This window comes from Patagioenas fasciata, chromosome 17 (assembly GCF_037038585.1).
Source record: "Patagioenas fasciata isolate bPatFas1 chromosome 17, bPatFas1.hap1, whole genome shotgun sequence".
Lineage (NCBI taxonomy): Eukaryota > Metazoa > Chordata > Aves > Columbiformes > Columbidae > Patagioenas > Patagioenas fasciata.
The window spans coordinates 14,172,025-14,243,084 of NC_092536.1; the positions used below are offsets into that span (position 1 = coordinate 14,172,025).

General features: G+C 48.1%; 1 protein-coding gene across 6 annotated transcripts; it reads right to left on the minus strand.

The window, feature by feature from the left end:
• Window positions 1-1,566: 1,566 nt before the first annotated feature.
• Window positions 1,567-49,775, minus strand: MORC2 (MORC family CW-type zinc finger 2). Of its 6 annotated transcripts, XM_065851509.2 has the most exons (26): window positions 49,627-49,775; window positions 44,608-44,661; window positions 43,089-43,123; window positions 42,155-42,223; window positions 33,812-33,902; window positions 32,258-32,366; window positions 30,450-30,609; window positions 30,258-30,369; window positions 26,408-26,533; window positions 23,272-23,351; window positions 19,854-19,936; window positions 18,739-18,824; window positions 15,125-15,265; window positions 14,441-14,595; window positions 14,168-14,296; window positions 12,269-12,374; window positions 8,462-8,594; window positions 8,050-8,124; window positions 7,574-7,957; window positions 7,054-7,197; window positions 6,906-6,960; window positions 5,994-6,135; window positions 5,465-5,656; window positions 5,276-5,369; window positions 3,856-4,044; window positions 1,567-2,943 (listed from the first exon to the last, which is right to left on the minus strand). In XM_065851509.2, exons 1-26 carry the CDS (start codon window positions 49,692-49,694, stop codon window positions 2,875-2,877), a joined length of 3,081 nt encoding a protein of 1,026 aa, XP_065707581.1. In that variant the 5' UTR covers window positions 49,695-49,775; the 3' UTR covers window positions 1,567-2,874. The 6 variants fall into 6 exon arrangements, 5 of the variants coding, with proteins under 5 accessions (XP_065707581.1, XP_071671892.1, XP_071671894.1 ...); XM_071815791.1 differs by lacking the exon at window positions 14,168-14,296; XM_071815792.1 differs by lacking the exons at window positions 1,567-2,943; window positions 3,856-4,044; window positions 5,276-5,369 and adding an exon at window positions 5,804-5,886 and having other exon boundaries at window positions 5,518-5,656.
• Between the last annotated feature and the right edge of the window lie 21,285 nt (window positions 49,776-71,060).

Sequence of the window (71,060 nt, forward strand, 5' to 3'; positions counted from 1 at the left end):
GAGACCACGAACAAATTCAGATGCTGCTAAGAGGGATTTCAAGATAACTGGTGCTCTCCCGAGGAGAACAAGATACACTGGGGTCTGGAGACCAGAAAGACTTTCTTAGCAGAGAAGGTCACTGTGCCTTTGGGTAAGGCAGCAACAGAACAGGCTGAGTGTGCCCCACTGCTGGAGAAAGAACAGCCCTGTAAGGCAGCTGAAAGCAAGCAGCACCCCAAAGCCCAGCCGGTCCTTGCTGTAAGCTGTGGCAAAACAAAGGCAACGTTGATCCTGTTGTCACAAAATCAAAGCCCGGAACAGACACCAGTGATGTGGAGTTTCAAGCCTCCACTTAAGGAACAGCAGCAATACATGACCCTCCAAGGATGTGTCAGGAAGCTCAAGAAATGTGTAAGAGCTGTTTGTGCCACACTGGTGCGCTCCAGCTGTTGTGAACAAAAGCCTGCAAGCAGCACCTCTGACCTGTATTTTTATGAAATCTGGTTCATTAGAATTTCTGCTGGCCACCCGGAAAGGACAAAGATTTCTTCTTTCACCTTGTGCTGGTTTGACTGAAAATGGGTTAATTTTCTTCATGCAGTTAGAAACCTTTCTTTTCCATAGCTAGCACGCTCATTATTTTGATATAGCTTGAGAACAAGAGATTACGCCCCAGGGCAGAGTCAATGTTTTTAATCGCTCTGGTCTGAGAGCCAAGGACACTCTGAGCTCTGCCCACAGGTGTGAGGTATCGAGGGAGATGGACAGACAGAGCTGGACTGACACCCAGACTGAGCAAGGAGAGTGTTCCAGCCCATTGGCGTCATGCTGCAGATTTAAGAGTTGGGCTCTTCCGCTGTCTTCCTCCACTTTCTCTTGCTTGCTTTTGCAATCAGGCTGGGGGAGTTTGGCGCAGGACATTCACCCCGGCTTTTGCCGTCCTGCAGAGGCCGCTGGGCTTTTCTGCCTTTTTCGTCTCTTCTCTCTCTGGATCGGTTGTTGGGACCAGGTGCTGTTTCCTGGGACTGGCTGCTCAGCGTGTTTGTGAGGAATTGCCTTGAGCATCTTTTATTACTATTTTATATACATATTTACTAGCACTATATTAGTATTTTGTTATTTTATTAAACTGTGTTTATCTCAATCCAAGTTTCTCCCTTCCCTTTCGATTCTCCCCCCTGTTAGGGGGGTGTGAGTGAGCAGCTGCCATGGTTATATTGCCAGCTCGGGTTAAAACTTAATATAAAACTCAGCTTCTACAGATGGATCGTTTTCACCTGAAGCACCAGTGAGCCACCGCAATTAACAGAACCTCCAACACATGTGAGGACGTGAGAAGCCCGGTGGAGGCTGCTCCGGCACTCGAGGAACGCTGCCCCTCTGCCCAGGAGGGTGTCTGGGGATGCTCCTTTACCTGCATTTACGACAGGATGTTTGGGCCCAGATGCTGGAGGAAAGGAGTCATTCTCACTGTGTGCTGTTACAAGGACCTGGAATCCAGGTAATAAGCAAAAGTTTTCCCTCTTTCCTGTGCCATGTACAACTTGGGAGCTCTCCAGGACTATCAACCATTAGTGCTCAAGATTTTCTGTGCAACAGACATTTAATTTGCAATTTTTTTTGCAAAACTTCTATTACACATTCAACTGTCAAAAGAATCCAAATGGTCCATTCCATCTGATGCTCCTGAAGGTCACCTCTTGGTCACGCTGTGTTTCTTTACACTGTAGGCAATTTCAGGTTTCTGAGCGCTGAGGTCATGGACACATTGGCCTAGGAGACCTGAGAAGCTGTCCAGCCAGTGAACTCAAACCCAGTCACCTCGGCCACAAGTGTGCCAGGAGCTGCAGTGCAGCCCCCAGCCGGGAGGACGGGGACAGGCCCGGCCTTGCTGCTGGCCCAGGGCCAGGCGCGGCTCGGCGGTGCCGGGCTCCACAGGCTCCAAATTCCGGCACTCTAGTAAAGTGACCTGGAAGAGCAAGTTGATCAAAGCAACACCAGCCTGAGGGAGTAACAACAGAACAGAAGGTCACTTTATTTTCAGCTGGTCAAGGAGTTGTTCTGCTCTTGAAATTATGTCTCGGAACAGCAGCAAAAGTGTGCAATAAAGTGACTGCTAGAAAAGACTTTTAACTCCAGCTTTCTCCCTCTGATGACCACAACCTACTGCGAGCAGCCGAGGATGCCATCCTCTTCTGAAAGGATCCTTAGCTTCTGACTGTCAGCATGGTGACAACTCCATCTGCTTACAGAGACCTCGTATTTGGGAACCTCACTGCACTTGCAATTGCCAATCCCCTGCCCCCAGCCCGCTCAGAACCACAACTATGTCCCCTCTACTCATGCTCACACAAGGACTGTGTTTTAATCTCCTCTGTATAGGTCAGTTTCTTGACTTGGCCTTCTCTAGCCCAAGGATCTTCAGTATCTTCCAGGTCAAAGTCCTGACCTCCTCTACCATAACTCAAGGTTTATTTTTAAGTTGCTGCCAGGTTCTTACTTGAGACAACCTGCTAAGGCAGGATGTTCTGGTCTTCCAGGTTTAGCCTATGAATATATCCCAGATGCAAAAAGGGTACTCACACTTTTACCTCACTAAAAACACACGGCAACCCTCCCATCACATCAGGCACAGTTCCTTTTTCTTTTAAAAATAAATATTTATAAAGAAAAGGAAGTGATTCAGAGAATTACAATGTTAAAAATTTTCCTGCCAACAGCACAAATGTCTTTTTGATGTAAAGTCACAATAGCAAGTTGTACACCAACACAAGTACTGCCTAAAACCGCTCTCTCCTCATCCGCTGCCACAGTCCTCCACTGCAGGAACCCACAACTCCCATCGCGGCAACGAGCTCCTCTGCACTTCTCTAGGACTTGTACTGGGGCTGCTCAATCTCCTTTTGTGATCAAGTCCTCGATATATGCATCCAGTTCATCATCTGTATTAATATCAATGTCCTGAAAACAAAGGCACAAGAAATACCAGTGAAAAGGAAATATTGAAAAACAGCGTAAGAACAACACCCCAGAGCAGCACGGCATCCCCTGCAACGCGGTCCTGCTCAGCCCTCACTCGCCAGCTGCTGACAGCTGCACTGAAAGCACCATCAGCTTTCCATGTCAGCCTGACGGACAATGCCTGGAAACCAGTCAGCACTTGCTGCTCAAACAATGCACTCAAGCTATAGGTTTACTATGCTGTTCAGGGCCCAGTTAGCAGGGTTTTTTTTTTAGCTTTAACACATATTTTCCTAATAGGGAGCAGCTGCTTCCACCTGCTTTCAGTAGCTTTTCCACTGGGTGGTCTTAATTTTATTTTAAAGTAGCTTTTTATTTAGAGTTTATTTATTTAAAGCTTTTATTTAAATATATATTTGCTATTTTAATTTAATATTTAATAGTATAATAAATAGATTTCACCATATATTTTATATTAAGTATTGTTTAAAAATTTGCACTTCTCTATGTAGGGCTCAGAATCCAGCACCACCTTTCTGCCCAACAATGGCACAGAAACGCCCTGCAGAACACGGCCTATGCCCAGGGAAATTGTCCTGCAGTCCCATGTTTCAGAGCAGAAAGCAGAAAACAAACAGAAGCTGTGCACGATGTACGTGCCATGAAAAACCTGTCTGTGAAAACTCACGCTCATCAGGACTCCCCAGGCCTGGATCCCGAAAGGCGGGCACTGACAGCAGCCGTGTGCTCAGCTGCTTCGCATGGTCTGAGCCCAAGTTACACCCAACCGAGGAAGAGCTGAAGCTCAGTTAAGTGCTGGACTAAGATACCTGAAGTGCCTGGAATGGGCTGTGTCTGGGGAAGGTGGCTACTCATGGGGCAGCTCTGGTTTCACACCCCTTCCTCACCCACCTCCTGTACTTTCTGCAGAAGCGCCACGATGTTAGTCCTCAGCTTCTGCAGTTTCTCCTCTGTTTCCTTCAGCTTCCTCTCCGAGTTGCGGAGGTTTTCTTCGCAGGCTTTGGCCCGGGCGTCGGCACGTGTCTGATATGAGTTGCACAGGTTCTGCAGACCTACCTCATACTGCCTGAAATACTCTTTCTGTAGAAGACAAGACACAACAGACGCCACGTTAAGAAGAAGCGCTGAGTGTCAAGAAAACCCCAGCACTTGCAGCCTGTAGAACAGCCCGGCGGCCGGCGGCCTGCGAGCGAGCAGCACCAGGCTCGCACCGCGCCCTGCCCGCGCTCCTCACCACGTGCACGTTCACATTTCTGATTTGCCTACTGCAGGCAGCACAAAAAAAATCACACGGGTTTTCACATTCTTCAAAGGCCCGAACCACAACAAAAGCTGCCTGAATTCAGATTGAAGACGCAGTATGTTTTAAAAAGCCTAAAACCACAGTTATGCTGTAGAAAAATGTGATAGTTTCTGTACGCAGTGAGTTTCCTTAGCACAGACCACCCAGACAGCACAGCTTGTTCCTGTGAGGTAGGAACATCTACACTTGCAGGAACTCCAGACAAGACCAATGAGTCCTGCGGAAGCAGCAGGACACGTAAGTCAAGCAGACACCTGAATTAACAGAGAGAAAAGAGTAAGAGACAAGAGACACTGCAACTATATACATTGCGAGTGAGGGAACTGGGCCTCTTGAAGACTACCGTATAAGCAGTGGCTTTTGTCATTTTGTCATCTGTAGGTGGCTTTTGTCACCTACAGATGCCTCCTGAAAAGGTCTCCCTTTGTGGTGTGTCGAAGAAGAGAGAAGTCAGAGAAGCCAGTACCATTTCTCCACATTTCAGCCTGCACTGGACCCTCCCGTACCAGCACACAGCTCCTGGTGCTGGCCCAGCCCCAGCTGTTTCTTGCTAGAACAACAAGAGGCTCCAGCAATCGCAGAGCCGACCCAGCGGCCATCAGCCTGTGCACCTGGAGAAGTGCAAGGGGCTTCCATGTTCTCTCACATTTTTAAGATTGCTTCCACAAAAGTTGGGTTAATAAGGCTGGGGGCAAAATTAATAGGTATGCCTACATCCTATTTCTACAAACCTCTGACCTGGCCTCTCTTATATAAAAGCATAACAGCAATGGACAGGACATTAAGACAGTAGCAGCCAACAGCATTCCCACACAGATGTATGGTAATGCAAAAGACCTAAGGCATTTTCCAGAGGCTCTCATTCTTTTTCTCAGCTACATTAGTCTGCTAAGGATCCAAATAACCTTTTGAAGAGTGCAATCTTGCCTCAACAAGATGCACACTTGCCGTAAGAATGGAATGTGCGTGGGGAAAAAAACCAAACTTGTCTAGAAATACTGAACTCACCAAGGGAAACGCCAACAACCCTTCCGAGCTCATGGAACTCAGCTCATTCTTGGAGACAGGAAAATTCGGAGGTAAGAAGTACCGCAAACAATTTCTACGCAGCAAAGAAAAACACAAAGCCAGAATTGGGAGCTTAAAAGATTAAAGCAATCAGACTGCAGCAGCTCACTAGAACTGCAGTGAACCCACCGAAGGATCTGGACTAGCAAGTCTACTGTTTCTTGGCTGCTGCTGGGGCCAGTGGTGTCTGGCTCAATTCTGACACAGTCTGAGGTAGAAGGTTCAGCCACAACCACCTCCTCTTCCTGCTGTGTATCTGGAGCCTGGTACTCAGGAGAGGGAGGCTTCATCAACCTCACATCCTCGCTGCCCTTCTCTACCCTGAAAGAAAATATTAAGGGAAAGTCAGATATCTTTTTCTACATTGGCCATACCTGAAACACTGTTAACAGTTTCATCAGAACCTGTACCCAGTTGTCACTCTGAGACCTCCAGGTTATACAACAGCTGCCTCCACAGGAACATCACCTCAAAGCGATGGGCAGACTGTCTGGAGTCTGTCATGCTCATTCCTTATGAAGCAGCTGGACAATCTTGAGCACGCACACCCCCTGACATGACAGTAAGGTATTTGTCTTCAGCATCTATGGAAGTAAAATGAGGTCTTGCTCCTGAAAGCAAAACAAGCCTCCAAAATCCAGTAGCTAGAGATAGTTACCAGCGATCCCTTGGTGTGGTGTCTGTGGGAACATAATCGAACTTCACCTTCCAGCGCACTGCATGCTTGCCCATTTCCACAGCTGTGACGCGGCCTGTGAACCACTCCTTGTTCACACGCACTTCCACATGCAGCCCTTTATCTGCAAGGACGAGGACAGTAAAGATGTTTGCTGGAGAGCATGTTCTATGCAAGCTCTAGAGAAGACCACCACCCTCAGCAGGGAGCAAACCTAAACCTGTGACAATTCCTCCAAGTGGTACGTAAACCATAAAAACACTCCCGTCACACAGTTCAACTCCTACTTACAAACGTTAAGATGCAAGGAAATTATATGGCATTTTCAGACAGGTTCCTCCTTCACTCCTGTCTGACATTGGCTTTCCAGACTCATGTTGGCCCCTAGGACAATTTGTCACATGTTCCTAGTGGGACACTTTCCAGACAGCTCCTTGGCAAGAAGCTCAAGAAATACCCTGCTCTGGCAGAAGTGCAACACCACCCTGGATATCATCTTTCCTGGGGGTCTCTCGGCCCTCTCCTCTCGCAGCAGGTCTAGATACAGTCCTCAGCATTTCCCAGCTAACGCAGCTCCATGATCCATTCGGTCAGGACGGGTGAGCACATCAGTCTACACCATATGGCCAAGCATCTTACCCACAAACGTGATGCAGCCCTCAGATTACAGATCTTCCCACGCCACAATTACCTCTTGTCTGATCAAAGGGTTCCTGGCCAAAATGTTTCATGAGAGTTAGAGTCACCTCAGGGTTTGGAACCCAAATTTCCACTAGTTCTTATTTTAAAAAGCTCATTAATGCAACCATACATTTAACCAGTGAGTCTAGTTTTGCCACAGTTCTTTTCCACTGCGTTCAGATACTGGCATCAGTTCAAGGGTTCATTTCTCACCTTTCTGAGCGTTCTTCAGTTCTGCCAGCTCTTCTTCTCCAGCGCTGTCTGTGAGCTGTGAGCAGAGAGTGCTCAGATTAGCTGCCTTCCAACGAGACTATAAACACTTGACAAACACCTTCTGCTGGGGAAATCAATGCACTCTCACCTCTACCACCACCTCACTGGAATCCTTCTTTTCGTCTTTCACTGACAGGAATTTGCTCCGTTTTGTTTTTTCCTTCTTGTGTTCCCCCTCCTCCTCAGACCCATCCTCTATGCTGTTCGAGGTCCTCTTCCGAGTGGTGGAGGCCTGTAGGAAGCAAACAAGCTCTAGTTGTTAATTCCAGCATGATACCAACCAAAACCTTCTTCCAGTCAAGATAAAACAAAAACACTCAGCATCCAGTATTTAATTTGATAGTTAATTAGCTTTCCCCACGATCATGCAAACGTTCACTCTGCCACTCCACATTCTTTTTTTTTTCTGGGGAAACAGTCTGGTCTAACAGGAAAGAGATGAAACAAGTCTTCACGAGGGCTGTAGAATGGCTCCCTAACTCGAGAGTAAAGTAAAAGTTATGTTGTCCTGCACAAGGACCACAACGCAAACTCCATGAGACAGAGCGGGACAGGTCACACAGAACAGCAGGGAAAGAGCTGACAGTTTTCATCCCATCAAGTCTCACCTGCGGGCATTTGACAGTGGCAGATTTCTTTAGTGCTGGCACTTTGACAGTTTTTGGACTGGGTGCCTCACGTGAGCTTTTGGGGTTCTGCAGGGCAGCAGAGGGTGGTTTTGTACTTGGTTTGGCAGGAGTTTTTGAAGTGCTGTTAGACTTTCCAGCAGTCATAGTGTGCTGGGGTGTCCTGGAAGTGCTGGGCTCCTCCTGGGGGAGTGCGCTGGCCGCTTTGGAAATGCTGTTATTTGGCAAACCTGAAGATGACTTTGCAGGCTGACTGATGGACTTGGGAAGAGGCGTAGGTGCTGGTGGTCTGCTGGGAGCGTTCTTGATGACATCAGGTAAAGGAGGAGATCGTGGGCGCTGAGGTCGGGTCTGGGACTGAGTGTTCTGAAAACATGAGGGTACAGAGAGAAAGGATGGAAGTGTCAGGCATTGCTTTTCAGGGTAGACAAGGATAGCACACCGGGTATCCCGATTACCTCCCCCGCAGGCCGTGCGGTCACTTCCAGAGGAAGTTTCTTTAAGTCAGCTTGAGATCGAATTGGAGTGGTTTTCTATTAAAAGAAAAATTAAAAAAAAAAAATCAGAAAGGCCATCTTTAAAAGCTGTCAGGGCCTGTCTGAACCCAGCCCAGTAAACAGTTCTCCAGTTAAAAGCCAACAATTGTAAGCAGGTGTGTTCTGTGTCCTTCAAGAGACATCCCTTCATCTGAACACCAGCAATCACTCTTATTTTCCTAGCAGAAAATGAAACTCAAGCTGAAATGCTTGTTTTCTGCTACTGAAGCAGCCCCTATCCCATGAGGGAGCATAGACGGCATTACAGGCTGAGACAGACATGACTCGGCATCAGCCATTCACACTAGGAGGGCCCTGAAACCTTCAGATCCACCTGCAGAGCTTCCAGCTTTTCCTGCTGCTGGCGGATTTTCTCTGTGAGTTGTTTCTGCTTTTCCTCCTGTGATTTCAGGTCTTTCTTCAGAGTTCCCAATGGTACCTTCTGCTTCTGCTCTGCAGCTTCACATCTAGTATGAAGGGAATGCGAGACAATCTCAGGAACAAGAGCAGAACCTGCACTGCCTCACACACAGCACTGTCCCCGTGACCCATCCCAAACGCAGTGGTAAACCCCCTTTCTTTTCCACAGTAGCCACAATCTCAAAACAACTGATTTTCTTCTTGGGAAATATATAAACAATTTAAGCATCAAGAGCACAGCTGTTAAAAAGACAAGACATTTATGGCCAGGAGCTAAACAGAGCTTAGGGACAGCTGCAACTGGTTTTCTATGCTGTTTCTGTACTCTGGACTTTTACTGAAATTTTTCTTCCTATCAACTTATGTTTTCATATCAATTCCTCTTGTCACAGCCTTCAATTTAGAAAGGAAAGCTTACTACCAGTAGCCTGTGATTAAGACCAGTGCGATTCACATGAGCCTTCTAGCAGAAGATGCAATTCACCTTGCTGCCCAATGCCACTAAGTTTTCATTTGCAATATCCCTTAACTATTTGCTTTTTCCATCCTGTTCAGCTTGTGGCCTACAAAACAGTGGTGAGTACTCTGCTCCTTCAGGTCCTCTCAGGTGCAGAATCCTGGAAGAGTCTTTGAGAAGAGGAAAACACAGGTAGGAAATACAGCAAAGTGGACTGGCATCACCTGCAAAGTTCTGGCTGAGCAGCTGGCCATCGGCAGCACTGCCAGGGCAAGGAGAGGGGACTGAAGGGCTCCCAGGCTCATCTGTCACAGAACTGAGTCCTGGACAGACACAGCAGGATCAGCCCCTTCAGGGCAAAGTCATGCAGGGGTGATGTGAGACAGGAATCTGCAGTACCAAGACAACTCTTGCACAAGGCAAGAGATCCAGCTGAGTCCTACACTGCCTTGGAGCCAACCCACGAGAGACTTCCCCAGGTGTGTCTTACAGATAAATGGAGAACATTGTTCTCACTGTAGATCATACAGAGCTTCAAGAGGCTGATGAGAGATGGTTTTATCAAGATCTCTGATCCTGAACCTGTCAACGGATGGGATATCCCCTAGTCTGTGAGACTCTGGCTACTGGGGGGACCGGGGAGTCCTGCCCGGTGGCTGGAGAAGGGTACAGGGGTGCAGGCAGAGATGTGGGTGCCTCTAGGCAGGAGGCACCTGGCAAGAGCAAGGATCCAGATCCACTGTGCGATGGACAGTGTGCCCAAGGTGAGACACTGGGAGGTCTGCAGTGTGTGTGTGTTGTCTGTGTCCACGTGGGGAGGTTTGTACCACCCGCCTCGGGCTCACCTATCCCAGTGCAAGTAACCAGAGGGATGGGATCCAAGGGCCACATACAGACGCATTTCCACTAGTGGCCCTTCATCCTGACCAGCCGAGAGGGAACAGGATGAGGCTGCTGGTGCAGCTTGTGAGTGCAACGCATGTCCACTTGTGCTGATCTGCACATCCAGCCGTGCACACACGCGTGCTCTATCTGTGTTTGTGTCCACCAGCAACACACTCCCAGCCTCGCTGCTGCTTGCAGCTGGGAAACTGCAGGCGTGGCAGCCTCCGCTCTGCCCCAGCGGTTCAGCCGGAGGACATCTCGACACAACCACACTCTGCATCGCTCTGTACCAGGGCATAAGTACAGGGAGCGACAGGGAAGTTAGTGTCAGTACTCTTCCAATGATGGGTACCAAAAGGAAGAAGCCAGAAAATCAATACTTTCCAAATATCAACGCTTCTTTGGAGCCTTTTAAGCCACAGATGTTAGAATTTTTATTCCAATTAAAAGTTACCACCCAGATTCATTCCCCTTGTCTTTAGCACTGAGACAAAGGCACCTGAATTACAGCTGAGCAGCTTCTCTCATTATACAACACAGACAAGAACCAGCTTTAGCAGTGTCTGTCTCCACAGAGAAGCAGCAGCCTAGAGCAATCATTTTCTTCATCCAAATAAATCATAGAATCATTTCAGCTGGAAGAGACCCTCAGGATCATCGAGTCCAACCACAACCCAACTCTAGCACTAATCCATGTCCCTGAGAACCTCATCCACCTGTCTTTTAAACCCCTCCAGGGATGGTGACTCCAGCACTGCCCTGGGCAGCCTGTTCCAATGCCCCACAGCCCTTGGGGGAAGAAATTGTTCCCCACATCCAACCTCAGCCTCCCCTGGCGCAACTTGAGGCCGTTTCCTCTGCTCCTGGTGCTTGTTCCTGGGGAGCAGAGCCCGACCCCCCTGGCTCCAAGCTCCTTTCGGGCAGTTCAGAGATCAGAAGGTCTCCCCTCAGCTCCTGTTCTCCAGCTGAACCCCCCAGGTCCCTCAGCCCCTCCCATCGCACTTGTGCTCCAGCCCCTCACCAGCCTCGTCTCCTCCTCTGCACTCTCGTTAGTATTTCAATGTCCTTCTGATGATGAGGAGCCCAAAACTGACCCCAGGATTCAAGGTTTGGCCTCACCAGTGCCCAGCACGGTGGCACAATCACTTCTCTAGTCCTGTTGGCCACACTATTCCCGACACAAGCCAGGATGTTGGTGGCCTTTTGGCCACCTGGGCACACGCTGGCTCACGTTCAGCACACAGTCACTGCCCTGGGCCTGCTGGCCACACCAGTGCTGGTACCAGCCAAGATCCTGTGGCCTCTTGGCCACCTGGGCACACGCTGGCTCACGTTCAGCCGCTGTCACCAACACCCCCAGGGCCTGTTCCAGCCGCTCTTCCCCGAGCCTGGAGTGTTCATGGGGTTGTTGTGACCCATGTGCAGGACCCGGCACTTGGCCTTGTTGAACCTCAGACAATTGGCCTCAGCCCATCGATCCAGCTGGTCCAGATCCATCTGTATGGCCTTCCCACCCCCCAGCAGTTGGCTAGATTCTACCTAAGTTTTATAACTGTGAACCATTCTGGTGGTAAATGAATCGACGTGTTGCTCCCTCAAGTGTACAAAATGTCATTCTCAGGCTCAGTGCAACTCAGGTGTTGCTGCAGTTTGTGTTGTCTAATGGGTTGGAGCTACAGTAGCAATAAAGACAATTGCAAAGACCTCACTGAACACATATCGCTCCCAGACTGCACCTATGACTACTCTTCAATTGCTGTCTACATTAAAATTAACATGCATAAACTAAGGCTACAATCATATTTCCAGTGGCAGTGCAGAGAAACCATAAAGGACTTTTACTTCACCAAATCACTGGTGGAGGGGCCTCTGGAGGGTTCATCTGGTCTCATGCCATGCTCTGGCAGGTCCACTCAGAACTGGTCGCTAGGAACACGTCCTGGAAGATCTCCAAGGACAGAGGTTCCACAGCCTCCCTGGGCAACCTGTGCCAGGGCTTGGCCACCCTCCAGGGGCAGGACTCTGCGCTTCTCCTGGTTGAACCCATGAGGTTCCTGTGCGCCCATTTCTCCAGCCTGCCCAGGTCCCCTGGATGGATACACAACTCTCTGGTGCATCAGCCGCTCCTTGCAGTTTGGTATCATCACTGAGAACGCACTCTACAATTTATGCATTGCACAATGCCCGCTAATGTGTCAGCTCCAAATATATGCCATCACTACTTTTCCACAGACTGTGAGCACAGCTTAAAGGTACGGAATTACTGCCTATTGCTCCGATCATTCTCAACAACGAGATGACCAGAAAAAAATCAAAACAACAAACCCATTTGCAAATAAGGCACAGTGCAGAAAAGTCTTTATATTAACTGATTCTTACCTGTCTTGTTCAGGATCAGGGTTCATAGAGCACACCCAGCTATCAGGGTAATTCTTCTCCACTGAACTCAGCTGGAATGGGAGAGTCCGCCATTTCAGACATACATCTGTTAGAAAACACTTTGCAGTCAGAAATATCCAGCTTGAGTCACAGAATCATTTTTTTTTCTGTAGCACTTCTCAAGCCCATTTAATGCCCAAAGACCACACCGATTTCCAAAGTTCATCCAAGGACAATAAGACTAGCGGCCAACAAAAAAGTGAGACAGCAACAGGATATACTGAGTCAGTTCTTGCTTCATGCTCACAAAATGCTTGGAAGAAGACCTCAAATCTTGTACAAGGCATCCATAACAAGAATCTGGTGAAGCATGGCATCAACTGATACTAGAGGACCTCACACGCACTGCTGCAATGACAGCACATACACACCAAACTGAACAGCTGGTCCTGAAATCACTGCTCATCTCAGAAGTCAGGCTGTCTCTCACTGATGTCAACACAAAAAAAGTCAGAGATTTATTCACTAAAAAAAAAAAAAAAAATTTAATAAAAAAGATAACCTATTAAATTTTAGATAAACCAGGAAGACAGATTTGGCTTCCAATGAGGTCAAAGGAATTTGTTGTCCCTCTACTAAGAGACAAAGTGGTTGTGTTGAGATCTCCCTTACCCCAGTAAGCATTTAGCCAGAGGTTTTTAGAGGTTTACAGAACAGAACTCAGATTAAATGTGAAATTCAGCAGTAACGGTTCACAGAATCACAGAATCGTTGGGGCTGAAGGAACCTCTGGAGATCATCCAGTCCAACCCCTGCTCACACAGGGTCACAGAGCAGATCACACAGGTTGGTTCAAGCAGGTTGTGAATGTCTCAGAGAAGGAGACTCCACACCCGCTCTGGGCAGCCTGGGCCAGGCTCTGGCATTTCCCAGCAAAGAAGTTTCTCCTCATGTTCAGATGGAGCCTCCTGTGTTTCAGTCTGTGCCCACTGACCTTCATCCTATTGTTGGGCACCACTGAACAGAGTCTGGTCCATCCTCTTAGACACCCATCCTGGAAATATTTATCAGCGTTGGTAAGATCCCCTCCCAGCTTCTCTTCTCCAGCTCAACAGCCCCAGCTCTCTCTGTCTCCTCATCACAAAGATGCTCCAGACCCCTCAGCATCTTCGTAGCCTCTCACTGAACTCCCCCCAGTAATCCCTTATCCTTCTTAAACCGGGGAGCCCAGAACTGGACACAGACTCCAGATGGGGCCTCCCCAGGGCAGAGGGGGAGGAACAACCTTCCTGACCTGCTGGTCACACTCTTCCTCATGCCCCCGAAGCACCGTTGGCCTTCTTGGCCACAAGGGCACATTGTTGACTCACGGTCAACCCGTTGTTGAGGAGAACTCCCAGGTCCTTCTCTGCAGAGCTGCTTTCCAGCAGGCCAACCCCCAACCTGTACTGGTGCCTGGGGCTGTTCCTCCTCAGGTGTCAGACCCTACACTTACCCTTGTTGAATTTGTCCCCTTCTGTGCTCACACCTAGTACCAATTATCAGGTCAGTGCATCAGAATACAATTTACTTGGCCACTTTCCATTGCCTACAGGGAAGTTTCAGATCTTATCCTAGTGTTGGGATTTGTGGCTTTGGCCACAAAGAGATTTCTAAGCCGATTTTCAACAGTGTGACCAGCCACACCTGCCCCGTTCTGTAAGGGCACCTGAAGAGGTTAGTAAACTGTGCAGGAAAAGAACCTCACATCAAGACGTCTATGTGTGCCATCAAGTGCATCCCTAGACTGGGATAGTGATAGCGAAGCTCGTCTCAAATGTCCTACCCACCCAGCTGTGCCCCAACTGCAGCCTGGAGTCCCTGCCCTTCCTCAGGGAGGACCAGCCTGGTCGGACGCACCGCACTGAATCGTGGTGGGGATCTCCATGGCCCTCCGGCGTTTGTAGCGCAGTTCACTAGATGGAGGTTGGTTCCAGTTTGCTGACAAATAACCAAATTCATCCCAGAACTTGATGATACCTCTCTGGGCTAGAAAATAAACAAGCCTCCACTCAGTATGGAGCCTTTACCACAAAAATCACCACCTGCAATCTTTGTTGCCCTCCCCCTCAGCTGCCATCTAGCTACCAATGTTTCCCATTCCAGCCCCCGGTAATTGTGAAGCTTCATTACCTATACCAACATCCTTCCAGTACTGAGCCAAATGCTCTCCCATGGCCTTCAGCAAGTGTCGATACTCTTTAGCATCAGCGAAGTCTTGTTTATTATGGGTTGGCTCCAGAACCAAATAAGGCACATCCACCACACCTACCACTCCACCACAAGCCCTGGAAGAGGGACACAAAGTCACAAACATCATTAAACTACCAGGTCATTCAGAAAAACAATATTGAAAATAGCAGGTTACACACACTCACTGATCCACCCATCCCTGCAGTAGTGCTGGTTTTAATTCAACAGCTTTCTAAATAGGACTCCAACCAGCATGCAAAAAGTAAGGTGGGCTTAAATATTTGTAATGGCTTTCAAGAACGATTCTCCCTGGCCCTGGAATGAGGTGGTATTGCTGCCAGTATTCATCAGCCCCAAACAGCAACATCAAGCACAAAAGCCTCATACTGCTGCAGGTATGACCGACATCTGTGTAGAGAACATTCTGTGAAGGAACCACAGAAATATTGGGCAATGTTAAAAATAACTGACCAAAGAATCCAAACTAAAGGTTGACAATACGAGTACACCTCATGCTCGTGAAGAATGATGAAAGCAGAACAAGCTTATCGCACAGCCTAAGTTATATATAGGAACATGCCAGGCTTAATCAAAAAGATCACTGAAAAATCTCCAGGAACTCACATGCCACCCTCCAGCTGCGGGCCCACCTTCTCGTACATCTTGATCAGCCGACTGCAGTTATAAATGAACATGCCATCCAATTCGCGCTGCTCAATATTGACGCCAAAGATAAAATTCAGTTCTTTGGGTTCCTTGAGAGCCCTGTAAGAGAATGAAAGAGAGCTTCCAAGATGCTGAAAATAAAACTACTTATTTGCTGCCATTATTTGCTGGAAATCCAGCACCTTTGAGTATTATGGGTTTACTAACACCTGTCCTGTAGTCTACTATTTCTGAAAACATGAAGCATTTGTGGAATGTCCATTACAACTAAACACGAAAAAAATACAAAAGCTTTATAATACAGACACCGATTTAGGCTGGACAGTATCTGCCCAGATAATTTAATTATTCATTTGGATATGTTTTCTCCTTCAGGAATGGATTCTGGTTTTTTATTTCAGACCCACACTATATGGCGTCATACTCAGTATATAAACTGGGGGAGCAGGCTGGGGGCAGATTGCTGCTCGGGGCGGGCTGGGCAACAGTCGGTGGGTGGCGAGCAACCGCGTTGTGCATCACTTGTTTTCTGTATTCTATTATTATTATTATTATTCTCTCTTCCTGCGCTATCCTATTAAACTGCCTTTATTGTCTCAACACACTGATTTTTTTTCATCCCACTGGCTGTGTGGTGCTTGCTTGTCAGCTGGGATTAAACCATGAGAGTCCTTTCTGATCCAGAGACCCCCTCTCCCCACAGAGGGTCCTGCAGTGCTGCTCAGGGCTCCGTGGGCCAGGCCCAGCACACTGCAGCGCTCTGTGTCTCTCTGGCATTACCAGGTGACACCATGCTTTTTGCAAATATTTTACTGTTTTTTCAGGATTCTTCACTTGTTCGGGTTAAAGTTCCACAACACTGGACATGACCACTGCCCTGTGCACTTGCCTGTGCTACCCCATATACCTTGCCAGTCATCCAGCCTTGGGGCAGGTCTCTAGGTGAGATTCTTAAATAGTTGTTTAACCTTAAACAACTACAGGACCAGAAATATATTCAGGAGAAACAGTAATCGGAACATGCTAGTTTGAACTTCCCAAGGATATCCAGCATTTTCAAGAGGTATTATAATTAGCCTGGAAGAGAAGTGGAAGCTGAAGGAAGGTGCCTCCCCCATGGATTGCCTCTCCAAGGAGAAAAGGTAAAATGTGCAATTATTAATAGTGTCCAATAGGTGGCTCTTGAAGTACAGAGATGATAGCAATGCCGAGTATAAATACCAGATTGACCTCACGGCCAGCAATTTTATCATACCATATCATAAGCCGGTATTATGAAGTACAGAACAATAACCATACCCAGCTTCCAGCAATGATAAACAGAGCAAGGGGGAACATATAACACAGCTCTGGGAACAAGTGCGACAATTTTGAGAGCCAAGAAACCAACATTGTGACCAGTGACTATTAACCTAATGTAATGAATGCTTATAAACAATTTGTTTTAACACAGTCTGGTCAGATCTGTCTTTATCTCAACCCAGTGTGCCCCATTTTGGGCATCAAAAAGGATTGTTGCGGCTTAAGCCCAGCCGGCAACCAAGTGCCACACAGCCGCTCAACTCACTCCTGCCTGGCGGGATGGGGAAAAGGATCAGAAAAAATATGTGTGGGTTGAGATAAAGACAGTTTAAAAGGAGCGCAAAAAACAAGTGATGCACAATGCAACTGCTTTCCTCCTTCCTTTTATAATTGCAGGCCCCACCATTATCCATCTTACGTTCCTCCAACAATCAGGCTCAAACAACCCCCTAGGCATCTCAGCAGACTGTGACAAAATCCCATTCCACCCTTACTTCTCTCTAAAAGATATCTTCGCCTTCATGCTAATATTCCTCCCTTTAATAAATTTAGCCTTATTCTCCCCTAACCTCTCAGGAGACCCAGAAAACTTTACACCCGCAAAGCCACTGACGGTTGCCCAGCCCGTCCCTGAGCAGTGATCTGCCCCCAGCCAGCTCCCCAGGTTTATATACTGAGCATGATGCCATACGCTGTGGAACATCCCTTGACCAGCTGTCCCGGGTGTCCCCTCGCAGTGTCTCGTGCATCTCCAGCCTCCTGGATGAAAAGTCCTCGACTTGGTGTAAACATTGCTCAGCAACCACCAGACAACACCCGTGCATGATCAACATTCTTCATGTACTAAATCCAAAACACAGCACTATACCAGCTATTGGGAATAAAATTAACTCCACCCCAGTCGAGACCACAACAAGCATAGAGAAGATATTTTCAAACAAACCTGTATTACTCAAGTTCTTTGTTCATTGTTCAGCTTTTTACACGAAAAAATTATTTTGCCCATTGGCAGGAAGGCCAGAAGAGCATTCACAAAATTCTACTTTGTGCACTGTCATCAAAACCGAGAATGGGTCTCTTTAGCTTGGAGGAGACTGAGGGTTGACCTCATTAATGTTTACAGATATATAAAGGGTGAGTGTCAGGAGGATGGAGCCAGGCTCTTCTGGGTGACAACCAATGACGGGACAAGGGGCAATGGGTGCAAACTTGAACACAGGAGGTTCCACTTAAACATGAGAAGCAACTTGTTGGGGGTGAGGGTGTCAGAGCCTGGCCCAGGCTGCCCAGGGAGGTTGTGGAGTCTCCTTCTCTGCAGACATTCAAACCCGCCTGGACACCTTCCTGTGGAACCTCAGCTGGGTGTTCCTGCTCCATGGGGGGACTGCACTGGGTGAGCTTTCCAGGGCCCTTCCAACCCCTCTGTGATTCTGTGAATTAAAAGAAGCTGTACATGGAAAAGTACGTGGAAGCTGAAAATGAGAGCTTCTCCCAATAGTTTCTGCATTCCTCAGATCACAGCTCCTGGCACTTTCAAATTAGAGCTGTATTTATTTATTCATTTTTAGCATCTTAAGATATATTAGATCTATCTCTGGCAACAAGTCTGGGATCGTTCTGACCTTGCAGCCATGTAAAGTAGCATGCAAAAGAACCAGGTGGGAACAGAGACTTGGTATATACAAATCCCCAACTTTCTCAGGCTCAGAATTTGTTTCAAGAGCATTTGGTTTTGATTACAACTTCATTTGTGAAATGCACACGAAAAATTTGCAAGAAAACTGCAGAGAGCAATATATTCCTGTGAGTACATCGACAGTGAATTTAATTGCAACCAGAACTGAGTTAGAACAATGCCTTGGGATTTAATAGCACTGACTATAGCAGAACTCAGAAAGTTTTTAGAAAACATCTCTACAACTCTAATGGCCATTTCACTGTAACTTACTAACATTTGTTTGCCTCCCTGAATCTTACCTTCAGGCGAAAAAGCAGAACACTGAAAAAAGCTGACATGAAAACCAGGTAAAGATCTACAGAAAACATGCCAAATCCAAAGATGTCTTTCAGCAAATAAAAGAGGAACATCAGAAGCAACCAGAACAGCAAACTCAGTCTCCTCGGTTTAACAGCCCATGCGGGATGCCCAAAGATATTCAAGCTTCGAGTTGAACTGCTCCCTCCACCACACAAGCAAAGTAGGAGAGACAGCTGAGCACATGGAGTGAACAGCCTGGGAAAACCAGAGCTCTGAACCACCCTGCACTCACCGCTGCTTTGCATCCTTGATCCTTTTCTTGACATCAGCCTCCCGGCGCATGGTTATTGCAGAGTTTTGGACTTGACGCAGCATCACCTGCAAACAGGCATTGCACAGTAAAACTCCTGCTGTGAAATCCATGAAATTAACTCACTTGTATTATTTTCCCCCCCTTCAAGAAGATCTCAGAAATGTTATAAATGCAAAGAATTCATGAACAGTGGAGCATGACAATCTGCAGGCCTTTGCGTTTAGGGCAGTGCTGTCTGCTGGCTTGTTTAACCAGCTACGCAGTTGCTTGCAAGAAAACAGCTAAATGTAACTTAACACCTAAGATAACCGAAACCAGAGAGTAATGGAGACACCAGGAAGGAGCCAGGGTACTTGGATACTGTTGCTTCCAGTAGATGCCAATAGGAAGTGCAGAGATTTTAAGCAGGTGCCCCTGGCTGACCCACCTGGTGTGCCCGCAGTCCCAGGCTAGGTCTCAGCCTTGTCCCTGACAAGAGCCACAGCCACGCTGGGAACAGGCAAACAGCCCATCTCCAACAGCCCCTGCGCAAGTGCGTCATAGCCAACTGCACAAACGGGAAGGGGAAACAGTCAAAAAGCACCTTGCCTGACTTCTGTTCAAATATCACACATGCCCCTGGCCTCTTCTGCAGAGGCCGACATCAAACAAAGCGCCCAGGGGCTGGGGATTGCCCTCCCAGCCCATAGAGACTGGAGGTTGTGGGCAGGAGAACACCTGCACGTGTACCACTCGGGCTGGAAACCACACGTGGGTGGTGAAGCACATCCAGTGGTGATGAGACCACAGAACAGCCTGAGCGCTGCTGGTAACGCACCGCGACCGACAGCAACGCCTGCTCGACCCACAGCCCAGGAACGGACATGGGAATCAGCCGGTGCTGCTCAAACTGGCACTGCTCACAGCCAGCCCTGCCCACAGCCAATACTGCTCACAGCCAGCACTGCCTACAGTCAATACTGCTCACAGCCAGCACTGCCTACAGTCAATACTGCTCACAGCTGGCACTGCTCTAACCGGCGCTGCTCACAGCCGGCACTCTGAACCCCCGTGCCCAAAGCGAGATGCACTGCTGAAGTGCAGGGCTCACTCACCCTGGACTCCCGCGTGAGATCCCCACCCAGGCGCAGCTCAAGGGAACGGGCTTTGCTCTCTGCCTCACGAGCCTTCTCATCCGCTGGAACACAACAGAAAAGAACAATGCCAACCATTCAGTAGAGTATCGTAAGGCGTCTATCTGAGGACATCAATTTCCAAGCAGCCTTTGCTGGACTGACACGTGCAACAGTACAAAGGTAACATAAATTACAAAATAAAACCTTATATATGAGAGGGCGCCACGAACATGCCATCTCAAACTTGCTCAGGGCTCACAGTCAACATCAGCATAACAGCAGGGCTAAACTGCAAAAGCTTGTTTAAAGGAGGGATCCATGAGGAAGTCAGAGAGGAGCTGGAAAGAATACGGACACAAGCTGCCCTGCCTGCTCTGCCCAAAAGTATAAAGGCAGAGAGGGGCTCTCACAAAACAAAGACTGAGTTCAGACATGAAAAGGGGTTACAAAGACATAATTTACTTGCAGAGACGAAGGAAAAGGGCTATTCTCAGAAATGCTTTTATCTTCGATAATTGCTAAATTTTACTGGGAAAAAGAAAAATCTGTGCTACACACAAAATTGGATACAGTGTTCCAAAAAGCTACCACTATACCTGATGACTTAAAAGGAGTTTCCCTTTTCACTTCTCTCCCAGACTATCAACAAGATTGCCTGGCAATAGGTACACATTGTCCTTGTATTGCTTAAGATTCATCCAATAAATTTCATTTTCAGTGAGGAGGCTCCTTCCTAAAATTGAGACACAAGGTGCTTTGATAAATTAGCACCATGCATCTTGCATCTGCACGTTCTCCATCCAAAAGCGCATTGGCTACAATCCTCTCCTGTTCCCTTTCAGGTTAGAAGCCTGTTCTGCTCACAGCTGTACAAGAATTAGTTGATTGAGTAATCTTCCTCTGTCCCCCAGACCGTGAGCTCCACAGGTAAACGTGGACTGGCCAGTAACACTCTGCTTGAGCAGGGCGAGTTGGAGCTGCAGCTGCCACCTGCAAGCACCTGCCTGGGCGCGCGTGCTGCGGCTGTGGCGCTCACCTGGCCGCGGGGATCGGCAATTTCTGAGAGAGGACGCAGCGACACGGCAGCCTGGGTGAGCTGGAGAGATTCCTAACAGAAATAAACTGGTACAAATAAAGTATGAATGGACATGTTTATATGCAAGAGGACTAGAAGAAACGATGAAGCACAGGTTGCAGAGTGGTACGTGCTGCCAGGCGCAGACATAATGTGGGGGTCCAGCTGGGGCGGCTCACAGCAAGGCAGAGCAGCCCTGCAGCTGCGCAGCACAGCCTGTGACCATCGCACCCCCTGCCCTCCCAAAATGGAGAGACTGCAGCTGCGAGACACCCAAAGCAAGGAAACGCAACAGTGGAAGAGTGACCTTGCCTAGAATTTACAGAGGATGAGGTAAGCAAGAAGCTGACAGGATAGCAATTAGCTCCTGGAGATTACCAAGCACCTCTCCAAAAAGGCTCTCAGTTGCCAGAGAAAAGGAACGCAGATGCTGTAGCCAATGTCTGACAACTGGTGTCCACTGTCCTCCAGGCCACGGTCAGCGTTACTTGTGGAAATGCACATTTTTCTGTGCAGGTATGGGAATGCAAAAGGCCAGAGTCTTTTTCCTGGTTTGTTTGTTTTGGTTTAGTTTTTGATGGTTTGCTGTTTGTTTCCCCGCCCCATCCCTCCAGCTATTTTTCAGCTATCAAAAGTTTTGGTTTGGCAAGCCCATTAGCTACTTCCAGAGACTCAGCAGAGTTCTACAGTCCGATGGATTCCAAAAAGCACATCCCTGGGAGGCAGGCACGGCATCCTAGGACTGCTCAGCTGAGACACGCCACCTCTCACCACACAGCCCTGCTTTGGAAAGAGAAAACTGCACATCAACTACAACAACTGGTGAAGATCCCTCCGAAGAGTGCTGTGCGTCCTGAAGAGAAAACGTACACTGGAGATGACAAGAAATTAATCTTCTCTGTCAACAGCAGAACAAGAGAACTTGGTTGTTACAGATTAAATTCATTTTCCTAGAAGCAAAGAAAGGAGATCTGTGCTGTTGAAGCTGAGGTTAATGTTTTAGTCCTGGAGGCTTCCTGTGATCAAATCTTGCAGAAAACAGTCTGAGGGTTGCAGTGAGTTTTTAGCACCACGTTCAAAGTCCTTTGCTCAGCACACACTTCCCCATCAGAGGCAGTGGGCTGGCTCTGGTGATGAAATCAGTTTATGTTTCCACACCAATGGTATCTGTTCTAAGCCTTGGGACACTGAATGGCAGCGTTCTTCAGTGTCAAGACACAAAAGCTCACCTTTCAAACATCATGAAGACCTCACCAACTGCTGCAAGAAAGAAGCCTCTCTAAATCATGCTATTTGCACCTTCTTGAAGGCAATGCAAGTGTGTGCTGAACACCTGCTGCGGCTACAGGACTCAATCTAAAAATAAATTCATCTATGAGAACTGAGGCACAGCATAAAATCTGCTTCAAGTTCATAGTTTCAAGTATCTTGTTAGGTTGTACTTCATGAAGAAGGAATGGGGAACACAGCAATTTACACCATTTCATTTTGCTGGTTTGCTTTGGGCAGGGTCAAAATCATGGTGCCCTTCAGGACTGTGCACAGGCTGAACGCGGCAGCAGCACGTGGTACCTGACCCACACACACACGCTGCCCAGGGCAGCTCTGACCCAAGGATGCCTCTGATTGACTCATGAAGGTGATTTATGAAACCAACCAGAAGATACAGGTCAACATGTTCTACAGCTTCCAAGATTCCTCCTTCATTATGGCATTTCCCCATCAGGGGTTAGGGAGACCACCTAGTATGTTAAATCTGTACAAATTTAATGAAGTTATATGCTATATTTGTATGCTTATGTAATTTCTATTTGCTGAATATCCAACAACGCCAAATTTGGTTTCTCCTGAGGACTACAGGACTTAATAGGAAGGGAAGACTAGATGGACAAAAGGTATGTCCTCAAGGAGCCTTGTACATCCAGGTCAATCACTTCACATCAAGTGACAGAATAAAAATCTAGTTTTTGAACAACTGCCTCAACAGGGAAGGAGCAGAAAGAGAACAGAACCAAAAGCCAATGACACGCAAACATGAGAGCGGAACTGTGGGTAACAGGGCGGCAGCTTAGCCAGGCTGCAGCTGTGACCCCAGGGGTGATTCTGTACGTGTATCCCCAGATAAGTGCTCTTAGGGAATGATCTACGTTCCCTCTATCATATGGAAGTAAGTGTGGGTCATCTGTAGTCGCTGTGATAATTCATTTCCTGAGCAACTATAATAATCACAGAAGCAAGCAATTTCAGGTCATATCCAGCAAGGCAGCCTCTCCTTTCCTTCGCTACAGGAAATCAGGACGCATGCGTACCCCGCAGACTCACCGATCCTCGCCATGTGCTCTGCTTTCTTCACCTCCTGCTCTGCACGGGTCTTGAAACGGTTTGAAGTATATTTGTACATCCTGTGATGACCAAAACTTGATCAGAAACAGCAGTACAGTCAAACCAAGATTTCATCACTGTATGAGAGAACAAGGTCTCCACATGCTACTCTGCTTTCCTCAACAGACTCAATAAATGGACATGAAGGTTTACACATCAGGAATTCAGCATTTTTTGATGCAGTTTTAAGTCAGAGATACTTCAGTAGTAGCTGCAACCACAATACCCTCTTCTGCAGTAGCTGGTGAGGGTGAAATATTCTTGTAGGAAATCCAAAGGCTTAGAGGAAGCAAAAAGGAGGAGAGAATATATATGGAAAGCTTCTCAAAACCCTCCCGTTGCAGATAAATGACCCTTCCTTTCTGCTGCAAACGGCTGAGCACAGGTGCAGTCTGACAGTGCCCATCTCCACACAGGCTCTGTTTATAACAGACTTTCTTATATGGATGGGCAGAGGTGCTTCCATACTGACAGATGAATGGCATTCTATTAAAGTAGTTCACTGGCCTTTAGCAGGAGGATATGAATAAAACTAACACCTGTTTAGGCTTAGGCATCATGACACTTCCCCAAAGATGAGCAAAGAGCCCTTGAGTACGTACCAAACACAGCACGCTGTCTGCTTGCGCTGTCAGACAGGAGGCCCTTCGCTGCCCCTTACCTGTCCCTTTGCTGGACCGGGAAAATTGCAGTTACCTGGCCTGGGCTACTGAGGCCCTGCAAAAACCAGAGCTGAGCATCGCTGCCAGACCAACTGTCCTCTACAGACACCTCACCACAGGGGTACACCTCCCCTGGACACCCCCATACAAATCAGGGTCTCTGTGCAAGCGCAGGGGAGCAGCACTAACCTGCAGAGCACTCAAAGCCCAGTGACTGACTGGGGATGCATGAGCTCTGAACCCAATTCTAAAGGGAAAATCAAGGGCATAAGCAACCTTCTCAGCAGGTTCAGGGAGAAAAAGGAAAAAAAATCACCCATAGCTGTAAAAGCAAAGTAACTTCACTCTCACGATGGACTGATGTACTAGTTTTCTCTCATGAAAGAGCCACCCAGGGCAGACTGAGCTCTGGTAAGGTGTCTGAAGGTGAAACGCTGAGTTTCCACAACCCGTCCAGAGCACAGCATGGACACCCACCCCAAGGGCTGTGCTGGCTCTCAGAACTCACAGGGAAGGTTTCCATGCCTTGTCCCAATGGCCACACAGCTTCTGGAGCCCAAACCAGGCATCAGGAGTTTGAGAGCAGACGGAAGCAGCCTGGACACACTCCAGTAACACTCGGTAAGGCTACAATAATTGCCCCAAGTCCAGGAGCACCTACACTGCTCTGCAGGAAGGCCTTGTTTGCACAGTCTTTACTACTCTGCGGCAGGAGTGGGGATTTTAAATGTAAATATCTTTACAGTGTTAGGGAACTTTTGTTGGCCTGCCATCATAAGCAGATCTACAAGAAGTCTGCAAAGGTGGATCACAAACAGATCCGTTAGATACACCTGCCCCAGCACTAACCTGGTGAGTGTCAGCATGGGGCACCTTAGCCCAGCGCAGGGTTCATCCCCCAGCACCAGCTCCATTTGCTACAACTGGTCCTGAGCACTTGGCATTGCACCATTGTTATGAGACCATGGCACAGCATTTCTCATCTCATCAGCCAGTGTAACCCATTCTGCAGTTGGGTCTTCTCGCCCTCCATGTCAGATCACTCCTTGGCCATGAATTACCATTGCTGAGTAGTTACAGTCCTGCAGGTTAGGGCAAAATTACCATATTCCTTCCCAAGCATCAACTACCAACCACTTGAAAAGGAAGATACTGAAGCAGATGAACATCTGAGGTGACCTGGTCCACGTTATATTATCATCAAAATGCGAGCGCCATGCCCTAGCAGTGGCAGCCTGTCTGAGTCTCACTAGAAGCTGACCTCTGATGAGAGAAAAACCTCTACCCTCCTCCTCCGCTTCCTCTCCATGGTATTTTTGTTGGACTGTGGCACAAGAGGAAGCAGCACATGTAGTTAAAACACAGATAGAAGTTCAGAGATCCTCTACCCAGCAAATCAGGACTTATTTACAGTGTCAGGCTGTACCTACCCACTGCCTCCTACAATGGAACGACTTCAGCTTGATCAACAAGGGCTAAGTAGTAAGTGTAATCTCTCTTGACTTTTTCCAAGTTTCTGATACTACTTCTCACATTTTCATGTAAGAAGCTGAGGAAATATGAGCCTGACGGACAGGCCAGCTGTAAGCTGAGAACTGGCCAGGCTCTGCAGGCAGCGATCAGTGGGCTGACATCGACTGCAGGCAAAGTACCCAATGGCTTGGTAGTGAGACCACACTATTGAAACACTACTGCAATCCAAAATGTTATAGTAAAACAATCTGCAAATACTCTATAAAATTACTACTATTTTACTAAGACAAATCATGTTAAGGTATCTGGAATGCAGCCTGTGTGCTCCCTGGGACAGAAGAACACTATTGCCTCAAACAAATACATGTTTTCCTTTCCCCTCCCATCCTTATAACTTTGTCCAGTCTCTGTTAGGCCAACTGGCTGCACACCTCAGCTCACTTTCAACTTTTTTGTTTAAGGGAATTTAAAAGGAAGATAGGGATAAGTATTTCCCAATCTCTACCGAAAACTAGATCAGCTACACATAAACGCTAACTTCAAAGCAACTGTTCTGATGTGCTCAGTCTGCTTTCTTTTCAGTAGTAAGTCTAACACGCACCACATGTATTTCTTTGTCACACTTAAAAAAAAAAAAAAGGTACTAAACAACTTTGTATGGATATGGTATTTTGAACAACCAATATCTTCACTTCTTTGTTTGCTCTGACAGGGAGCCAAATTGCACGAATCACTCATGTGATTTTCAAAGGCATTAGATTTTCCACTATGTACTTCTTTTTTCATTATGTCAGTACTATATCCCATTCTCTTGCGATCTGTTTCTGTGGCTTTAACATGTATTTTTGCAGGATACAACCAGAGAGAAAAATGCTAACCCTTTTCTGTAAAGAAACTCAAAAAGGTCCCACACGTCTGCAGACTTTAGGTCCAACACTTACCTTGGCTTATACAGGCAGCAGGAAAGTCGCTTGGTTTGTACTTTGTGTCCGTTGATGAAGATCCTCATCCTGGGATCAATATAAAGCACAGCAGCATAGGCACGGAAGGAGCGGCGCTCCGGCTTCCTGCAAGAGAGGGACGGATGCTCGCACAGACCGAGCAGTTTGCTCAGCGTTCCCTTCCGGACCAGCAGGCATCGTCCCACACCGGTCTCTCTAGCCCAGAGATGACTCCAACGATTCATGTCCTGCGTAACCAATGTCTCTTTATTCACAGTGATCATCTTGGAGCCTCTTCCAGTTTTCTCTTTCCTTCACAGTTTTTTCCCCTTCACTGCACTCCAATTAAGAAGAGTCATGACATACTATTGTCACAGAGCCTCCTCCTCTATTCAAACCAAAGAAACAAGTTTCTCCATGGACAAAACTCACAAGATTCTCATTGCTCAAGAAACTGCTCCCTGGGAGCCAAGTGACCGGCAGAGCCGGTGACCTCCTGCACTGCTCTGCACTGCCCGGTGGATCTGAAGCACCTATGGTAAGATTCACACCTCGTGCAGCTATAGCTGTCACCATCTGTATCAAAACTAGCGTGGTCAGCAGGACAAGGGCAGTGATCCTTCCCCTGTACTCTGCACTGGGGAGGCCACATCTGGAGTATTGTGTTCAGTTCTGGGCCCCTCAGCTCAGGAAAGAGATTGAAGTGCTGGAGCGGGTCCAGAGAAGAGCAACAAGACTGGGGAAGGGACTTGAACACAAGCCCTATGGGGAGAGGCTGAGGGAGCTGGGCTTGTTCAGTCTGGAGAAGAGGAGGCTTAGAGGCGAGCTCAGCACTCTCTAGAATGACCTGAAGGGCAGTTCTAGCCAGGGGGGATTGGGCTCTTCTCCCAGGCAGTCAGCAATAGGACAAGGGGGCATGGGCTTCAACTCTGCCAGGGGAAACTGAGGCTGGAGATTAGAAAGCAATTCTGTGCAGAGAGAGTGGTCAGCATTGGAATGGCTGCCCAGGGAGGTGCTGGACTCACCGGCCCTGGAGGTTTGTAAACTGAGATTGGCCATGGCACTTAGTGCCATGATCTGGTGAACGGACTGGAGTTGGACCAAGGGTTGGACTGGGTGATCTCTGAGGGCTTTTCCAACTCAGTCCATTCTCGGATTCTGTGATCCCAGCTCACAGCTGTCTACTTCCAAACACACTGCAGAGACAACTTCCAGCAAGAAAGCTGGAGAAAAGGCTTTCCTATTTTAATTGCCATGCAGCTACATTCAGTAAGGGTTTTCTTTTAATTTTTTTTCTACTCATGTCTTCTGCAGAGATTTTCTATTGAGCTGTACATTTTAAATACTGTTACAAAACACCGATGCACATATTACTGTAAATTGAAAAGGATGTTCTGAATACAGCTGGATAAACAAAGCTCAAACCTATATACCGGACCATTTAACACCAAGCGCATGCCCCACTCGACAGTGTGTGCTCCGACTCCTCCGTTAGTCAGGAGCCTGCTCGACAGAAACTGCACCGGTCACACACAGAAAAGGCACCACCAGGGCAGGAAGAAGAAGCTCTCTCCAGTGATCAATGGTAATCACGAAAGTTCACCAGCAGGTATCAAACAAACCGAGAAGCATATTACATCCCTGGAGGCTCCCAAATCGTTTTCTGCACCCGCACATTCAGTAACATCAAGCTAATACATACAGAAATAAATACGTTTACAGTGTTTGAAGCTGTATTTTTAGAGGAAATTCAAGAATCTCAGGGAAGAAGCATGTAATTTCATAAAAACGGTAAAGCTTGCTAGGTGTGCCCAAGGAGCTCTGCGACTCAAACAAGCATTTGGCTCACTTCAGCTCAGTTTTTCCTTTTCAGACTACAAGTGAACAAAGTTTCCCAAGGGCTCATGTCAGAATCCCCCCCAGACAAGCTGAGCGAACACTCAGCTCTCCCTGAGCACTGTCTGCTCCTCCCTGTGAGCAGTGGCGGGTGCACTTGACCCCACCAGCCAAACCAGAGCAGTTTGGTCCAGGCTCCAGAGGAGGGAAGGGCCTGAGCCATAACCAGGCCAAGAACTCCTGACAGGAGACCCACAGGGAAGCACAACAGCAGCTGAACGCCAGGAACTTGTGAGCGCACAAGTCTCATACACACTTTTTTTACTGTGTGCAATCTGACTACGAGTCAACCAGTTCATTCTATAAATACGACAGCCTGGATGAGCCACTTTGAGCTCTCCCTGCTAAATACCTGAGCTGTATGGCAATGGTTTTACTACTCACAGGTCAGCGGATGAGCACAATTCAAGTTCAATATTAATCATTTAGTTTAAGTAGATGCACATGAAATGTAATGAATTATTTAGAGATATAAGGTTGTATGATTTTTAATATACTCTTTGATTCATGTTACTTGATAGGCTAGATTTGCTAAAAGCTTAAGCTGTGAAGTCCTGCTCATATTTACCAAGGGCAACTGCAGACTACACTGAACCCTTGCAAGATAAAGTCCAGTTTGCGTTTTGCTGGGAAAAACAGAACCAAGTGGGAAAACAACGACCCAAGGCTAACACAGAGACATTACAGATAACTCCAAAACAGGGCCTGTTTTGCACTTTGCTGAGAAGAAAGCATTTATTCAGACTAAAACAGCACCTGCAAGGCTAAAACCAAACCCAATGTCTACAGCTGAACGAAACAAAGGCCCACGAGGAGTCAGGGAAAAAGAGTCCAATGGGGAGCAAAAGGACCTGGTGGTGAAATGTTGCTACTGGACTGAATCACGGTGTGAATGGTCTGTAAATATATAAGTTTGTAGTTCTCTATGCTTGGGGACCTCTGTGCAGGCACCAGCTTGAGCCAGCTCTTCTGCTACACTGCTCCATTAAATTTTTTATTTCCTAAGAATATTGTCTCCTGAAAGTCTGCTCTGCATATGGTCCTAAGGCCTCGCCTGAAACTTTGCCTCTGGAGGTCTAAAATACAGACTCTGGAGCAAACAGTTATCAGGGACAGAGGAATCCTGACCATTTGCACTGCAACGGACACAGGCCTCGCCTGAGTTTGTCTCCGGAGCTCCAGGACAGAGACTCCAGAGTGAACAGTTATCAGGGAGGAAAGATGCCTGGAAGTTTGCTTTGTGAACAGGTACAGGCACCTGCAGAGAAGGTCAGCAGCATTCGGCTTGGTGTATTTCCCCCATGTAGTAAATAAGAGAGTGAACCCACCACCGAACTCTTTAAAGTCGTGCTTCTCTTTACGAAATCTAAACATTGTTCTGCAGCGAGCAGAACCTGAAGTTACTCCCCCGCGACATGAGCACATCCCCTCCCTCCTCCACAGGACATCCAGGAGCTGGCCCTGCTCCCAGAAAGGCCTGGGGACACACCTGGGGACACACGCCGTCTGTACCATCCGCTCCGGAGGCTGCTCTGCTCTGCACCTCGTCAGTTAATCACTAAACTGAACATCAGTTTGAGAGCAGCGAGACTCACAACCAGCTCTCATTCTGATGAACATATCTTTGATGAGCATGGAAAACTAAACCCACAGCTTAGGGCCTCCTTTGTTTGAAGGTGCCTAAAGAAGGGCAGCGAGTTTGCTGCTTTGATCAAGCTGAGACAAGCCGACACAGGCATCCACGCCCACACCCGACACACAACAATAACGCCCGTGGGCCATTTACATGCACAAATTCAAACTTCTAAAGAACAAACTAAAGATCTTCTGAATTCTCCAATTCACCAGAGAAAAGAGAAGCCTTTAAAAAACACACACACACACAGAGTCTACAGCCAAAACCAACACAGAATTTGATCAGAGCCCAAGGGCCTGTAATACCATTTACACTTACGTTCCCTCTGGGGGTGTTTCTGCCATCTGAATGTCTCGGGGGTCGGAAGTCACATCCAGTTCTGGTTCTCCATTATCCATTAGTTTGAGGTTAAAGATGATCACCAGGGTGCCTGAGCAAATAACAACTGAGCGGGTGAATCCCAGCCAAACCCCGAACACCTTGCCCATGACCAGCACCATCCATACGTACCTTTCTCACCACGGATCTTACTGAACTGCTCCATCACTTCCTGTTCCGATTTGAAAGGGGAATACTTGTAAATTAGCTCTGTCTCAATAGCAAACTTCTCCATGTTGTCAGTCACAGGCTCCCGGTTCTGTGCTTTCCAAGTGGGCAGGGGAACGATAACCTGCAAATAACATTGTACCAAGAGCAACTCAGGTTCACCCACTCCAGTCAGCCCCTTCTGCGCATCACAGGGGAGCAACGTACCCTTCCAACAGCCCCATAAGTCATGGCAAGGGTCCTTCCTCGCTTTGCGGTGGTTTGCACATCTGTCACATGCTCGAGGACTTCTCTTTGCAGCCTCTGAGCTGCGCTCCTACGTCATCTAGTCATACACTGAACCATTCCCAAGTAACCTGCATGGTTGCTCACACACTCATTGTTTCTTTTCCTCTCCTCCTATAACTTTCATAATACTAAAAAAGCATCCAAACTTTGCTTCTTTAAGAATGTCAACCTCTGTGCTTAACTTCTCTCTTCAACTCAAATATCCTTCAATCATGTTTATCCTTTCACTCTGTATTATTTTTATGGGATTCTAGCAAGGTTATTGGTGTTTTCTGTTGTTTGGAACAAAAACACAGACTGAATTATGGACTGCAGCTGCCTATTGAGGGCACTGAATCCCATCCTCGCTTTAGAATTGATGTCAAGCCAACATTTCTGGCTCCAGAGCCGCTGTGGGAACTACATCACTGTTCCCAACCTGCTTCAGCCATCAGCTGCCCGCCAGCAAACACCACAGAGCTGCCTCCCCATCGCAATGGAAAACGCTTTCTTAGATACCATCCCAGCGCAAATTTAACACTTTTCTTTATTGGCCTTGCCTGGAAAATACTTGTGCTTGAGCACAAAAATACTTCCATGTTAACAGTCTGAATACAGAACAACAATGCCTGAATTATGTATTAAGATACACGTTTTCAATAGGTAGAACCACACTGATTTTTTACTGAAAAAAAATCTGAAGGAAGAGACATGTCTCGAGTTTATGACCTGCAAGTAGCAACTTCAATCATGCCTTCAGTTCTCTACAGAAAATCAAACCAAAGCAATAAATTTAAATATATCTCAAACTCAAATTTTGTGTGAAAAGGAAAATGCAAGAAGTCTGGGCATAAGAAACTTTAAACAAAAAGCAGCCCTTCAAATTCCAAACTCAAACTGAATTAAAACCATAGGGAAAAAACCTGTGATAACTTTGCAGAATCCCTACAAGTTTATCACCACAAGAAAACCACTCACTGATCACAGAATCACAGAATCAACTGGGTTGGAAAAGACCTCAGAGATCATCCAGTCCAACCCTTGGTCCAGCTCCAGTCCATTTACTGGATCATGGCACTAAGTGCCATGTCCAATCTCAGTTTCAAAACCTCCAGGGCCGGTGAGTCCAGCACCTCCCTGGGCAGCCATTCCAATGCTGACCACTCTCTCTGCACCGAATTGCTTTCTAATCTCCAGCCTCAATTTCCCCTGGCAGAGTTGAAGCCCATGCCCCCTTGTCCTATTGCTGACTGCCTGGGAGAAGAGCCCAATCCCCCTGGCTAGAACTGCCCTTCAGGTCGTTCTAGAGAGTGCTGAGCTCACCTCTAAGCCTCCTCTTCTCCAGACTGAACAAGCCCAGCTCCCTCAGCCTCTCCCCATCGGGCTTGTGTTCAAGCAACCAGTGTGGCAACCAACACGGCCACAAACTCCGCTCTGACAGCTGGGGACATTCAGATGAGACACCACGCACTGCGTTAGTTCATTACAACAAAGGACACGCGAACCTCATCGATGCCCTCTTCCTCGTGGAACGTCCGTGACAAGAGGAGGCAGGTCATGGTGTTGTCTTTCTTTGTGAACAGGATGAAATCCTTCCCGATCCGCATGGAACCCCTGGAGACAGATTTCAGTCTGCATGTTACACCTGATGCACAACAATTTCTCAAAAGCAGAACACATTACAGAGTTTTCTTCCCATTATGTTTAACTGTGAGATGCCAACACTCAGCACGGCACATGGGCTTCAACAGCAACATTTCATTCCTTTCAAAAGGTTTCTCAGTCTGGACAGTTTTTAATGTTTCAAAGCATTTAACACCAGTCACAATTGAAAAGAGCAGAGGTACAGCACAGCTTTCCAGACTCATGCTATGTAGACTAAGGTGAGATGTGACAATAACCTTCAAATCGATGAGCAGAAATGTGAGAAAGCGAATGCACACTTCATTCCACTGTACACAAAAGGAACTGGAGCAGACAAGTTTCTTGGAGACAGACAATTTATTTCCTAATGTCTAACCTTAAGGACTCAGTGACACTTCGGCTAATGCAACTTAGCAGGTAGTTGTCACGAAAAGGGACAGTCCCATCTTCCTCCCCACTCTCCTATACCCAACAGTGCCTTCCCCATCTTCTTTTACCCTATTACCAAACTTGTCCAAAAAACCTTAACAAAAAAATTAACATAGTATTAAAACAAGGATTAGTGTTCTACCAGTTCACTTCTCTTTAGATTGGCTTAATGCAATACCAAAGCTCACCTTTCGCATGTTTAGGCTTCATTTTGCATTTCTCAGCTGTAATACAGTATGTCTCTTGCTCAAGGTTAAGAACAGGACAGCGATGTGTCCTCTGGGATCTGTCCTGCACTGCAGCTGGATCAATAGTATCTCAAGATCCCCTACATCCCCTTTTTTCCTTTCTCCATAGATATTTACAGAGTCCCATAGATTTCAGCAGCAAGCCACATAAAACAGCAGCAAGCAGAGTAGCTCATCAGAGTAAGCCATAAAAGCCCTTTAACTTTCCCAAATACAGCACTTTGCTACAGCAAACACTTTCTCTTTCTTAGCAAATCTCCTCCAACCAGCAAGATTTCCTTCACACTTAATCCCTCTCTTTCCCTCATTCCTTCCATCATTCCCCTTCTTCTCCATGCAGTTGTTTAAGAGAAAAAGAAAAGGTATAAGTCCATCTGACTTGCACAAGACAACCTTCCTAATGAGAGCCTGCAGCACCATTTTGCTCCAATTTTACCATCTGTCTCCTACAGGCATATTAAGGTTTTGTCTCCTGCTCTAACGTTTTTTTTCCCCCCAGCTCTGAACTGCATCCTCTGCATCACACAAACATTACGGTAAAACACTGTCATCAGCTTTGGACATGCTGCCACTGAAGAACTACAGCAGATGTTCCAAGAGTTCCTGCCTACCAAACCGTGGTATCTTTATTTAGATTCCATTTAAAGAAGAAAAAGATAAAAACTTTGGAGCAAAAAATACATTCACTATCTCAGCTCTAACCTCCACAGTCTCGGAGGCTGGTTCTGTTATACCTACGATTTCAAGCCGTTCCCATACTGGCCAATTTGAGTTGACTCAGGTGATCGCTTGGCTGATTTACCGAACTGAGTAACACTGGCAGCTTCATCTGGAACAAGAGACAGGGAACAAAAAGAATGTTTATTGTGATATACAGACACACACATACATCTTTTAGACAAACTTATTCACCACCATAAGCAGCACAGAAGGACTACAACACAGAAGAGGCCAGAAGCCCAAGCCAGTCTCATCCTGAAGCTCTATCACAGAGCTCTCTAAAATATACATTGCCCAATGGCATTTACATTATCAAAAGCTTTGCAGAGATGCTGTTACGCTGACAAGAGTTTGAAGTTTCAGGCTAGCCCAATGCACCATCCAAACTTCACAAAGATGTTTCTCTTTACCAAAAAATGTCCACAGATGATCTGCTGTGTCCACCACAGTTACCAACGCACTCACGGACCAAACGCTGCCCCAGGACACGGCAGTTCTGCTGGACACAGACCAAACCCACGCGGCAGCGGGCAAGTCAGTGCTGTAGAAAACGTCTTGAGTTCATGCTAAACATCAGCTTTCCTTTATGACATTGAACTGAATGCTATGATTAATTAATGCACTAGTAAGACAACAGCTAATTTTCACAGCAGATTCCTGCAGTGCTGGCAGCAGGACAGCTGTGGGTGAAAAGGCAGTACTAGCAAGTACTGCAGCAATTAACAGAGTATCTTATTAGCGCGGGACAAAATGAAAGGATGTGATGGCTTTGCAGTTGACAGGGTCTGTCATTTTTAGTTCAAGGCGTTCTATTGTTCAAAGGATAAAGCCTTTTAACATCATCCATAGGACAGAACAATTCTTCTCCCTTCCCCCAAGAGATAACAATCACTTCACCATAGAGTTTACTGGGAGAAATGAAATGCAGTTCCAGAGACAAGGAACACGAAGTGCCTTAACAGGAAGGCTGACAACAATGACAGCGCTCAGATGCGTACACAAGCTGCGGGGGAGCACGGGGGCTGAGCTGCGGACAAGCTGCATTTAAGCTCATAGGAGACTTGCGCAGGTCCACTAGTGCTAACAGCAAGTTTCTACAGTGAGTTTAGTACTAACACTGCTGGTCTAACACAAAACCAACCGAGCTGGGTGTCAGAATGCCAGTTTCCATTGAAACAACATTCAGATTTAAAGCCCCAAATTACAGGGTGAAAATACAGAGGAACAACTGTGCAAGCACCTTGCTGCCTCAATCCAGTATGTTCATAACAGAGGTTCACAGTTATTTCAAACCCAGTTTTTGACTGGATGACAGTACCTCTTCCTTTCCTTCAGCCTACTACAGTATTTTCTAGCCAAACAGAGAAAATGTTACATTATCTTGTATTCAGAAATCTGGGTAAGGATACTAACAATGATTATATTATTATTATATTACTGTAGTAGTTTCAAAGCCTGGCCAGGAAACAGGAGAGGGGATGTTCTCAGAAGAGAAGGCTACTGGAACCCTTTTACTACATAGAAAGTTGCATCAACAGCTATTTAAAAAAAAAATTTGAGAAGCCTAAAAAGGGAAAAGAGCAATTGTCCAAAGCATTTCCTCTCTCAGAAAAGGTGACCATATGGTTTATTACTCAATGCTGGATGTACAAAACCATCCTATAAAGCTCCTTCTTTTTGGGCAGAAGAATGAAGATGATGCTGACCAGATGGGACGACTCTGGAGCAAGAGAACATCCCTCTGCTCCAGGCTTGCTATCTCTGCGAGAGATTTAACCTTTATTTCCTCTCAAGAGTTAAGGTACAAATGAATTCTTTTCCAGCTTTTTTGAGTTAAGGCTCTGGAGGGAGTTCCACTTACAGCTATTTTAGTCACACTGTTTCCATTTTGTCGTGTCTCAGAATCACTGGATTCAAAACAAAATCAAACCAAACCAAATCACCTCCCTGGCAACAAGAAGGGGGAATGTGATCTGTTCCAAAGAGACGAGCGAAAAAACAATTCAAAGGAATTCACTCAGGATGGCAGAGTGATCTTCAGAGCCCAAGAAAAGGAATCAAGGGCACAGATAAAAAGTTTCCACATACGAATTATGAGACACCTGGGATGAAGAACTGAGGGACTGAGCTGTTCGGTTCCCGAGCACTGGGCCTCCAGGCCAGCACCAGAGCATCCTCCTGAGGGCCAGACGGGAGTCACAGCACAGGCAGCGCCTGCTCCCCGCAGGGGTCACGGGGCAACCACCGAAGTCAGACCAGGCTCCGCCGTTTGAGGACAGTCCTCACTTGCTTCCAAATTCTCCTGTTGAGAATATACTAAAGAAGGTCCCAATCTGAGCACAGAAAGTTCTCCTTCTCCATAAATTCATCTGATACATTTGCATCAGGTAGAGTACTTGCAGTTCACTTGGCAGCATCCTCAAAAAATATCCCAGAGCCAAAGTATCTAATTCACTACCTGGGGAAATCAGCCTAAAGCCAGTTTACTTCCAGTCAAGCTTTCCCTGGGACCGGGGAACAGGGGAGACACACTTCAGTCTTTTATGACCCTAACAAACACAGACACCCAGCCACCTGAGAGAAATGGCTCAACACAGCTAGTGATTAGTGATAATCACTTTGATATAAGTTCCTGTGCTTTATTTCAAAAACATGTTAACTTGAGAGGAAATGTCAACGTGCTGCAAGGTTAGAGATATTTTCCCTGGAGAAATGCACAGACCAGCCCCCTGAGGATTGTCCTCTGAGTGTCACTGCCTACACACAAAACCATGTACACACACTTTAAGTGCTAGAATCCCAGTTACATTTAAACTTCATTCCTCATCATTATGAGCTTTGGACAAACAGTATTTTAAAAATACATGATCTAATAAAGTAACCAAGACATTAGTACTTCATTAACTGCATCCAGTAAAACAAAAGCACTTTTGAGCTTCCAAACATCAAAAATACAGTTTAAGGAGTGTACTGGTTTAGCTGAACTGAGGTAATTTTCCATAAGGTTAGTTTATTTTCTTGTTGATAGCTGGCATGATCCTCTGTTTTGAATGTAGTTTGAGATTAGTAAGATAGCATCTGGGATAGAGTTAATGTCTTCTTCCAGTAACTCTCAGGTGTTTGGTGTTCAGAACTAAGCATGAAAGAACACAAGAACTTACTGATGTTGATGCTTATTGATGGGGAAGCCACAGTCACCCCTCAGTTTCTCATGTTTTCCAAGTAAGCAGAAGTACAACACAGGGAGGAGCAGGTCCAGGACAGCTGACCCAAGTTGACCAACAGAAGTATTCTACACCACGAACATCGCATTCCATATTTAAGTGGCAAGTTGCTGGGAACGGCTCTTTCCTCAATGGCCACCACCCCTGGGGTCCCTGCTCCTGCTGCCAGGGGCTGGCTCCATCACCCTCCCTGTGTCCTGCTGTTGCTCTCTGCACCTTTACTGGACTCACTGAGCTCACAGTGTCCACCTTCAGGAGTATATTGCTGGGAGCACACATTCTAGCGTCTACATATTTGTTTTGTATCATTTTCTGATTAATATTAAATCTGTTTCTATTTCAACCCACAAGTCTTTCATCCTCTTTTCCTTCCCTCCAGAGAAGGAAAGGTGTTTTGCTGTTTAGCTGCTGGCCCAGCACTAAATGGCAACAAGAAGCAAGAACTGATGTATTTACTGCAAAAGGAATGGAACAGATCTCCTTAAAGACTACACAGAGCCAAATGAAACAGGTGATTGGGATAAGCCAGCACGGATTTACCAAAGGTAAGTCATGCCTGACTGACCTGGTCACCTTCTGCATCAAGGCAGCACTTTCTGTCCACATGTGTAGCAGTGGATATTGTTTAGCTGGGCTTCAGCAAAGCACTGAATGCTGTTTCCCACAACCTGCTCCCAGACACACTGGCAAGACACAGACCAACCAGATCACCTGCAAGATGGGGAGGGAACTGGCTCACAGGTCATGCTCAAAGGGTGATCATCAATGGTTTTCACTCTGGCTGGGAGCCTGTCACAAGAAGGGTCCCTCAGGGATCAATGCTGTGCCCCACACTGTTCAGCATCTTCATAAGGGATCTGGATGACAGCATCGAAAGCACCCTCACCAGGTTTGCTGATGGTTGTGAACTGGACATATCAGAAGGGAGAGACATCTTAGAGGGAGACCTGGATGTGCTGGAAGAGTGGACAAGCAAGAACTGTATGAAGTTCCAGGGAAGGGTAAGGTCCTGCACCTGAGATGAAACAACCAAAAAGCCCAGTACAGGCTGGGATCCGGGGAGCAGTTCTGCTGAGAGGGACCTGGTGGACAAGAAGTGGAACTGGAGTGCACCACTGCAGCAACAAAGTCAAATGGGATCCTGGGCTGTGTCCACAGAGACAATACTACAGACAATGAGATGTGAACATCCCACTCTACTCAGTGCTTGTCAGGCTACATGTGGAATACTGTGTCCAGTTCTGGTCTCCTCAATTCAAGAGACACAGGTTCTTTGCTGGATAAAAACTGGCTGGAGGGCCAGACCCAAAGAATCATGGTGAACGGAGCTAAATCCAGTTGGCTGTCGGTCATGAGTGGTGTTCCCAAGGCTCAGTATTGGGGCCAGTTCTGTTTAATCTCTTTATCAATGATCTGGATGAGGGGATCGAGTGCACCCTTAGTAAGTTTGTAGATGACACCAAATTGGGTGGGAGTGTTGATCTGCTGGAGGGTGGGAAGGCCATACAGAGGGATCTGGACTGACTGGATCAATGGGCTGAGGCCAATTGTCTGAGGTTCAACAAGGCCAAGTGCTGGGTCCTGCATTTGGGTCACAACAACCCCATGAACACTGCAGGTTGGTGAAGAGCGGATGGAAAAGGCCCTGGGGGTGTTGGTGACAGCGGCTGAACATGAGTCAGCGTGTGCCCAGGTGGCCAAGAGGCCACAGGATCTTGGTTGGTACCAGCACTGGTGTGGCCAGCAGGCCCAGGGCAGTGATCGTCCCTGTGCTGAGCACTGGGGAGGCTGCACCTCGAATCCTGGGGACAGTTCTGGTCCCCTCAGGCCAAGAAAGGCCTTGAGGTGCTGGAGTGAGTTGAGAGAAGGGAATGGAGCTGGTGAGCGGCTGGAGCACAAGTGTGATGGGAGGGGCTGAGAGACCTGGGAGGTTCAGCTGGAGAACAGGAGCTGAGGGGAGACCTTCTGATCTCTGAACTGCCCAAGAGGAGCTTGAGCAGCTTGAGTACAAACGTATTTGATCTTCACACCTCACAATTCAGTGTGATCATTAACAGAGCCAATGCAGCAAGTTCATAATGCAATTGCAGTAAGAGTATGTCCTGGTTTCGGCTGGGATGGAGTTAATTTTCTTCCCAATAGCTAGTATAGTGCTGTGTTTTGCATTTGGTACCAGAAGAATGTTGATCATGCACTGATGTTTTTTGGTTGTAGCTGAGCAATGTTTACACCAAGTCAAAGACTTTTCATCCAGGAAGCTGGAGATGCACGAGACACTGTGAGGGGACACCTGGGACAGCTGGTCAGACCGGCCCAAGGGATGTTCCACACCATGTGATGTCATGCTCAGTATGTATTTTGGGGGTAGAAGAATGAAGGGCGGGACATTCAGAGTTACGGTGTTTGTCTTTGCAAGTAACCGTTAGACATGATGGAGCCTAGTTTTCCTGGAGTTGGTTGAACACCTTCCTGCAGACGGGAATTAGTGAATTAATCCCTTGTTTTGCTTTCCTTATGTGCACAGCTTTTGCTTTACTTATTAAACCGCTTTTATCTCAACTCACAGGTGTTCTCCCTTCTACTCTTCTGATTCTCTCCCTTAACCCACTGGGGGAGAGCAAACAAGTGGCTGCATGGTGCTTAGTTGCCGGCTGGGGTTAAACCACCACAGCGTCACTTGAGAAACATAACTAGTTTATAGAAATGCTAATCACTTGCACCTTCCACTAATTTCAGTTGAGGAGCTGCCATTTTGCTTGACAATCAGGATCTATCAGACAGAGCACTTAAATTTGGTTTATTGCCTCGCTATACCCTTCTCTGTTTTCAGATCTTGCCAGGCAAATCTAGAAATCTCCAACACAGAACAAGACCAATGAGACTGAACAACAACAGGACAGAGTAACAGAGAATGTGTCCATGGAACAGTTCACTTGAGCAGTTCAGCTCTTGCCTCTGTCGAATGCACCCAGATACATCTGGGTTTATTTTACTCATCCTTCCAGATGATGGTTCATCCAGCCTTCTAAGCTCCTTTCAATGTACTCAGGAAGCCCACACACTAGTGTGGCAAGTCATGTAGCTATTCTTTTTAACTATTATTCTTAACAAATCTGAATTAAAATTATAATGCGGAAAAAAAAACCACTCCCAAACCTTATGATTCCTGTTGAAGGAAGCTCTGTATAGATGTTGATGCTACTTTCAACACAAAAAGGGAGAAAAGTCCAGTAAAAGGTCTTCTGCTGACATCTCCTAAAATCAGCTTTCAGAGGTCTTCAAGATGTCTTTAAAATTGCTATATCCTGCATTATGAGAAATGAAAACTCTGAGCCCTATACCCAGGGACAGAAACAGAGAGAGGCCCACACAGGGAGTAAGAATAACACTCTCCCCAGACACTTTTGTCCATGTTGACAGGCACGCAGAGCAGCAAATTGAATTTCTACCTGGCTGCCCTCGGTCAAGCGACTTTCAAATGCATATCAAGTTTACTATGACCATCCAGCATTGAAGCCATGAAGATGTCATCACTAGAGATAGACTCTGCATCAAAACAATACATCTCAGATCACTGAAAATTAAGAAGGGCTTTTTTGAAAACACTAAACAAAGTTACATATCAATTTTACATTCTGAAATGCAATGCCCTGGAAAGAGGCAAAGATATCTTCACAGCCTACTTACAATCAAATAAAAGCTATTTTTTTCAGAGGCAAAGGGAACCGCACTTGGATGCAAGCATGAAGACAGTCAAAGGACATCAATCATATGGTATTTGCTGCATATGATGTATGAGAAATACCACTACAATTCCCAGTATCTACCAAACTCCTCTACAGAGTATTTCACACTACCAAGGTCAAGATAAAATCCTTTGAGATTTAGCAAAAAGATCAGTCAAAAAAACCAACTTAATACTTAGCTAATAATTAAACCCCACTTTGTCACAAAATCAGAAGTACGGGTGCAGCAACATTGTAAAAGCTGCTATTACACTCTGCAGACATTCCTCACCTTCTACTCTCTACGTAGAGACAAACAAGTAGTTTTCAAGAAAAGCGGAAAAGGTTGTATTTCTCCCTGGTCCAAAAGCTTGTGAGAAGGCTATAGTTAAAGCCTCCGAACTTGTTCTATGGATGGGGCTTGATTGCTTCCTTCAATTCCATTTGCAACAGAAAAGTACTCTCAGAAGACCTTTTTAGCATCCTTAACTGTATTACACATAATACACAGAAGGTACCCAGAGTTCAAACTAATTCCTTCATGCAGGTCATAAATCTGAGTATCAAAGACATCACTGTATTTTATAAGCATTCATAAACAAAACTAAACACTGCATATCACAAGAAGATCTTAAAGTACTGAGGGATCAGAACAAAAATGTTTGTCAATGCTCGTTCATCAAATTCCTCCACCTTCTCCAAAACCTTCCAATTTAGCCCAACTTTCTGCTCAGTGCAAAGCTCCTCACAGGAGGATTTCACCATCTTCAAGACACAAAGAAGGTGGTGTGGGTTGACAGTGGTGTTCTCTGATGTTAAAGCAAAGCAAGAAGGCTTTTCTCCTGCTAGACTCAACACAGATTTACATCAACTCGTATGACAAGGCAGAAGGGCCTTTGTTACATTCTTCTCATACTTATAAGATTTCCTATCACCTTTCCTAATCTCAGTCACAATGCCAATGATGAAACAAAGGCAAAATATTTTCAAAGCTAAGCTTTCCATTTCTGCCATGGCACGCTTTCTTGTTAGAGCTGAGATACACCAACAGTTTGGCAGTCTCTACTGAGGAGAAGAGTTATGCCCATCAAAGCTTGTGCTCATAACCCTTCTGGCTACGCTGTTCTTCCTCCAGCCCCAAGGGCAGCTTTGATGTGCTGGAAAAACACAGGCCATGCTGACTCAACTCTGTAATGCAGCAGACCAGTTTTCTTTTGGTCAGATTAGTTTTCTGCAACTGAAAAGGTGAACAGTTTGGTACATGACACAACGCAAAAGAGCCTGTGCAGAGGCGGGAACACATATCCAGGCAGGGAACACGCCCTTTTCAACAGAACCGAACTGTTAATTCAGCTTAAGCCATAACACAAAACTTCAGCTTGAAAATGCAAGTGTAACTTCCAGTCACTTACTTGAATCCATTCCTGTTCCATCATCCAAAAAACACAGCATGAATCCACCTCGTAGGTCTTCCCGTGGTTCTACAAGAGAAGAGTTATTCAGTACTCCCACAAGCGAAAGTTAAAAGTTTCATAAAATGGAAGGAGTGTTCACAACAGAAATACCCCAATAAACAGGACTTTCACAACCCCAATATGGCAAAGCTGTAAGAAAGAACACCAAATTTTTGTTACAGAATTACTAAGAACTTCTCCTGCACTTTAAACTCTATTTAAATATATGCTACAAGAGTATATTGTAAAAACAGGTTTCTTAAGCATCCAGTATAAACAGTTACTCACTATAGCTGACCTCAGCTGAAGGCTGATCTAAGAGCTTGCCTGAGATTTTTGTAAAGGTACTACTTTTAGAAATATAACAGACACTGAGGTATAGGACGAAGAGTAGAATAGTAGAATTATTTAAGTTGGAAAAGATCCTGATGATCATCGAGTCCAACCGTTAACCTAACACTTCTTAAACACCTCTGGGACGGCTACTCAACCACTTCCCTGGTCAGCCTGTTCCAACACTTGACAGCCCTTTTGGTGAAGAAATTTTTCCTAATATCCAATCTAAACCTCTGCTGGCACCACCTGGGGCCATTTCTTCTCATCCTATCACTTGTTACTTGGGAGAAGAGACTGACACCCATCTCACTACAACCTCAGCTGCTCTCGTAAGACTTGCTCTCTAAACCCTCCACCAGTTTTGTTCTTCTTCTTTGGACACGCTCCAGCACCTCTCTGGCTTTTTCTTGTGGTGAGGGGCCCAAAACTGAACACAGTAATGGGCATAAACACCCTTACTCTTATTCTACCAGGCACAACACACGTTTGCAGCCTAAATCCAAGTTAACTACTGACTTAACTGCTGGCATGCAAGGAAGCAGCAGGAGTGACTTACCAGTATAAATGTCTATTCTTGTGGCATCTGCATCTCTACAAAGCAATAAAACCACAATCAGTATTCAAATGTCAAATACAAATTAAGCTAAAAATCCAGGCACATGTAATAAGTTCCAAAATGAACCAGCTGCTCGGATCAAAGTCCACAAAGGCCCCACAGTCAGCACTAACAAGTTAAAAGACACATTGTTCTATTACACTTTTTGCCTACTTGAACCCAAACTCCAGCACAAGACACTGCTGCCACACAACTAAAACTAGTTACAGTGAATACCACTGGACAGCTAACAAAAGTCATGTTAAGGAGAGGAGGAGCGGGAATCAAATAAGCACACACTTCCGAAGTTCCTCCTATATGAAACAAACAACACCTACTTTTTTTTCTGTCAAGCTACCTATGAAAAGTTTAGTAACTCCATATAAAACTCCATCCAAAAACATTCACGGTTGTCATAAGAAATGATCTTTTAATGACACAGTTTAAGTAAGGCCTTTCATCCAGTGTGCATCCTCCTCTGTATTTGGAAAAGCAGCACATGCAGCACTACTGCCCTCTTCTTAAAACCATTGTTTTTCATGTAGACCCATCACATACTCTTGATTGGGTGATCAGAAGAATGGAGTTGTAATGCTGTAATAAAATTCCACTTCCTAAACACTGAAGTCACTTTGTCTTGTCTTTGCAACTCCAGTCAGGCACAGCTGCCTCCTGCCCAGGCGGCCAACCTCTCTTTCTGTCAGAGGAGGAACCAAGAGATTACCTCAAAGATGCTACATTGAACTACCTTGTAGCAAAAGTGAAAAGGGGGACACTGCGCACACACACAGCTGATTCCCTACAGAGAATTTCTCCTACACAGAAATTTACTGGTTTCAGCTCCTTAAATTACAACCTGCATACTGTGATAATTCACAGTTGATAGAAAACTATCTCAAAATATTTCCACATCAGAATAGTTTGTGAAGCTCAAGGGGGTATTGAATGTAAGGCTTGAGATGCAGCTATAGCCCAGAGTCCCAAATGCAAACATGAGGAATGTGGCCTAAAACCTGCAATTTCCAAATACTAAGTCTCAAGTGTCACAATTCCTCTAACTGTTCTTGCTCTATTTTTCAATATCCAGCTTCTATTTTCATCCTATCACCATGCTTGATACTAAGAGTCAAGGATTATCTAAGTATCTTAAGAGTTCCAGCTGTAATAATTATTATTTTACCAGCTTCTCTCAACCTTAAATCTACCTTGTGTGTTCTAACTATTTCCTCTCCAATCTGAGTTGTTCTATGATTCATTCAAACTTACCTTTTCAGGAATAACTTTTTTTTCTTTTTTTAAGAACTTAGATGTGTTGGTATAAGAGGAGCAAGGGAAATACTAATACTAAACTACAGTGAAGTCTTCTATTTTGTATTTTTTTGAAAGTCTACTAGAAGTGAAAATTGCTCAATATGAATATACAGGCTAAGTAAATCTTAACTGAATTTACCTTGGGAATTCAGCAGTCTCAGGTACATACCTGGCATTATCTACAAGTTCAGCAAGGGCACCAAACAAGAACTCATGGGTAGTTCTGCAACAAAACACAGAACCAACAGGGTTACACTGACACTTAAAAAGATAGATCTTTAAATAAACGAGAATCTCAACCACATTTCAAACAAATCCAGTTGTATATCTACAATACCATCATCTGCCGCTGGCAGCAGATTAGAAATGTGCATTTTCCTGTTTTACAGAGGCAGACAGCCAGGCTGCCCCAGGGAGAGGCTGATCCAACAGACGGTTGGTCACTATGGTCTAAAATACATTGCGTGGACACAACAGAGAAAACTATCGACCTAATGAACCAGGCTATAAACAAGGCAACAATTAATAGGCATCCTTATTTTTTCACCACAATGCCAGGTCTTTTCATGGCAGCTAAACACTGCCTGTATGTAAACCATGGGCAGATGAGGATTATGCATTAAGGTCCGTCTCCTCCAAGCACATATTCACTTTGTTATGTCTGACAGGAAGAAGCTTCCAGATTCTGGGGCAATAGCTGCAACTCTTCCTAATGCAGAGAAAGACAGTCTTCTGCCAGCCCTGTACCACACCAACAGGTAAGCAAACAGAAGGTGATACTAATTTATCTTTTCAGCTTTTGAAGAACACATACACTGGTACTTTCCACGCATGAAATACATAGCTGTCCATGACACTAATATTCACAAAATGAACTTTCATATCCATCTTCAATGTCATGACATCTAACCCACCAAAGCAGCTCAAATCAGAGGAAAAACACATCAGCTTTCAGAGTTATCACTAGAACCACAAGAATGGAGATGCCCATCTCTGCAAGCTCCCACGTGCCCATGCAGAGGCAAGAGACAGAAGGGAATGGTCTTTTGAAGACAATCTTCCCAATCAGAAAGCATCCACAGAAGCTCAAACTCAGTATTCTTCCCTTTGAGCAGGATTTCCTGTGCACAGATCTCAATTCAGCTCCACAAATCAACATCCCAGAAGTTTATTTAGGCAGTAACCCATATCAGGAAAAACCCATAAGCAAATAAATGCTTTAGCACTAGCAGCTATGCTTCATTAGCAGATTTTATTCTACAATTTAAAGAATGCTTCAAACTAAGGAAAAGATGGAAATAAGATATATACAGGGACTTCCAAAGAAAGAAGTTGGCACAAAATAGCTGAAACTGTAGCTGTAGACGATAGGAGAGACAAGAGAAAACACAATTTCCACACAGCCTGACACCGCACTCAACTTGAACCTCTATCAGAACTGGAATCTCTTGTGCTGACACAACCAAAGTGAAACCTTGCTACAAGAAAGTGAAATCCCCTCCAGCTATTTATCACTAACAAAAATTCATATACACTACAAATATCTCACATGCAGCATATTAAGCTCAACACTTAGAATTATCTTGTCCTTATGTCATTAAAGTCACATGAAGTGCTTTGGCCTGATTGAATCAACTCAGCATTAACAAACACCATGGTCTTGCCTTACAGTCAAAAGTGCCTGAAATACTTAATATCCACCATTATCAACCGGTGACAATTTCCCACCACATCCCAGAAAAATCTTGGTATTGTTTTATGTGCAATACCCATTTAAAAAACATGCAGCAAGCTGTTGGTGAAATGGAGTCAGAGCTTGCACATAACGGGCATCATCAGAGGTTCAGCAACCTACATCAGCCAGAGCACCTGAAGCACAACTATTACTGGAAGTGTTACCAGAACCTGAAGGCTCAGTGACAACTTACATTGGCAGAAACAAGCTGGCTTGGACCTCCCTACAACCTCCAACACTCATCTGAGACAGCTCCATGCAGGAGTGCAGGCTTGACGAGGAATGGAACACAGAAGGCCATTACTGCCAATTTACCAAAATGCGGGTTACAAAAGGTCAAGTCAGATGACTCCGTAGAACATGACTGATTTCAAACACCTCTACAAACAACCATTTGGAGTAACATCTCAAGGGAAAAAGAGCTTATTTTGTGAGCAGTTCTTAGAGATCACCCCTGTCTGAACCCAGCTGGACTCCTGATCCTGCATAGTCAGACAAGTACATAATTGCTAACGAAAGACATAAGACTTTATTTTTGTTCTGAAGGAGGCCACATCTGGGAAAGTGTTTAAGTTTGGCATCTGTGTCAGGAATAAGAGCTATCCGCTCAGTACTGAGAGTACTCAGTACTGCATTTCATGCCAGAACAGAAAACATGCACAAGAAGAAAAGGGAGCTTGGGGAGTGAAGAGATGTCATTGGTCTGTTATTACTAGTATTCTTCAAGTAATTTTGAAGTCTTGCTACTTGAGTGAACTTCTTCCACTCCAGTTGTTTTCAACAAGACAATTCTAGTTACAGAAAAAGCTCAAGTTCAATCACAAGCTAAATCCTTCCATTAGAAGACAATTTTAGCTGTTCATGTTTTAACAGACTCCTTCGATTTTGCTCAAAATATGCAAAAACAAGTTGCGTGGGCTCAGGAGTGGTTTTGTGATCACCTCAACGAACAGCTTTGGAAGTATCCTCAAGTAGCAGAATTTAATTTTGAAGGAAAACCAATGCGAAGGGGCAGGTAGCTCTGGCAAGTAACAAAAACAATGCACAGGTAATTTTCACAAGTTTATGCACAGTGATTTTCATTCTAAGATCTAAAAGAACTTTCACACAGAATCACAGATGGTTTGTATTGAAGGGACCTTCCCAGTTCCCCTAGCTTCACCCCTGCCATGAGCAGGGACATCTTCACCAGCTCAGGTTACTCAGAGCCCCGTCCAGCCTGGCCTGGGATGTCTCCAGGGATGGTTCATCCACCACCTCTCTGGCCAACCCGGGCCTGAATCTCCCCTCTTCTAGTTTAAAACCCTTACCCCTTGTCCTATTGCTACAGGCCCTACTACAATGTCTGTCCCCAGTCAACTATTCATCAGGAAAAGCACTTGGAAAGCTTGGAAAAACACAGCAGTATTTTTATTTAAAAAGTATGGCAACTGAAGTGATTCAGGTACATGCTGTGAAACTTGCCATCAGACATGGAAGCATTAAGAAGCTACTGAAAAGATCTGCTGCAAGTCCTCAAGTTCAGGGACCAGAAAATCTGGCTTCTGTAAAGCACTTCAGACTGAATACTCTGCGTTAGACATACTAAAACTTTTCCTAGAAAACATCTTAGAGGAAAAAAAAAGCAATGGTTTCCTTCTGTGCCTCAACAGTTAGATTGCTGATTGTTAACTGCAGTTTAAAGAACTTCTACCTCCATGACTATGAGAACATCTTTTAGCAATGAAATTAAATTTATCTGAGATGGTGTGGTTTTCCTCAGCAAGAGAGAATAGTCCAAAAGATAAGAGTCTCCATTATCAAAAGCCCTGTGCTGGTCTTGCTTTGGTTTGGGGGTTTTTTCCTCATTTTTTTTTCTTGGGGAGCAGGAGGGTTTTTTATTTGTCATGAGTTTTGTTTGGTTTTGTTTTGTTTTTTCCTTTAAAAAATGACTTCCATTGTTTCCATTCCCATTCTTAGGAAAGCATTTGGCTTATGCACTGATCCCCATAATCTCAAAAGGTCCTTCACTCACGATGGATGAAAAGCTTGGGCTTATTCATACGCATTAGCTGCCATCTCCTCCTAATAAATTTGTAATGCAGTTACGCATTGCAGACACATAGCACACCAAAAGTGAACCAGCAGCGCAAGTAGAACAGAAAGTACAGTGGCAATATGAAGCAGCTTTGATACTTCAGGGCAGTAACAACACATCAGCCTTTTCTGCAGCACAGACATTATCTTCTTATGAAGACTGTTGGAGTTCTGGTGTTGTGCAGGCAAACAGAAGCTGCTGACAGAGCTCTGCCGTGGGGTCTTCTAATCCATAATGTTTGTTTTCTGCAGCTGGATATGAGAATTTCACAAAACAGTGACAGCACCAGGAAGACGACTCAGTATTTGTCCATGGTCTTCAGGTGCCAGACTCTTCACTCCACATGCAACTGCTTCCAGCCAATCCCCAGAGCGAAGCCACAGGACATGGACCCAAAGGTGATACCAAGTTGTTTCTTCTCCTGTGCAAAACCCATTACTTTCCTGATCCTGAAAAGAAATGGATCATAATGCTCTTGGCATATGTCAGTGAGATTCTCCCTAGTTGCACTTGCAGATGTATCTTGTGTTACCAACAAAACCAGTTGGATCTACTTTGAAATTAAGTTGCCCATATTTCTATGCCTCAGAAGTCTTTGCTGCAGACCACTCTGGTCTAAGCTCAACTTTGGACAGTGCAAACAGAAAGTGAAAAGGTAAGCCTGCACTTTATTTCTTCTTCTATTGATGGTAACAACAAGAGTGAACTCTTCCACAAAATGTTAGAAGACAATCTAACACCAGTGACCAGCTGATCAACACCATGAAATGCCAAGTGTGGCTCACATTGTTCGTCCAGGGCAGCTCAGCAAGAACAAGTTTTTCTTTAAACTCTTCTGAACTGGCACTCTGAGGCTCACATGCAGCAGGCAGGTCTCCGATGCTAAGCACCATTTCCTGGTGACGCTTCCCATTTTCTAGACACGCACTCAGAAATCAGCCATTTTAAAGAAGAACTTCGTCTCTTCTCAGGACATTTTATTTTTTGGGGATTCATCATCAACAGGCAAAAGCCACAGCAGCTTCAAAAATCTGATCAGAAGAATGTCATATTCCTGCTTGAAATATTCCTGCATAAAACATTCAGGCACAGATGAAACCAGATGCCACAGACAGATGACAACGAACACACGCGCTTCTCCAGACCGACGCGGCCGGAGGGCTCGGCTGCCCGCTCCCGGGAGCACCCCCGGCCGCTCCTCCGCACGCACCGTTATCCTGTGACCGCAGCCCCGCCCGGCTGGCGCGGCCGCCGGGAGCGGCGCACGAGGCGCCCAGGACTCGCCGGCTGTCTCCGCGGGGGCAGCTCTGCCCGCCACGCCGGCGTCGCCGCGGGCACAAGGAGGCCGCCCCGCCGCAGCCCCGCCCGGTACTCACGAGTTGGTGTGCAGGTACTCGAAGGTGAGCTGGGCCCGGTTCAGGCTGCTGTAATTGGCCAAGGCCATGGTGGCGGCGACCGGGCCCGAGCCGCGCTCCGCGTCCGCCGGCGGGCCCGCGCGCCTCGAAGCCGCCGCGCACGGCGCCCCCGCCGGTGCCGGTCCCGGTCCCGGTCCCGCTGCCGCCGCCGCCGCCGGGCGCCCCCCCCCCGCCCCGCTTTGTCTCCCCGCGATCGCAGTTGCGCTCGGCGCCGCCGTCGCCCCCGCCCGGCCGGGCGGGGCCAAACCGCCCACCGCCCATTGGGCGGGCTGCGGCACGTGACGGGGCAGCCATGGCGCGCGCCGCTGCGGCCTCTGCGGCGCGTGACGGGCGCGCTCGGCGGCAGCGGGTGAGTGCGGCGCGCGCGGGCCCCGCGTCAGCGCCATCGCGAGACCCCCGACCCCCCCGCGGCCTCCGCCGGGAGCCGCGCTCGCCAGCGCCACGGGAGCCGCCGCGGGGGCGCGAGCAGCGGCGGGAGCGGGGGGGCGGGGGCACCGGGGCCTGGCGGGCGGGGGGACGGGAAAACCGGGGCCTGGCGGGCGGGGGGGACGGGAAAACCGGGGCCTGGCGGGCGGGGGGGACGGGAAAACCGGGGCCTGGCGGGCGGGGGGGACGGGAAAACCGGGGCCTGGCGGGCGGGGGGGACGGGAAAACCGGGGCCTGGCGGGCGGGGGGGACGGGAAAACCGGGGCCTGGCGGGCGGGGGGGGGCGGCTGCGGCGAGCGGGGCTCGGCGGGACCGCCCACGGTAGATCTCGGGCGTCAGGACGGAGTGGGAGGCGTCGCGGGGCTGCCGCGCCGGCGGAGGACGCAGGTGGATGCAGAGGCCCCGCGGTGACATCTACCCACCCATCCAGCCAGCGACACCCGGCCTGCGGACACACGGCCGCTGGTGTCTGCAGCAGCGGTGAAGTCACTGAGGAGATGAGGCAGAACGTGCCCATACTTATTAAAATATATTAGTATAACAACTCATAAACATTCTTGCTTCAATCCTGTGGCGCCGATTCATCTTGAAATCCGAAGGGACTGAGCAAAGTGGGGCTGTCCTTGTGTGCTGCACACACCTTGGCCCCCTCTGAACAACAGCCCGAACCCGGGAATCCTGAAGACCAGAAATACTTTGCTGAACACTTAAGTTGCCCAGTGGAAAAAAAATGAATTATCCTTCTGAAGTGGACTTTAAAACAGAATGGCTGTGTCTCTTGTGTCTTGGATTATAGGAATCTGAATTAAAGATGCAAAATCTGAAGGAATTCAGCCTGTGCAGCAAGTGATGTATATCCGAGCTATGCAGTGACAAGTCTGTTAGTCACAACTGGAGAATGGCTAAAATCCAAGCTTCATATTTGAGTTGCTCGCCTCCCATTTTGTTTGCAGTACCTTCTGGTCTGTGTGTTTGTGCTAAATGGGTCCCCTGTGCTTCGCAAGCCAGAGCTGACCAGTCTGCAGCTTTGACCTGAGCACAGCACTTAGTTCTGCCCATCCTCAATTCAGCCTGCTCAGGTCTAAACATTCCTGCAAGCCAGCAAGTCACGTCATTCCAGCTGATGGGGATTGCTCTGTGTGTACCTGTGTGGTTACCAAAAAGTCACTGCGTATGTGTGTGCAGTGATTCTTTTAGGCCTTGTCTCTAGAAAGCTGTGCACAGCAGAACGTCAAAGCTGCATGATGCAATTAGGAAAATTACTGTGTTTAGGTGTCATTAAGTTTGTGACATAAGATAATGTATCTGCTGAGTCTTTTAAAGATTGTAGCATCATCTATTGTGCTCAGCTTTTATTTCATCATATTTCAGTCAATATCAGAAGCAGATGTTCAAAAGCAATATAAGTCCCATCAGTGTAAAGGCAAAGTAACTACACTTATACGTGTCCCTAAGGAACATGAGCTTGTGTGTCTCCTCAGCCTTGCCCTCTTTGGTACTCCGGGTATCCCCTCTTTTCCTAACAGGAACTTTGTCTCCATCTTACGTCCAGTGTTCCTTTCCTGACACTGGAGAGGTTGACAACATAAGCAGAGTACTACTGTGCTCCGGAGCAGAGCAGTTAGACACCTTCCTGTTGCTCCTGTGAGACCTGATCTGCCCCTGGGACTGACTGGATGGATGCCGGTCCTTTCCATCTGGCCCTTGGGAGAAGACATTGCAGTTCTATTTTATTTGGCTGGTCACAGGCAAGAAATCACTCTTTGCCATCCCACCATTTGTTGGTGTTGAATTCCACATATTTTTAATTTTCTTTTACAAAAGTGAATTGAAAATGTAATTCTTACACTTTCCGTGGCCATTCTGAAGTAGGTTTCAGACATGTTTCTGACTCTTGCTCTTTGATGTCTCTTGCCCAAGTCTTGAAAGGATTATGTCATTGTTCACTGGCCCTCTGAGCTGCCTGATCTTACTCCAAGGAGTAATGAAATGAATTGACCTTTTGCAGAACAGCATCTGGATCGTACCACAGCTCTACCTTGGCCACAGCAGAGCAATTCTTCGGTGGGAAGCTGCCGGTGGATGGAGGGATTGTACGCTCTCTTTCCCTGTACACTGCTGCTGCAAACTGCTGAATTCCTCGGTGCTTTTGGGATGGAGGTCCTGCACATTCACATTTATGCTCTTTTGGGCAAGTGTTTTATCTTGGAAACTCTCTCTCCAAACTTTGTTTAAACAGTTCTAGATCTCCCTGTTATACTGATCATGACAGACAACTCCCCCTTTTTTCCCATCTACTACCAGCACCATTTCCTGAGGTGCTGTTCAGCACCAGGGGCTCTGCAGCCCTTTTATGTGAACAGGCAGAACATGTCTGGCTTCTGAAGTGTTGTAGGCACCACCCGCTCGCCTTTGAGGGGCTGTTGTTGCAGCAGAAAGCAGCAGTTTGTCCTGGTGCATGTAACTTTCCTGATAAATTGTGTATTGCTGGTTTATCCAGCATGTACATGTGGAGCTTGAGGCAAACTGTACTGCTCTTCTTTAGCCTGTGGCTGAGTTTCTCATTCTGAAATGATCCCCAAATCCCCTTGTGAAACTAGTAATTTGATTCCACACTGGTCAAATTTTGTGTTTCTAGGTTGTGGAGTGAGAGTTCCCATGCACTCCTGTATAGCATTTGCTGGCTCCTTATTCCAGCATCATGTTTAACTAAGTCTCTTTCCACTGGCCATAGCCTGAGGTGGTTGAACAGTGTATATGTGTCTCCTGTTCTGAAAATCGGAGATAACTGCTCCTAACACCTGTGTGGGCCTTGAATCAACAGTTATTCTTTGTTTCCCTTAATTTTTAATAAACTAGATTTCAAAGCCAGTACTTAATGGGTGAGTCACCATGGTGGTAAGTACTATATTCTGCACTAGAGCAAGTGCCACGAGTGTAGGAAGTGTCTTTTCCACACTCCTGTGGTGTTTCCTGAGTTAACTTAGTGGTTTTATTCTGTGTTTATGCACATGAAGAAATGTAAACCTTTGCATTGTATAAAATGTTTTTACTGTCAGAGCGAAATAATCATGACAGGCAGTGGAAAATAAATCTGCGAATGTCACCAGTAATCCTTGGGGACTTAGCAGTCCTTCCTTTTTCCTTCCTTATTCTGGAAAAGAAAACATAACATCCAACACTGCCTCTGGGTACGAGGTCCTCTGTATATGTTGTGACAAAAGTTGCTGAAGTTCTAGGTCTGTGCTCTTTTTCTAATGAGCATTCAGTTTTGAGATACTTCTTTTAAGAAGTTTGGGTGCACTTACAGGTCCCAGTAACCTAAGTGGGATCTCTCTCAAAACAGTGTTTTTCTTTGAATGAAGCGTGCCTTTCTAACGCACAGAAGAGCTGCATTATTCATCAAAACACTATGCCTTTTCTTGGGCATGAGTTGAATCTCAGGGTTGACTCAATACAGTACAAGAATACAAGCCATGAAGGCAAGAATTTAGAAGAATGAAGTGTTTTCTGCCTAGTTTTTCCTAGTAAGGAGTTCTGTCTTGTGTGACCTGAGCTAAGGCCTGTTTCTTGTGTTCATAGTCACATCTGTCCAGCGTCTCCATCATTCATGTCAAGTAGCAGAGCAATTTGCTGACTGAACTCAAGTCATGAAGTGGGATCTCTCTTCATGAAAGTATTTTTTTCTCCTCTGTTGGGAGACCTAAATCGTGCCTTTCTCTGGAACAGTTGTTTAATGAGCAGTCAGTGAGGCAAAAAGACATTCAGACCAACATGTTCAAATGCGAGTACCTAAATGTGTATGGCAGGCACTGGCATGAAAGTTCAGAGACCTTTTCTGTAGTGCCAAGTGTCAGCCTCTTGCTTCTTTATCTGCAGGGAATGTCACATCATGGATTTAAATTCATTATTTTGGCTAATACCATTCACAATGAGACACTGGCTGTCAGAAATTACCTAGTAAATGAGTTTGCAGGAGAGTGGAAAGGGTAAGAAGAGATGAGAGCAGGGAGACATCTTGACGTGAGAACCAGGAAATTGTCAGCAGAGTGGTGGATGGTTTGGATCCTCCACTACCAGTCAGGCTCCCCATGTACTGAGTCCAGCTTTGGCTAATAACTTAAGCAAAGCATGGAATTGACAGACATGAAAATAATGTAAAATGTCAGTGTGGCATTACGTCACCACCTTGGGCCTAAGACAGAGAATACTCTGTGTTGCTATGAGAATGACGTGCAGAAGAACCTACAAGAAGCCAGTAGAAGAGGAGCGATGGTGTCATCTTAAAAGAATTTAGCTGACAAACTTGGAAAAGTTACAAATGGCATGAAATGGCATTTATCAGATAGTTACAGTTTGGTCTAGGTTGGATGGTTTTCCACAGGGATGCTGAAAAGGACCCAAGCCTTGAGGCTTCCTTCTTTTAAAGCTGTGATTGCATGATGGTTTTGGTCACCTTTGCCAACACGAGAAGGTGTGCAGACTTCTTAGCAAGGTGACAAACTAGCAGATTTTTTTTTCCATGAGCAAATATTTTTCTCTGTCTTATTATTTTAAATATGTGAACTATGTTACCTGTGGGGTCTTGTTCAGTTCAGAGGGTCTCTTTAATCCAGCCTGGTGAATGTGCCTAGCATGGGCAGCTCAAGTAATTTCAGTTGGCAAATTTGCAAGCAAACAAAAACATGATCTTGTAGTGAAAAGCTTAGGGAAATGTCATGTGTGGGTGCCTCTTAGAAGTAGCAACCGAGTAGTTTGAGCTATGGTGTGAATGAAGAGATGAACAGCCGTATGACGACATATGGTACAGAACACACTTGAAGAGTGCTAGAGAGGGAGCAAGGCTCTACAGGTTCTTCGCATCAAAACATCTCTCAGTGATGACCAATAATAAATAACTGCTCTTTGTGTGCTGTGAATGCTACCATGTGTTAAACATCTTCTCCAAAGGCATTAATCTCCCCTAAGTTTAGATGTAGACAGGCACAAGGTACACCAGAACCCTGGACTGCCCTTCTGCTTGTGTGAAGTTGACATCAAAGACAGTCTTCGCTGCCTTGGTGGGAGAGAATGAGGGGAGCTTTACAGACATGGAGCATCTTTTCTGGCATGTGACAGTTTGCCAGAAGTTGGTTAGTCTGAGAATTGCAAACATGAAGTCAAGAGGTGGTGTGAGAAACAAATGTACCATGGCAGCAGACCACAGTGGAAAGCTGTCAGTCAGCTCTGTGTCAGTACACAGCTCCAGAGACTGTCCTGAGCCTGCGCAGGGACTGTCAGGAAGCCTGGAGGCTTCAGGAGGCAAACAAAAAAATTAAGCTGTGGGACAATGACGTTTTTTTCAGAAACTTCACCATGAACTTATCCATTGTTGCTCTGTTCTTTCATTCAAACATGGTTATTTTCATTAAGAGAAAGCAACTCAGGAAAGGTTTTATCAGCACAGTTGGATCATCTCATGTGATGGTTTGACCAGTCCTGAGCAATTCTGCAATCCCATCAGTGTCTAGTTTGGAGGATGTGTGAAGATGTCACCATGCTTGTTCAATACATCCTGAGCTCCCCTTCTTTATGGGGTCTGGCTTTAACCTGTGTTAATGATCTGGATAGTACATGTTCTTCTCTCACATAAGCCAAAATATTTTAAAAAGACGAAGACCTTTGCTCTGTAAAGGTGGCTTGGCCTGTGTGCCTCTCCTAAGCTGTTTCTCTCTCCCCTCCGCACCTAACCTGATGTGATAAGGAAGAGCAATGTATCCGTAAGCTCCCAAGGAGTGTGGTAGTGGCATGTTTCCTACAGGCATGTGGGACAGAGGGTGTTTGAAAGCCAGTGAAAAGACACTCTCTCCAGCCTGCCCTGGAAGTCAGCTTGGATGCTGCAGCAGCCATGGTGGCAGTTGAAACATAGGAAAACTGCAGCATTAATGATAGTAGCGCAAAGTTGGAGTCAGATGGCCGGCCCTGGCCTGAAGTTAAATGAAGGGGTGACTACCAGGCACTGCAGGGAGTGGAGAGGCTAAAGGGGAACCAGCCCTCATCCAGGGCTAAGGAAACAGCAAGAAGCATCCAAAGGGCTGAGAAGTAGCGTCACACCTGCCCTGTATGGCAGGTGCCTAAGGGCAGCGCTGCCTGACTGGGATCACTCACCAAGCATTAGTGAACAAGGGTGAAAAATTGGCAAAACTTGAGCCCGCAGCAGAGCTGGAGAGGGAAAGAACTGGAGTGGATTGTTCATATGGCAGATAGAAATCGGGGCAAAACAGAGGGCAAAGCAAAGCTGGACATGACCCAGCAATGTGCACTTGCAACCCAGAAAGCCAACTGCATCCTGGGCTGCATAAAAAGCAGCGTGACCAGCCGGTCAAGGGAGGCGATTCTGCCCCTCTGCTCCGGTGGGACTGCACCTGCAGTGCTGCCTCCAAGCATTGTGATCCTCAATATAAGAGAAACATGGACCTGTTGGAGCAAGTAGAGAGGAGGCCACGAAGATGGTCAGATGGAGGAATACCTATCCTGTGAGGACAGGCTGAGAGAGTTGGGGTGTTCAGCCTGGAGACGACAAGGCTCCAGGGAAACCTTACAGCAGCCTTCCGGTACCTGAAGGGGACCTACAAAAAAGCTGGAGGGGGACTTTTAAAATGTCCGCATAGTGATACGACAAGGGGTAATGGCTTTAAACTGAAAGAGGGGAGATTTAGATTAGATATAAGGAACAAATTCTTCCCCATGAGGGCGGTAAGACACAGGGACAGGTTACCCAGAGTAGCTGTGGATGCCTCATCCCTCGAAGTGTTCAAGGCCAGGCTGGATGGGGCTTTGAGCAACCTGGTCTAGTGGAAGGTGTCCCTGCCCATGGCAGAGGGGTTGGAACTAGATGATCTTTAAGCTCTATTCCAACCCAAACCATTCTGTGATTCTGTGTGGTCATGGCTCTTCAGGTAGGATCAGATGCAGTCAGGAGCAGGGACAGTAAACGTGCTGTGGCTGTATGGGTGGATTTGTCTTGCAGCCAGAGGGATGGGATGCGGCCCCCATCACCGCTGAACAGGTTCCCTGATGATATCTGCAGTAAGCATGGCTCGAATTAGCATCTCAGTTCATCTGAATCTCAGAAGAGACCTAAGGAATCGCTTTTGTGTCTACATCCATCTGCAGAGTCCTCCATAACAAAAGGACTGGAGGAAGGAGGAGTGTCCCAAAGTGTCCTCTCCTTCCACCTGCTGGGGAGAGCTGCCTGCAGGCCCTTCCCCAAGCTGCTGCTGACAGTGCCTTTTTGGATTCAAGGCAGAACGTCTCTTCACAGATCCCACCACAGACTCCATGGCAAACTCAGGCCTTTGATTCAAACTGGGAGGTGATCCTGCCAGGAGGAGCCCCGTTTCCAGGCAGCAAGGATGTGTTCCACTGGAGCTGTCAGTGCACCTCAGTGCTGCCAGAAGCCATCCAGACTCCAAACCCTACATGGGGAAGCTGCCTGAAAAATGAGGGAAAACTTTTGCATCAGAAATGACTCAGGACTTTGGTATATTGTGTTCTCAAATATTTATTTCAGTGTTCTTATAAGTGTTTTATTTTAAGAAAAATATTGTAATTGGCCAATATTCCGCAGATTCTAAATATTTTGCTCTAAGACAGTACTTCCTTCCCCAGCTTGCAGAAGTTTGATCCTTTGCTGATTACACAGTTTGAACTCTGGGCACGATGAGGGCTTCCCTCTATTCTGCCATCTGTTTACATGTGACTAAGGTCTTAATCCAACCACTGTAATAGCAAGGGGGAGAAAAGACAGTTTATCTTTGGTTAATCCTGAAAAATAGCTTTTCATCTGACAGACTTTTGCACTGAGAACAAGGAAGATGGGAAGAGTGCACATGAGAAGAGTATGGAAAACTAGGGGACAAAAGCCAAGCCTCCTTGTCCCACCTGCACCCCACTTCACACCGGCTGTGCAGGGAAAGGGACGCTTGCCAGGAATGAGATGAGGTGCCCTTGCAAGAGAGGCCATGTGAGCGCAGAGCTCATGAAACACGAAGAGCCCCCGGATTGATGGGGAACAGGCAGCATGGACTGTGTGCCACACCTGGGGCTTGTCCCTACAAGCTCCTCCTTGAGGCTCTCCAAAGCAGAACATCCTGTGGAGGGGCTTGCCTGCTCTCTGGTATGGGAAAGAAGTCACAGGTTTATAGTGCTGGAAGAGTTTCAGGCACACCGCACGGTTTCTGCTGTGGAGAAGTGTCCTGCCTTACACCCAGGGCTCTGCTGTGCGCTGGTTTCGTGGTCCGGAGATCCACCAGGTAGAGAGGGCTTCACCTTTGCAGAACTCCCATGAAACATGAGGGGCTGGCCCTGCTTTCCCCTCTCCCGAGCCTGTGGCAGAGCTGAGGTCAGGCTGTCAGGCTGCGGCTGTTGGAACAAGCAGGCACCAGGTCGCAGGTGTGCAGACAAGTGAAGAACAGCTTGCTTACACGAGTGTAAATAACTGATAGGAGCTGGACATCTTTTGAGCAAGCACTTTCCTCAAACGAAGAGAAAGATGCAGGAACTGGCAGCCAGAAGATTCAGGAATAGGGGCAACAGTATGCAGCGTGTTGGTGCAACCTCTGCCTAGCACGGTAAAGTACATTCAGCTGAGATTCCACCACCCTAGCCTGTTGTTAAGCTGTAGCTAACAAGTTTTGGATCAGCTGGAGGTCCCTGTTGCCACTGAGAGGTCATGTGTGTCACAGGGCCACCAGGCTAAGCATGGTGCATGGTTGTTATGGGGACCTGGAGTGATGGTGTTCTGAATTGCATGTGGTAGTTGAGGGGACTAGCTGCCTACTTGTTTTGCTTCCAGCAGGGCCCGAAGTATGGGGCAGTATTTGTTCTGTGGTGCTTCCTAAGTGACTGGGGGGGGAAGTACCCACTGTATTTACATGGGGTAGGTAGGAATATCTATAGCATGAGCATCATAAGAATTGTGAGGTGGTTTGGTAGCATAAGACATCAGCTGGAGACTTTTATCCGTTGTGTCACCTCAGTGAATGTTGCCGATGTTCTTCATCATTCTGCTAGGTTCATTTTGCCATATGTACCTGAAGACAGGAAACATAGTAACGGATACTGGGAGAACAGAAAGAAGCTGATAACAACCCACTGATTTGCAGGATGGCAAAAGCATATATGTGTGTAAAAACAAAAGGTAAATACTGTGAGTGGATCAGGAGAAGCTTCACTTTGTGACAGCTGGTTTTTGTGTTCTACATCGCAGCTGCTGGAGCTGGGACAGAAATGGGGCACATTTTGGGTGGCTGACAGAGCAGCTTCTCTGAGGGACCAGACGCAGCTCAAGGGACCTCCAAAGGTGGGCATAACTTGTGAGAAATGTCAGATTTTTTATGAAAGGTTATTGTAAGGTTTCTGCATGTACAATTGTACTAGTGAGCAGAGGGAAGAAATTGTGTAGTGGCAGGCGATAGCTGTCAGTCACATATTTCTAACAGGGTTATACAGTGTGTTTTGTTGTGAAACATAGCTGATGTTCGAGAGATGTCTGGGGGGATGTCAAGATATCAAAACTCCTCAAGAGAGAGCAAACTGCAGCATTTAAAACTGTGACCATAAAATTCCCAGAGGCTTTTACAAGTAGAACTGGAAATATGCCTAGGACAAGTCCAGTGGTCTTGGAGGGTGCTGTGAGGCATCTGATGCTGGGGAGGCTGGCGTTCCTGCAATGAGATTCATCGCTCCTCTGCCCAGCGCCAGAGAAACCCTTCTCACTCCTTTGCTTTGAATGGAAGATAAATTTTAAAATTACTTCAAAGTCACCTGCAGTAACTTCTGTGAAAGAGTTATATTGTAGTCTTTGTTGCAGGTAACAGTCTCTCCCCTCACTAAGGCTCTCTGTACTGGATTTTGGAAGGTGATGGCAGCAGAGGTGGGAAGCCGAAGAGACTGTAGAGCAACATGAATAGGAGGCAGTTGTTCTTCTGTCCCCATGGTAAGGTGGAAAAGGACAGAGAAATAGTACCCTTCTGGGCAGAGCATGAAGAGTCCCTGAGACACAGAAAATTTTAGCTCAAGAACAGGACGGCCAGGGCATCCAGCCAGGATGGGGTCCAAGTCCCTGCAGCACAGCCGGGCTGAGGGCCACTGGATGATGCACCCTGCAGCCCCTGTCCCTGCACTGGCGCAGGGGGCTGCGGTGTTGTCGCAGTATGGGCAGCTGGGTGCAGCCACACTCAGTGCAGTGACAGTGAAGAATTCAGGTACTCATCTGTATCTGAGTTGTTTGCAGTCCAGGTATCTGGAGAAGGAGCTTGGCAGTTACTGAGGCGCAGGATCTTCTGTGGGACTGGCATGCAATGGTCAGCTGTAACTTGAGTCACAAGGAGCACAGTGCTGGTTTGTGACCTCCATGCATGCTGGAGCTGCAGATAAACTCAGTTTAGTGACTGAAGCTGGGACTTAGAAGAATGACCTCCAGAAGAGGAAAGGACATAGGGACATCCTAGGGAACCAGCAGAGCAACGCTGGATGCCGGTGGGAGCGTTTGCTGGAGCGTGAGGGCCTGTTCCTACTGGCTTTGCAGGGGATGAATTAATCGTCTGTCTCCAAAGTGAATTTGAGACTACATATGAAATGCCAAATTATGTGCTAGCAATCTTTTTATGTATGGACAGTGAATTTTAATGCAACATAACTCAATCTGCCTGCAGCAGACTTGACATACTGACAAGGATTAAGAGTCCAGTGCAATATTTGGCAGAGTCACAGCTAGGCAGGGAGGACTCCTTAGAATTACAGCTGGCGAGAGGGGTCAAGGACAGCAAGAAGAACTTTTTCAAATACATAGCAGATAAAACTAACACCAGAGGCAATGTAGGCCCACTGATGAATGAGGTGGGTGCCCTGGTTGCAGAAGACACAGAGAAGGCAGAATTGCTGAATGCCACCTTTGTCTCTGTCTACTCCGCTGGAGGATGTCCTGGGGAACCCTGTACCCCTGAGACCCCGGATGAAGCCAGGTTAATGGAGGAGTTTGCTTTAGTCGATGAGGACTGGGTTAGGGAACAATTAAATAGTCTGGACGTCCATAAATCCATGGGTCCAGATGGGATGCATCCGCGGGTGCTGAGGGAGCTGGCTGAAGTCATTGCTAGACCGCTATCCATCATTTTTGCCAAGTCTTGGGAAACGGGAGAGGTGCCCGAGGATTGGAGGAAAGCAAATGTCACTCCAGTCTTTAAAAAGGGCAAGAAGGAGGACCCGGGTAATTATAGACCGGTCAGCCTCACCTCTGTCCCTGGGAAAGTAATGGAACAGCTTATCCTTGGTGCCATCTCAAGGCACATCAGGGATAAGAGGGTCATTAGGGGCAGTCAGCATGGCTTTACCAAGGGGAAGTCATGCTTGACCAACCTCATAGCCTTTTATGAGAATGTAACAAGGTGGATGGATGATGGCAGAGCGGTGGATGTGGTCTACCTTGACTTCAGTAAAGCCTTTGACACAGTCCCTCACAGCATCCTCACAGCTAAATTGAGGTGTGGTCTCGACAACAGAGTAGTGAGGTGGGTTGCAAACTGGCTTAAAGAGAGAAGCCAGAGAGTGGTGGTCAATGGTGCGGAGTCCAGTTGGAGGCCAGTATCTAGTGGAGTGCCTCAGGGGTCAGTACTGGGGCCAATATTATTCAATATATTCATTAATGATTTAGACGAGGGAACTGAGTGTACTATTGGCAAGTTTGCTGATGACACTAAGCTGGGAGGAGTGGCTGACACGCCAGAAGGCTGTGCTGCCATCCAGCGGGACCTGGACAGGCTGGAGAGTTGGGCGGGGGATAACCTGATGGAATTTAACAAGGGAATGTGTGGAGTCCTGCATCTGGGCAGGAACAATCCCAAGTTCCAGCATAGGTTGGGGCATGACCTATTAGAGAGCAGTGTAGGGGAAAGGGACCTGGGGGTCCTGGTGGACAGCAGGGTGACCATGAGCCAGCACTGGGCCCTTGTGGCCAGGAAGGCCAATGGCATCCTTGGGTGTATAACAAGGGGGGTGGTCAGTAGATCGAGAGAGGTCCTCCTTCCCCTCTACTCCGCCCTGGTGAGACCCCATCTGGAATATTGTGTCCAGTTCTGGGCCCCTCAGTTCAAGAAGGACAGGGAACTGCTGGAGAGGGTCCAGCATAGGGCAACAAAGATGATTAAGGGAGTGGAGCATCTCCCTTATGAAGAAAGGCTGAGGGAGCTGGGGCTCTTTAGTTTGGAGAAGAGGAGACTGAGGGGTGACCTTATTAATGTTTATAAATATATAAAGGGTGAGTGCCACGAGGATGGAGTCAGGCTCTTCTCAGTGGCAAACAATGATAGGACAAGGGGCAATGGGATCAAGCTGGAACACAAGAGGTTCCACTTAAATTTGAGAAAGAACTTCTTCTCAGTGAGGGTAACAGAGCACTGGAACAGGCTACCCAGGGAGGTTGTGGAGTCTCCTTCCCTGGAGACATTCAAAGCCCGCCTGGACACATTCCTGTGGAACCTCAGCTGGGTGTTCCTGCTCCAGCAGGGGGATTGGACTGGATGATCTTTTGAGGTCCCTTCCAATCCCAAACATACTGTGATACTGTGATACTGTGACTCCTGACCAGGCAGCTGTTTGATTCTTCCTTATGTAAGCTGTCTAGACCAGACAAGAAGAAACAAAGCCAACCCTGGCATAAGACTAGCGCTCCTTGCACAGATGGTCTCCAACCTACAGCTTTCAGATCTGAGCTTGTGCAAAGCAAGGGGGGAAACAGAAGAGGAATGTTAGTAGTCAAGCCAGCCATGCATCAGAGAAAAGTCTATTAACAACTGTAAAAATAAAGGAAAAAGAACAGTCAGTAACTAGTGAGATATATTACAACTAGTAAAACATTTGATGTTTTGCACAGAGAATGTACAGCATTACCAAGAAATGTCTCCTCACAGTGAGCCCGCAAGTCTTGGGTAGTGCAAGAGGACACAGCACTGAGCTGCAGGAGAGGGGAAGGATGGTCCTGGGGAGGAGCAGCCCTGAAGAAGAGCACACGCATACTCAGAAATATTTTGCCAAGTTTTCTTAATTCCTTCTGACTCTCCCAATGGAGAATCAAGTGAATATAAGAAGAAAATATGAACAGAAAAGAGCCTGGTCTTGAAATAGTTCACATAGCGAATGAGACAAAATAGCCTGACTGGGACAGGCTATGAAGCAACCAGACCTGTCACCAGAGAGCAGCAGAGCAAGGCTCATCCTCTTTGTTAGGATGGCTCACAAGTGGTGTTCCCAAGGCTCAGTACTGAGGCCAGTTCTATTTAATCTCTTTATCAACAATCTGTACAAGGGGATCAAGTGCATGCTCAGTATGTTTGCAGACAACACTAAGTTGGGTGGGAGTGTTGATCTGTTGGAGGGTAGGAGGGCTCTACAGAGGGGTCTGGACCCGCTGGATCGATGGGCTGAGGCCAGTTGTCTGAGGTTCAACAAGGCCAAGTGCCAGGTCCTGCACTTGGGTGACAACAACCCAATGAATGCTCCAGGCTGTGGAAGAGTGGGTGGAAAGTGCCTGGGGGAAAAGGACCTGGGGGTGTTGATTGACAGTGGCTGAACATGAGTCAGCGTGTGCCCAGGTGGCCAAAAGGCCACCAGCATCCTGGCTTGTATCAGGAATAGTGTGTCCAGCAGGCCCAGGGCAGTGACTGTCCCCTATCCTGGGCACTGAGAAGCTGCACCTTGAATCCTGGGGACAGTTTTGGGCCCCTTACTGCCAGAAAGCCCTTGAGGTGCTGGAGCAAGTTGAGAGAAGGGAACGGAGCTGGTGAGGGGCTGGAACACAAGTGTGATGGGAGCGGCTGAGGGACCTGGGGGGTTCAGCTGGAGAACAGGAGCTGAGGGGAGACCTTCTGATCTCTGAACTGCCTGAAAGGAGCTTGGAGCATAGAGGGTGTTGGTCTCTTCTCCCAAGTAGCAAGTGGTAGGACAAGAGGAAATGGCCTCAAGTTGTGCCAGGGGAGGTTCAGATTGGATATTAGGAAAAAAATTCTTCCTGGAAAGGGATGTCAGGCATTGGAACAGGCTGCCCAGGGCAGTGATGGAATCACCATACTTGGAGGTGTTTAAAAAACACATGGATGAGGTTCTCAGGGACATGGGTTAGTGACAGCGTTGGGTTAATGGTTGGACTCAAAGGTCTCTTCCAATTGGAATGATTCTATGACATGATAGTCCTGGAGTGTGGCTGAGGGAAGCCCAGGGATGTGACACACAGCAAATCAAGCCTTGCACTGAGTGGCAGGATATGATGCACTGGGTGCAGCACGCCCAACAGCCTTTTGTCAGCACGTGATTTGGCTCATTAGCAAATACGAGGAGTGGTCTCTTAGAGGTTTTCCGTTAAGTTACAGCTTCCAGATTTCTTGGAGCAATGTAGCGCTGGTGCCTGTGATGCTGTTTTCCATGCTGCCAGGTGCCCACGAGGGAGCAGCCACTGAGCGACAAGGCATACGGGGCCCTGCTGAGCTTCGCACCTGCCCACAGCCCCTCGGGCTGTTCTCAGAAGCAGGTTTGTCCCCAGCTCCCCAGTCCTGGAGAAGCTGTACCCCTGCTGGGGCTGCCTGCAGCCTGCCTGCCAAAGTGGGTTGTGCAGGACCACCAGGGTAGCACTGGTCTTGGTGCTGCATCTTCCACACAGGCAGTTTAGCTGCTCTGGGACCAGCAGTCTGTTTGCCTTGGCATGAGGCTGGAGAGGACCCGGAGAGTCCATGGGGTTTGGCCACCTCTGCCCAGGACTGTTTGGCCGTGCTTGCGGCACAGTAGTGCCACTCTTGTGTCTCTCATCTCATCCCAGTGACCCTGAGGATCTTCCCCAAATCCATCCCTGCGAGAAGAGTCAACCTGTTCACAACATACAGCTTGTGAACAAAGCCAGTTTTTAGGACAGTCTGAAAAACTGATTCCTTGACTCTCCCTCAGCATTCTCATGGCCAAAAACCCTAACAAGGTCCGCAGAGGTGCAGGTGGCTGCTGTGGGGTCTTCTGGGAAGCCTCTGGAAGCAGTGGCATGTTTGGGGGCACCTGGAGCCTAGGTTTTAGGGGTAAGTTACATGGGGTGGCATATTTCCTAAACCCCTGTCCTTTTTCCAAACACTTCCTTTCTTGGCCACAGCAGATCTCAGCATTGTGATTTATGGGCTCTAGAGGTGACCCAAAAAGGGAAAAAATAACTGTCTTCATTCAGTGTGACAAAGAAATTGGAAAGGCGGGAGTGGGGGTGGGTGCTGGGGGGATGGGTCACCTCTTAGGAATGTCCTGCCCATGGAAATACCAGAGCAGCCTCTGTCCCTGTTACACACAGCCAAGGCCTCGTGCAAGTGCCCAGAGCTGAGGCCGAGCTGGAGCCTCCCTCTGGTCTGAAAGCACCAAGGTCTTTCTTTCCAGCTGCCAGTGGGGCTTTTGCGATGGGCAGGAGCTACGGTCTCTGTGAACGCTGGTTCTCACAGCCACTCTAGGTGCAAAGCACAGTGGGTGAGATCAGTGCCCCTGTACTTTGGGAGGGTTACGACCCCTCGGAGGAAGGAGGAAAGGCAGAAAAGTGACACTTTGGGATCTGGGGAGGCTAGCGAGGGAAGCTTTGCAGCCCAGCGGCGCTGGCTGTGCAGGGTCGCAGCTCCACAGCAAGCTCAGATGACAGCGCTGCAGGGAACAAGGCCACAGAGAGTCCCTGCGGGCAGCCAGCAGTGGCAGCTCCGCAGCCAGGACAGGGACCTCATGCTCCGCCGGGGCACGTGTTGCCATAGGCAGATCCATCTGGAAAGATCAACCCACAGCAGGGAAAGGAGGTGCCCACTCTTCCTCACAGGCTGTCAGCCATGTCAGCACTGGAGATGCTGACCCCAAAGCCCTGACTATTCTCCAGCACTCCAGCCCCCAGGCCACTGCCAGGGAGTAGGCTGCAGCTTTGGGGGCCATGTCCAGAGCAGATGTCAACTCTGCTCCAGCCTCTGCCTCCGATCTCCCTCTGCTCCCAGCAGACATGGTGTCCAACCTGCAGCCACATCCTGCGCTGCAGGGTGCTGTCTGTGTGGTGCTGTGGTCCATCCCTGGGCTGCTGGGCTCCTGCAGCACTGGGGACTGATGGTGTTTCTCCTTCCTGGGGACTGGAAGGTGAATTCATGGCCAAGAGGTCCCCAGGGAGGAGCAGGCAGTGTCAGAGGCACTGCAGCAGGAGCAGATCTAGGCTCCCATGGTGGATGTGCTGCTGCAAGACACCCTGACAGGGGGGTCTACACAGTCTTGAAAAAGCTAGGCCTTTTGCTGGCTCCTTTGGCAGGGCAGAGAGCAGAACAGGCTGTGCTTGCTTCACAGGATCCCAGGGGGACTCTGCACAGGATAAGGGCCAAAGGTGAGCAGGGAAAAAAATCCAGGCCATGGACTCACTCATCTGGGGTTTAACTCCTGCTAGCCAAGGCCATGGCAGGGCAGGAGCTCAGTGCCCTGGCGCTGCAGCCTCTGCAGCAGGACATGAGCTGGATTGTGGTGGGCATGGTGGAAGCAGAGAGTGTGTGCCGGCTGACACAGGACAGGCATGTGTGGCACAGGACCCTTCCTCTCCAGGAGGCTCCTGCCAAGGAGTGCAAGCATCTGCCTCATGCAGGCTGAGCCCTCTGGGCACTCACCAGCAATTGCTCCTGTTTGCAGCGTGGCACCGGTGTGGAGTCAGGCCCCTCGCACAGCAAGATGTGTGACATGCACCAATGGTCAGCGTGACCTCACGCTGCAGCACACTGCAGCCACCTGCCATGCACGTCCAACCTTGGGCCAGGGCGCCCGCACCTCCATGGGCAGCGTGAGCAGACAGACCAGATCCTGGATGCAAATGGACAAACCTGCCCGTTCTGTTCCTTGTGTGCAGGTAGAGAGATACAGCAGAGATCCAGGCCTGGAGAGCCACGCTTGGGGCAAATTGCCTCTAGCTCGTAGAGAAGCGGTACGTGCTTTCTCCATGCTGCTTACCATATGCATGGCAACTGGAGTCCTCAGTGCCCACAATAGCATTGCTCCTCCTCGGACAGTGTGGCAGCCCAGAGGTGGGACCCGCTTTGTCATACAGCTCCTTCCCCTCCCGGGTTGTGCAGCATCCCCAGGGCAGGCAGCAGTCTGTCCAGTGCCTGTGCCAGCAACAGGATGTGAAGAATCTGTCACACCTGATCCTGCCCTGGTTTCCAGCAGGACATGAGTCACACCTAAGAAATGGGGACATGTGCTGAGGCACAAGCAACCTGTCCTAAGCAAACGGCGCCAGTTTACCAGTTCTGTGCAGCCAGATGGTCCCTGTGACTGGTCTGGCCGCAGCAGAGCTGCCGTGCTTCTGCCTTCTCCCACCTCCGGCTGCACTGCTCCTCTCATCACTTCACAGACACCTTCCCCTTCGTTCCCCCCAGCCACTCACCCTGCCCTGCCCAGCCCCCATCCACGCCCCAGGGGGAGAGCGGGGGGCAGTCCTTCACCCATCCCTTATCCTGCCCTGTCTCTGAGGGAACAGCGCTCTGGCTGCTCTGGCCTGTCTCCATGCCAGACTCAGTGCTAACCCAGCGATGTGGTAGCCAGGGACCTGCCGGCTGAGAAGATCCTGGCACATCCTCACACCCAAGGGTGCAGTCCCCAGGAGGAAGAGGAGGAGGCGCAGATAATCCAGCTGCTCACACAGCCCCAGGCATTTGGAGGAGCTTCTCCCCTGCCCGGGAGCTGGGCACCACCAGGGCCCCCTGCCATGGGGTGCCATGGGAAATGGGTCTGGAAGCCCTGAAACTCAACCAGCATGATGTCACTGTTTATAATAGCCCGGTGCTCCGTGGGAGCTGCCCTGGTGTTGGCATGCAAAGGAGTGGCCGCGTCAGGCTACACATGTGCTTGCCATGGGCAAACAGTGCAGTGTAGAGAAGCCAAGCGCTATCCTCCTCCCCTTCCTCCCTGAACATGTCCAGATACTTCTGCCAGCCAGGGGTGGGTGCCTGGCCCAAGCAGCCCCCTGGGGTGGCAGGTCCCCCCTCCCTGGCTTGCTCCCTGGGGCCAGCCATGTCCAGCTGATTTTTGACCTCAGGAGTGGTCACAAAGTGTTGGGTGTAGAGAGAGCAGGAGCGACATAGGTCTGTGGGTGTCAGGTGTTCCCAGGGGAGGAGGGACGAGGCCGGGAAAGCTCCTGTGTGCTGCTGAAGCAGGCGGGAGGAGAGAAGGGTCCCGGGACCTTCCTCTCCCCGCTGCCAGGGTCCTGGCAGCCTGTGCAGCCCTGTGCTGCCCGTGTGTCGGTGCTGCCAGGGTGACACTGGCAGGACAGCAAGGTAATGCCTGCCCCTGTACTCCTCTCTGCTGTCACAGCCTGGGAAAAGGCCACAGGCCCAAAAGAGACTTGAATTCTCCTTTCCTGGGGCGACAACCATGTTCCTACCCTGACCTGCATCCCACACTTGAGTCAGGAAGGTGTCCCCAGCCCCTGGGCCAGGGCAGTCCCAGACACATACTGGCACAATAAAATTCCATAAGTGGTATTTAACATTATGTTTTGCATCTACAAAGGGAACCCAAAGAACTTCTGACTCTCCACCCCTTGCTGCACATGTCCCCTGTCTGAGGGAGCCCCCAGGGACCAGCCCCCCTGTGCCGCTCAGGCTCCTGCTCCCTGGCACGGGTTTGTTGCATCTGCTGGGCAATCTGCCTGTGCTGGCTCATGATGGCTGCCCTGTCATTCCTGCAAGCAGGTGAGATTACACCCTCACCGGCCCAGTGCCAACAGGCTGGGCAACACTGCCCTCCCTACTCTCCTCAGAGCCAGGACTGGAGCCAGGGCCCCTGTGCTCCCCGAGGGGTTTATAAATCTCTCCTCACTCCACTCTCACGGGAAAAAGGAGGTCTGCTTGTCTGAGGCTGCGCTCAGCTGCATGCACGCACACCTCGCAGCCCTGGGAAGCCCCTGGGGGAGGCTGCGTGGAGCAGAGCAGGGCTGCAGGTCCCCGCTGTGCTGGCCCTTTCTGGGGGGTCTGTGAGGATGTGGCTGGGTTGTTACCTGGGGTGAATGAAACCAGGAGAGGTGCAGACCTGGTGGAGCTGAGTCAGGATAGTTACTGCTTCATGTGCTGAGAGCTGTGCATCCAAGGCTGCTTTACCAGCATAGCTCAGTGTGCGTCTGCAGCTGGGTGCTCTGTGCAGGAAGCCCAGCATCAGTGCTGCCAGCCATGCGCCAGTATCCAGCACCACTGCCCCAGTGCTGCTGGCAGAGGGGCTCGTGAACAAACCAGTTGCACCCCCACCAGCTCAAGGTTGCCAGTGGGGTCCCCCACACACCCTGAAGGCAGGACAGCTGCTCCCCAGTGGGGTGTTCACCCAGTGCCTGCTCCCCAGGTACAACCTCACCCAAATGGCTGCGTAATGAGCAAAGCTGCGGGCAGTGGAAAACCCTGCGTGGCATGTGTGGCAGCCTAACAGCACAGGGCTAATCCAGCAAATGAAGATCACACAGCTTCCGAGGCTGGCAGAGGGATAGGAAGGACCTCTTGGGCAACACAGAGCCTAGAGGGGTTGTCTTTGGCACGGCTGCTTGGGAAGGGGCCATTGTGCTCCAGTAGAGCCGGATGATGCTCAGGGATCTCCCTCTGCCAGGGAGCTGAGTGCTCTGGGATGGCAGCGCGGCTGGAGATCCACCCTGCTGGACCCTCTAAGCACCTCCACCACAGCCCACTTTTCTGGCCTGCAGTAGTGGGTCTTTCCCTGTGGCAGAGGAGGCTGCAGCCCTGCTCCATCCCACACACCTCCCCAGGGAGCTGGAAACTCCCAGACGAGCAGTGAACTGGATCTCAGTGACCTGCTCTGGGGAAGCCCCTTGGTCTCTGAGCTGTAGGACAGGGCAGGGGTGCAGCACCTCTCCCCCTCTCACAGGAGCTGGAAACAGGTGGCAGCTGCCTGCTCTGCAGAGCCCACAGCACCTCAGAGCTGGCCAGGCTTGGTCCTCTCCAGGGATGTCTACTGGCCTTTGCCAGAAACAAGGTTGAACCCCACCAAGTCTAAGCTGCAGCCTCCCAGGTGGGGAGCTTGGGGTCTCCGCAGGATCCTCCTTCCACCCTGACACCTGGGCTTGGATGTCCTTCTGGCACTGCCATCTGGGATGAGATGGGAGCCTGGAGGAATGTATACCTCTCTAAATCTCTGTATGCCTTGTTGCTCCCATCCCTGGCTGGGAGATGTGGCCTGCTGGGAGTGGTAGGGGAGTATTTATACCCTGTCCTGGGCAGCAGAAGACAGACTGAGAGAGGTATGGGCCAAACTAGAGTCCTGTGGAATGGTGTAGGGCCAGGAAGGGCTGAGGATGCCACGAGCAGCTCCTGAGTGTGAGCAGCTGCTTGAGAACATGTGAGGCAACACAGCCCGTCCCCAGGAAGCCCTTGCGGGGTGCGGGGTCTGGCAGAGCCCTGGGAATGAATCTTGCAAAGGTGTCAGGAAGAGGCAAACACGAGCCCCACAGAGTGTGCAGGGGTGCCCCCCACGGTGTGATCTCCCCCAGGCCCCGTGGGGACAGGGCCCCATGCGGGAGGTACTGGAGCAAGCGGGCTCCGCGGGCTGACGGGCAGAGGAGATCGCCCGCTGCCACCCCAGCCCTCCGCGCCCGCGGGCAGGGCGGGAGCCGCGGGGCCGCTCTGCAGGCAGCGCTCACATTTGGCGGGTTGCTAAAAGCTGTCGCGAAAGGCTGCGCCGGGACGCCGAGGGAGCGGCGGGGTGCGCCGTGACCGCTAGGAGGTGCGATCCCCCGCCGGGCCAGGCCCGGCCCGGCCGCCGCGGCACGGAACGGGCGGGCAGGACACCCGCGGCATCGCCCCTGGGCTCCGCGTGAGGCCCAAGGGAGCCCGGGGCACAGCAGCGGCTCCGCTCAGCCCCACGGGCCGGGACCGGGACCGCGACCGGGATCCGGAGCGGGACCTCGG

What these genes read in the sequence shown, in the direction of transcription:
- MORC2 (XM_065851509.2), bottom strand. Translation starts at nt 49,694, where the DNA reads ATGGCCTTGGCCAATTACAGCAGCCTGAACCGGGCCCAGCTCACCTTC. An exon ending in GAACTTGTAGATAATGCCAG is followed by an intron (nt 43,124 to 44,607) that starts GTATGTACCTGA and finishes ATTGCTTTGTAG; the next exon opens with AGATGCAGATGCCACAAGAA. An exon ending in CCACTGTCAAATGCCCGCAG is followed by an intron (nt 7,198 to 7,573) that starts GTGAGACTTGAT and finishes TGCTTCCTACAG; the next exon opens with GCCTCCACCACTCGGAAGAG.